Source organism: Hippocampus guttulatus, chromosome 4 (assembly GCF_054856545.1).
Source record: "Hippocampus guttulatus isolate MCC_2025c chromosome 4, RoL_Hgut_1.0, whole genome shotgun sequence".
Classification (NCBI taxonomy): Eukaryota; Metazoa; Chordata; class Actinopteri; order Syngnathiformes; family Syngnathidae; genus Hippocampus; species Hippocampus guttulatus.
Window position 1 is genome coordinate 2,084,502 of NC_141264.1, and position 67,623 is coordinate 2,152,124.

Sequence of the window (67,623 nt, forward strand, 5' to 3'; positions counted from 1 at the left end):
GTAAATATCCTCAAATTAAATCTTAGACTCTAAGACTTAGAGTCTGCGCTTAAATCACATCTTGACTTTTTAATTTCTAATCCTTTGTGGTGTTATACAGAGCTGACGTGCTGAAAATTAATTTTGTCAATGTCCAATACTTATTGACCTGACTGTGTATTTAGTCCAATAAAATTGTTATTTATGGTCAAATAATAACATACTTCTGAACACCCCCTCCCCTCACTTCCTGTGAAAAAAGTGTATTTTTGTGTCATTGTTTTACATTACTTACATTATACATTTGTGTGTGTGTTTCCTTGACAAAAATGCAGGGACAAGAAAACCACAATTTTCGTCGAATGACTCGAAACATACAATTTTTCATCTTTTGTAGATTTATTTTGAAATTCATTGTTTGTGATTTTCTTTTATTTTGGTATAAACCGGATGTACTATCGCTTTCTGTCATTGGGTCGGAGGTGGAGCGGTCGCTTATGCTAGCTGACTGCGCTATTTTGTTATGCCAACATCAATGTATTTGTTGAATACACCGCACAGTTAATCCAAGTGTGCATTTCGTCACACATCCATCTTCGAAACTGTTGAAGAAATAAAACTGGACGGATAATAGAAGTGTGAGATGAAATGACAACGTCAACATTACAGGTAGATAATTTTTCAAGCTAGCATGTCGTCAGTTCGGCGTTAGCTAAACTAGTTACAGTTTGAGTGCGGCTAACAGCTGGCGCCACAGTAAACAATCGACTTCAATCATCATCTAGATATGAAACAGTAGACCCCATTAAATGCACGTTGCGTTCTAAAGAATGTTGACACCGCTGCAGAGCACCCGCTTTTCTTTGACTCGTGTTCGTGCATCAAAAAGTATTGTTTTTGCATTGTCTGTATTGTACAGCTTTTTGCAACAGCATCACTGGATACTCTTGATGTAATTCAATAGCAAGGTGGAATCGAATGTGTATGTCTGTGTATCTTACGTTTCTTATTTGTCTCTGCGTCACTGTCAGAAAGCGATTGATCTTGTGACCAAAGCCACAGAAGAAGACAAGGCTAAGAATTATGAGGAGGCATTGCGTCTTTACCAACATGCTGTGGAATATTTTCTTCATGCCATTAAATGTGAGCAGTCGTGGTCGACCAATAAAGTTTGCATTCCAGTGGAGCAAGCTTGCATTTATCTTTGTACTGTTGTCTGAAATGTGTTGCTCATGCAGATGAGGCCCACAGTGACAAGGCGAAGGAAAGCATTCGAGCCAAGTGTATGCAGTATTTGGACAGAGCAGAGAAACTTAAGGATTACCTGAAGAATAAAGACCGACAAGGCAAGCAGCCTGTGAAGGAGTCACAGGATAATGACAAGTAAGCAGTTATTCATTGGGCCGAATTAATTTCAAAATTCAAACTCTGAAGTTGACTCGAATATGTATTTTTGTTTGTTTTGTGCAGGAGTGACAGTGACAGTGAAGGGGAAAACCCGGAGAGGAAGAAGCTTCAGGAGCAACTTATGGGTGCGTGAATAATAGGTCCTCTGCAGTTTTCGTCACTTCTGCTTTTTATTTTATTTTTATTTTTTCATCTCGGTGTATAGGATCATTTTCTACTGTTCATTTGAATGCATAACATGCTTCTTGGCTGGTCTTAAAAGGGTGCACTCTTGCTGCGTCATTGGGTGAAATAACAATACCAGGTGAGACAACAATTGCTATTTCTTTCGGATTCCGAAAATAATTATGCACCAGGGCCCAGAGATGGAAGAAGTGTCTTTAAACAGCAAGTGAAGTGGCTGAGTAACATCTCCCGTGGAAACCTCCATGGCCATTCCATAGTTTGTGAGGGGTGGGTCGAGAAGCAAAGCCAAATTGTTTTTTTTTTTTAATAACTGTTGTTGTAATGTACTTTTATAAAATTAAATGTATCAGAAATTTGTACGTTATTTATTTGCTCGACATAGAACTAGAAAAAGTATTTTCAATTGAACTTTGAGTCAGTTAAGCTTTTAATTTTTTCTCGTTTGCTATTGTCATCTGTCCTTTACAGCTGCAATGTTTTTGACAGAAATACTAACAATAACTGCAACATCAGGGTGAGCACAAAAGTTATTTATGTATTTCTTTTTCACTCACTCCATCCGTGCCGGGACAGGGGTAGGGCTATTTGAACGATTTGGTGAATTAATCTTTTGAACGATTCTTTTTAGTGAACTGGTTTTAATGATTACCTTCACTAAAAAGAACTGTCGTGCCCAATACTAACTCCCTTAACTGCTGTCACTTGTGTTGTCTGTACTGTCTATATATATACTGTATATATATATTTTTTTAAACAGTGCCTTATAGTGCACAAAATATGGTACACTTGCTCGTCAACATTTTGTGAGAGCGGTGCTCCGACATCATCTCTCTCTCTGTTCCTTGAGCACTACAGAGCAGCACACAAAGCTGGTTCTTGTTGATTATGTCACAAGCAACACAGTACCTTTGTCCTCCGGCATGTGTTAAAGTCAATCAACTTTAACACATGCCGATTGGTCCAGTGAAGACCAATAAAAACATTTTCATTAATTAAAAAAAAAAAAAAAAAAAAAGACTGCCACCTGGAGTAGTTGTAATAAGTATACACCTCCAAACAATAGAGTGTGTTTGGTCACCCTAGAATATTGGTTAAAAAGGATTTGCATTTTTTTCTTTATTGTGTATTGTGTTTTTATTTACATTTTGCACAACGTCCCAACTTCATCAAAAATCATCCTTAGTAAAAAACTCAACTCCAGCTTCTGTAAATGTGGTTGGTCCCATTCCCGCAGCCAAACCCAATGTGACCACACTTCATTATAATTATTTTTTAATTTACAGTATGTACAATATATTTATAGTATATCCAAGCCCACATGTTCGTCTCAACTACAAACTCTCATGTCTGTGTCCAGGTGCGATAGTTATGGAGAAACCCAATGTGAGGTGGAATGATGTGGCTGGACTGGAGGGAGCCAAGGAAGCTCTCAAAGAGGCTGTCATTCTTCCCATCAAATTCCCTCACCTCTTTACAGGTACTGTATAAATGAACGAGTTCAGATTTTACATAGGTGACAGGTATTCCTTGTTACCAGAAGACTAGCATTGGGGTTGTGGGGTAGCTACATGTTGATCCCTTGGTTTTAAAAAAGCAAATAAACATGAAGCACATTTATGACAGTAAAAAGTCATTTTTAGAGGCAGCACCGCCACTCTGTGAGCAGGCACCTTTGCGGGGTGGAGGTGTTTGTATGTCCCAAAAAAATATTTGAAATTAAGTTGTGATTTCAATTTTGGCTTGACTTTATCTTTAAATTGTTCAAATCAAAGAAAAACGATTCATGTGCAGAATGGCGCTGTGTGTTTACAAGTTCCCGATATTGTGAAAGTACCATGCATGCACCACCGCATAACAAACGTGTAACCTATGCCATCCCTAAGCATCCTTAAAGCTGTGTAATGACACCTCAGTTGGAGTTTACTGCTCAACTAAACACCCAACAAAAAGAATTGTTCACATTGAGTATTCAAATATAAAAGATGATTGCCTCTTAAAACATCTAAATTCAATGTTTTACCCCACTATTTTGAATTTTCTTTCAAACTCGGACCCATTTTTGGCCTTTCATCTGGGTCAATTTTAAGAAACTCCTAAAGATTTTGTACGGTTGTTTTCAAACTGCAGGTGTTTCATCTGAAGATGACGCTAGTATCGTTTGTTTGTTGATGGGTGTTTTTTAAATACCACTATTAAACTGATGTTTTTAATTACAACCTTTTATGAATGTAGTTATCTTTCAATTCGCAAGGATATGGAACATTTGCATTGAAATGCAGAATAATAAAATATCTTGGATAAATAGATGTCAGATTTTGTTATCTTTTCTCAATAACATTCAACAAATATACTGGAATTTCTGGACTATGAACCCGACTTTTGTCACACGCTTTCAACTCTGCGGCTTATTTAATGAAGCGGCCAATATCAGCAAAAGCAATGCTTGATTTTCATATGGTCAATGAAATAATTTATTATTATTTTCATCAGATTCAAGTTTATCCAATTACAACTGTTTTTTGGGGGGGGGGGGGGGTGGTTCCCCAGTCCGTTAACAACTTGGTACCAATAATTTTGTCTATGTGTTTATTTCTCCGACATTAACATCAAGATGTGTACATTCTCAGGTAAGCGGACGCCATGGAGGGGCATCCTGCTGTTTGGGCCACCAGGAACAGGGAAGTCATACCTGGCCAAGGCTGTGGCCACTGAGGCAAACAATTCCACCTTCTTCTCCGTCTCCTCCTCAGACCTCATGTCTAAGTGGCTAGGAGAGAGTGAAAAGTATGTTTTTTTTTGTCTGTTTGTTTATTTTTTTATTTGCTTCATTCGTATGACATTACCAGATGTTTTTGTGGGAATGTAACAGAATGTATAATTTGTCTTAAATGGATCTGTAGCTATTCATTTGGGGTTCTGAGGCAAAGCCCTCCACTGCACTAACAAGTTTTTTTTTCTCCTCAACACAAGTTTCATATGTTCTCCATCCCTCTCCAGTGAACATTAATCACCAAGTATTTTGAATCTTGACCCTCATCAAGTTAAATGTGTCAATTTCTGTGAAAACGCAACTGTCTCCTGAGCTAGATTAAGTACTTCTGAAGTATCATAACTGAATCATATCAACACTTTTCCTGTAATTGATCAAAACATTAATCAACATGTATTGTAGTTTACCATTTCGATTGGTTTAAAGCTAGCGTTGATCTCTGCTAAATGTGTACAACACCCTCCTTTCTTGGCATTGACAGCAGTGGCTCTGACTGTTGTAGGTTTCGGTTATGCACACTTATCAGTAAGAAAACCAAATCGTGTCATTTTAATTAGGAAAACAATAGGGATCCGAGCAGCTCTAAAGGGCCGTCACTATCCTGACCATGTTTGGGAACTTGTGTTTTGGGGTGCTGACACATAGAACGAGAACTAAATGTTTTTGCCAGGCCTTTTAAGAAGCATACAACCAGGGGTGCTTTGTTAAAAATGTATAGGGGGGCACTCCTGAGCCATTTTAAGAAAATACCCCCCCCCCCCCCCCCAAAATTAAATAAACCCTGTAAAATTTTAATTTTCTTTGCCACTGGAGGATCACCATGCAACACCGTGCCACAAAATAAAAAGCTATCAATAACTATTCATCTTAAACATGTTAACTTGAAACACCCAAAGAATGGAGATGATCGGATAAAATCTCTTGGAGGAGTTTGTTCAAATATGACCCCTATAACAGGCCAAAATTGGCGCCCATGTCTGTTAGTTTTAATCATATGGCTCCAAAAACCTTTTTTGTCGGCATTGAGCTGTTATTTACCAATTTTCACAGATCTAGGTGAAACACAGAACTGGGAATTTTGAATCACAAAAAAAACAAACAAATCTAAAATTATGATTTTTATGCCAGGTCTGATGTCTGTGAAAAGTTTCATGAGTTTTCACCCAGGTTTAGACCCTCTAACTAAAATGTTTCTTTATGAGCAGCGCTTTGGCACGGCAAACCTGGTGCAACAAAATGAAAAGCTTTTCATCTGAAACATGTTTAGAGGAAAAACCCCAAATTTGAAAATGATCAGATAAAATCCCTAGGACTTTGTTCAAATATGACCTCTATCAAAGGCCAAAAATGACACGGAATTCTAAGATATAAAGTCGACATGGTGAACTTCCTATTAGGTTTAGAATGTACACCTTGGGCCGATACATTTGCGCTCAACAAAACAGTTAACAAAGTAAAATAATAAACACAACACATAACATAAAACACGAACATAAAGTAAAATAATGAACAACACATAACATAAAACACGGACAGTTGTGCAGTCCTAACCACTTTTCCCTCATACCCTTCGTTGTTTAAAGCAGTTTGAGATGAAAGAAAATCAAAGTGTCCTTTCACCAGTGGATCAGAGACGCCATGCTCAAAATGTGCACACGTCGGCTACAAGCTAAGTTTCAAAGTCAACAAGAAGCTGTAGCATCCATTGACGAAAAAAAGAGATTGGTTCACTTCTCCTGTCCCATGTAAATCCATTTCAATTTCAAGCGGCGCCATCGTGGGGGTGGGGGGGGGGGGGGGTATAGTATATAGTGGCTCCTAGAAGTGCGGAAAAACCTATAGACTATTTAATTATTCATTCATTCATTCATTCATTTTCCGATCCGCTTTATTCTTATAAGGGTCGCGGGGGGGGGGGGGGGGTGCTGGAGCCTATCCCAGCTGTCTTCGGGCAGTAGGCGGGGGACACCCTGAACCGGTCGCCAGCCAATCACAGGGCACACGTAGACGAACAACCATCTGCGCTCACATTCACACCTAGGGACAATTTGGATTCCATTAACCTGCCACGCATGTTTTTGGAAAGCGGGAGGAAACCGGAATACCCACACAGGAACGGGGAGAACATGCAGACTCGACACAGGGAGGCCAGAGCCATAATTGAACCCTGCACCTCTGCACTGTGAGGCCGACGCGCTAATCACTGGATCACCGGGCCGAACCAGGAACACCTTTTTGTACGTCTGAGGATGCTAAATGTGTCAGAGCGTCTTTAAACCACTGTCGGGGATATTGTCAACCCATTTTTTTTTACTTGTGCATGGTGACTCACAATTTTTGCCAGGGCCGATGTATATGCAAAGTTTAGTGAGTTTTCTTCATGTTTAGTTTCCGTGCACGTTTTCCAGACAGTAGTAGTAATAATAATCGTAAAAATAACTAGAGCTGCGAGCAGCTATAAGAGGCCCTCGCAGCCCTGGCAACGTTGAGGTACTGGCACATTGGAATTTGAATTTTTTTGAAAATGAGCCACATCAGATTAAAAGCTTTGAATTATCTTTATTCACTACAGTGTTGTGAAGATAAATTGTGTTGTTCTTTTATTCATAAATGGTTCATTTGTAACTTTGAATATAAGTTCCACAGTACACTCTCCCTTCTCTCTGCCCAACTTCACCTTTTTTTAAACTAACCTTGCGGCCCATGTCAAATGTCATGTAGTTTAGTTTTTTTGGGGGGGGGGGGGGGGCGGGGTTAAGGTCACAGGCTGCTGAAAAATGGATGGCGGGCCCCAAATGCCCTCAGGCCATCATTGTTGTGTTTCTCTCACCTCTCCTTTTCTCTGCTTCACAAGACACCCGCCGTAAACAGTTTTTTTAAATTGTTTGTTTCCTCTCTTTCTAAATAGCCTATAGCCTATAGCCTTGCATCTATCCTCATCTCTTTTATGTTTGTTTGTTTGTTGGGGTTTTTTAGACTTGTCAAGAATCTGTTTGATTTGGCCCGCCAGCACAAACCCTCCATCATTTTCATCGATGAGGTGGACTCCCTGTGTGGCTCCAGGAATGAGAACGAGAGTGAAGCTGCCCGCCGCATTAAGACAGAGTTCTTGGTCCAGATGCAGGGTGAGCATAAGCTGTCTGAGAATCCAGTTAAATAACAAGGTGTCATTAGGGCAGTGAAGTGTCAAATCAGCAATCTTCTATATGGCAGTCTATTGATGGAACTAGATACATCGTCACAAGTAAGCCTCAAGTGAAAAGGTGTCCACATTAATTGATTCATCAACAATTTATGGATGACCAAATCAATCAACTATTTTAATAATTGAGTAATCGATTCAAGCCATTGTGTAATTTACAATTTTCTAAATCATCAAATTTCAGTATCTCAACAGTAATTATTGTCTGATTCCTGTAATCCCTTATGAAAGCAGACTTTTGTGTTTAATAAAAAATCTGCTTTTACTTCTGTTGAGCTTCAGCATATGGCTCCAAGAGTCTTTTTGGAAGGTCTTGGGCTATTTGCATGTAGGGTAATTCCAAAATGTAATCGATCTTGATGGACAACCAGGGCTGCTTCACAAACCTTTGTAAGGGGGCAATTAATTTTTTAAAAAAATCTCACAATGTCCTATGAAAACATTAAACTTGTTGCTAAGACTGATGTGTTGTAGAGTTTCATGAGTTTTTGTGCAGGTTTAGATGCTCAAAAATTGGGTCGTTTTCTGGCAACACCTTATTGTGTAAAAACGCAAACTTCGTGTTGCACGTCATGGAGGTCTAAACACTCTTCTGAGCAAAGATGAGGAAAATCTAGTTAACCCGATGAAAAAAAACAACAGCAAAAAATATTAATAAAATTCCTTCAGCCAGGGGGTGGCGCTACCACTACGATAAAAGTAAGGTTGGAGATGTCTTTAGGTTTAATTTCATCATATGTGTCAGATATTGACAAGGCATGTGGGCCAAGTTACAGGAACCTTCGTAATCAAAATGACGGCGAAGGAAATTCAAAATGATGGACTTCCTGTTCATTTTAGCGCATGGCTCCCAAGAGACTTTTTTGTACATCTTGGGCGGTTACATATGCCATCAAATTTTGCTTGCTCTCGGTCAGTGCTTCTCAAATAGTGGGGCGCCCTCGGGGGTGGGGGTGGGGGGGGGTTGATTCTGGGGAACATGCTTTTTTTTTTTCTTCTTGAAGAAAAGAAAGTGTAATTGCACGTCCACTACAGCAGTTGGCAGTGGCGCTCTCATTGTTGGAGAATGCGCTGGGAATATTTGCTCTATGGTATAGGGTTTGTTTTTTTTTTTTTTTTGTGCACCGAGCAGCCGATATGAAGTGCAGTAAACAAAGCCTCAGGAGTGAAAGTTTTTTTTTTAACAGGGATGAAAAGAAGGTGCGGAGAGAGACGAAGATAACAAGACAAAAGAAAGTCACCCCAAAGCTAAGACAAAGAGAGCTATGACGAAGCGTATGTAGCGCTTGGCTTTACTGCGACGACACTGGGAGACAGACAAGTCAAAAAATGCCGGTTGAGACCAGCAAGAAGCTATATAAATCAAGGCGCCACTTAAAGACATTACACTTCAATCACACTGATAAGTCGCTGGAAAAGTTGCGCACTGCAAAATGTGCTCATTGTAGCCATCAATCCTGATTTCCTCATTTTGATCCAAAAAAAAAAACTTGTTGACTGAAGTTTTTTTTATCTATTGTGCTCCTGAGATCATGCTGCTGAATGTAGTTTTGCTATGAAGAGACCAGTCCGTTTATGAGCTTGAAAGTAGTTTTTACTCAGCAGCACCAAGAATGTGTTACAGGCTTCCTCGTGTTGCCAATCAACCCTAGAGCTCCCGCGACACCTTGTGGACGGGTGGTATAACAGCGGGTTAGAATGGCCTATGTAATTGGGACATTACCAAATAATAAACAGATCTACATCCCTCCTTTTAAATCTTTTTTTTTCTTTTTCTTTTTTTTTTAAACACACATAAAGGCTAATAAGTGGTTGATTCAAATTAGCAACAGTTTCAGGAACAGAAAAAGAATCTCACTCAAAATATTTACGATTCGGTTTTGATACTCTGCCACTTCTTGTACGGTATACATCAGCATTGTCTTGTATCTTGTTTCTCAGTTTGGTTGGTGGTTTCTTGTTGGTGTAACAATGTCAGTCCTTTCAAGAGTGTCTCTTCCCTTTTCAACAGTCTCTGATTTGTCCATGCGTTGATTGTTCATTCCATTGGACTGCACAGGGACTTGTTCTGGTAGTTGTTCCTTCACTGGTAGTAGATGTTGTCTTGTACGTCTGTATTGCTTTCCATCTGACTCGACCGTGTATGAACGAGGCTCGTTGCAAACTTGACGTACAACAGCGATTTTGTCGTGTCCTTTTTGTGTTTGAAGTCTCACTACTTGATTTGTCTTCAATGGAGTGAGTGGCTTGCTGGTCTTGTCATAATACTGTTTTTGAGCTTTGCGCTTCTTTGTGAGATGAGCCTTGACAGTTTTGGTGGCTATTGGGATTGGCTTGAGTAACTTCTTGCAGACAGGTAAAGTTGACCGTGTTCTTCTTGAAAACAGTCTCTGAGCTGGAGATCCAAGGATACTGTCTCTGGGTGTATTTTGCAGATATAATAGATTTAGGTAGAAATCGGTTCCATCTCTCCTTGTTGTTTCCAGTAGTCTTTTCGCACTACGAACAGCTCTCTCGCTGAGACCATTTGACTGAGGGAACTCAGGGCTGCTCGTAACGTGTTCAAACTCCCATGACTCAGAAAAATCACGAAAGCTTTGACTGGTGAACTGAGTCCCATTGTCAGAATATAGTTTCTGAGGTATTCCGTGCACTGCAAACTGCCGTTTGAGTTTCTTGATGACACACATCGATGTCATGTTTTCCAGTTTGTCCACTTCGAACCATCCGGAGTAGGAATCCACGAGTACGAGGTAGTTGTTGTTGTCCCATTCAAATAGGTCTGTAGCTGTGGTGGACCATGGTAGATCTGGAACTTTGTGAAGTTTCAGTGGTTGCTTTTGTTGGTGAGGCTTGAGGCTGTTGCAGACACTGCATGACTTTACTTGGTCCTCTATGTCAGAGTTGATTGTGAGCCAGAAAACAGTGTCTCTTGCCCTTCTTTTCGTAGACTCCATGCCTGGATGTCCTTTGTGTAGTTCCTGCAAGTACACTTCCTGTAGAACAGCTGGAACAACGGCTCTGTTATTTTTCATAACAATCTCGTTTTCAACAGTCAGTTCTTCTCGAAAGCTAAAGAATGGTCTGATTGCTTCAGGTACACAGCTTACCCGTGTGGGCCAACCTTGTAGGATGTAGCGCGTCAGTGTCTGAAGAACTGGGTCGGTCTTTGTGTGTCCTGCCAGCTCTTGTCGACGTTTGGGTGAAATAAGTTGAAGCGTCATGACTTCAAAATCGCGCTGCTCCTCTTTTGATGGGGGAGTGTTCAGCCTTGGTGTGCGAGAAAGTGTGTCCGCAATGTAGAGATGTTTACCCTTCTTGTAAACGAGTGTTAGGTTGAACTTCTGTAGTCTGAGCATCATTCTTTGCAATCGCGCTGGAATCGTGTGAAAGGGCTTGTTGTGGATGGTGACCAATGGTTGGTGATCGGTTTCAATCAACACTGGTTTTCCGTAGATGTAGTCATAGAACTTGTAACACGCAAACACAACAGCGAGAAGCTCTTTCTCGATCTGCGCATACCTTTTCTCCGTCTCTGTCAAAGTTCGCGATGCATAGGCAACTGGTTTGTCATCTTGTAGGCATGCAGCTCCCAGGCCGTACTGAGATGCATCGCAGGTGAGGGTCACTGCTTTCTTCATGTCATAGTACTGAAGCACTGGTGGGCTTGTGATGCATGCTTTGAGTCTGATGAACGCCTCTTGCTGATGATGCGTCCAGCTCCATACAATGTCTTTGTGAAGCAGCTGGCGCAGTGGCACTGACAGTTCACTCAAGTTTGGAATGAACTTCCCTAGATAGTTAATCATTCCTAGGAACCGCTGGAGAGAAACCTTGTCTTCGGGTGGGGGCATGTCTTTGATCGCCGCAATTTTCGATGGGTCAGCTTTCAGTCCTTTGTCTGTGAAAACATGTCCAACATAACCCACCTCTTTCAATCTGAATTTGCATTTCTTGGGATTTAGCCTGAGTTTGACTTGTCTTGCACGATCTAGGACTTTCCTGAGGTTGCGGTCATGCTCTTCAATCCCTTTTCCTCCGACAAGGATATCATCGACAATCACTGCACATGGATAACCTGTAAAGATTTGTTCCATGGCCTTTTGAAAAACTTCGGAAGCTGTCTTAATCCCAAATGGCATTCTCAGAAATTTGAATCTACCAAAAGGTGTGGCAAACGTTGTGAGCATGGACGAGGCATGATCTAGCTTTATTTGCCAAAATGAACTCTTCGCGTCCAGGACAGAAAATACGGTTGCCTCGGGCATTTGTGCTGCAACCTCTTCAACTGTACGCATGGGATGGTGTGGTCTCATTAAGGACTTGTTTAACTCCCTCGGGTCGATGCATAGACGCACATCGTCAACCTCTTTCTTATGAGTGGCTACCATGTTCGACACCCATTCAGTAGGTACGTCAACTGGTTCGATCACACCAAGTTTTTGCATTCTTTGGAGTTCACTTTTCACCTTTTGTTGCATTGGCACTGGAACGCGTCGTGGGGAGTTGATGACTGGAACTGCATCAGATGCGAGCTTCATCGAGTAGGTCACTGGTAATTCCCCAAGCTCATCTTTGAATAGATCTTTGTACTCTTTAAATACTTTCTCCTCAAAGCTTTCATTTGGAATCGCATCGATGTGAAAAACTTCTTTGCTGAAACTAACTAGTTTCATATTCACACTGTCCTTGAGTCCCACGATAGACTGCACATTTTGTTTCACAACTTGGAAAATTAGGTCATAGCTCTTTTCTCCTAATTTGCATTTGAGAGTGATCGTGCCTGCAGACTTGATCTTTGTTCCTCCAAAAGCGATTAGATTGATCTGCTTGTCTTGTGGCTGTATCTTCTCACGCTGAAACATGTCCTTGCAGGTGTTCAGAGAAATCACGTTACACTTCGCACCCGTGTCCACTTTGAGCTTTAGCATCTTCTCCCCGACTGCAACAGAACAATAGCCTTCTTTTTTGTGACTATTCTCGCCCTCCAGTGTTAGGTGCTCGATAGTGAATGTTTTGTCGCTGTCTGAATCATCAGTTGATATTTGATTTACTTGTCTGCCTCTTGCGTGTGCTTTTGCGAACCTGCACTGGCTCTTGAAGTGATTTGGCTTCATGCATGTGTGACATTGTTGTCCAAAAGCTGGGCACTGGTCACGTCTGGCTGCGTGTGAACCACCGCAATTTCTGCAATTTGAGATTTCAGTCGCCATTTTGTCTTGTTTCTTTTTGAAGTTGTGAGTCTTTTTAAATGTGTGGCTGCGCCTTATTTGTACAGTGTCCACACTTGTTGATGCCACGTGTTTTGGAGCAGCTAGCACTTTGCTATGTTGGTCAGTGAGCTCGTTTATTTGACAAATGCGCACTGCTTTGGCAAGTGTCAGCTCTGTTTCTTTGAGAAGTGAACGTCTGATGCTATCACTGTTAATTCCACACACTAATCGGTCTCGGATTAGCTCATCTTGCAATGCTCCAAAATTACACGTTTTTGCCATGTTGCGTAATGTACTCACATAAGCTTCAATCGTTTCTCCTGTCTTTTGTTGTCTCACGTTGAAACTGTGCCTCTCCATTATGATATTTGTTTCTGGGTTGCATATTTCTTTGAACTTCCTTTTCAAACGTGTCGGATCTTCCCGTGACTCCGCTGCGGTTATTTCCACGCCTTGGTCTGACACAACTGCTGGGGCATATGTGAACGATCTCTCTCTTTCAATAGCCTCCGGTCCCGCCAGATTGAGGAGTATGTAGGCCTTTGTTTTAGCATTTTTGTCACTGTGTGCTGCGGCTATGAATATATCATATTCTTGCTCGAACTTACGCCAGTTTTCAGCGACATTGCTGTCGAAGATGAGAGGATCAGGCCGCCGAAATCCGTCCGCCATTACCGCCTTTTCACGGAGGTAAAATCTCGTCCTTTTTGCTCACCACCAGCACAGACTGTCTTCGTGGACCCTGCAGACTTTTTGAAGCATCCCACTTCTGACACCATGTAGTTTTGCTATGAAGAGACCAGTCCGTTTATGAGCTTGAAAGTAGTTTTTACTCAGCAGCACCAAGAATGTGTTACAGGCTTCCTCGTGTTGCCAATCAACCCTAGAGCTCCCGCGACACCTTGTGGACGGGTGGTATAACAGCGGGTTAGAATGGCCTATGTAATTGGGACATTACCAAATAATAAACAGATCTACACTGAACTAAATTTGAATTTGTTATTTATTCATATTATATCATTTTCGTTTTCAGAATGAAATTGTGCAATAAATTGGACAACAATGTTTACAGTTTTCCAAGCCAATATGAGGTCAATGTTTTTTATCCGCTCAGAGAAAAACATGAAAGACTACAACATATAAACTCCCCAGCCAGTAGGTGCCGCAACCACAAAGACAAAAAATAAGTTCGTAGAGGTCTTCATTCCTGATCTATCATGAAATGGGAGAGGTTTTTAGAAGGCATGATCATGTGGGTCAAGAGGCAGCTGCTTTTGTAGTCAAGGTGACACTGACTATTAAAGTGAATTCCAAATTGCAGCCTTCTTGTTCCATTTAACATATGACTCAGAGAAACTTATTTGTCAGACTTGGCCTGTTTCATATACCAGCAATGTTTCGTACATCTGGCAGAAACGTATAACCGGGGCCGCTTTGTTATAAACATCTAGGGGCCACTGGTGAGGCAATTTTCCACAATAAAATAATAATTTTTTGTTGATTTTGTCAGGCCTGATGTGTGTACAAAGTTTCATGGGACACACGAGCCATTTAAAAAAAAATGGTTGATTCACACTAATCTATTCAAATATTGGTGACTTTGCAATGGGTAATGTATGTGCAAAGTTCCATGAATTTTCATGCACGTTTAGACCCTCAAAATTTGTTGTTGTTTTTTTTCTTGGAGAACTGTGCGTTGCCACGGCAACAGCATTTCATGAAATCGCACATTTTAGATGTTTTAACATGAGGTCCTAAACACTGAGCAAATATGAAGCAGATCTGCTTATCCTGCGAGAAGAAAAGGTCACAGACAGAATAAAACATTTACTTTCTGTAGCCTGTAGGTGGCGCAACCACAATGTTGAAAAACAAGTTCATAGATGTCTTCAGGTCTGCACTTTTATCAAATAATTGAAGTTTGGCAAAGCTAGGATCATCTGGGTCAAGCAATGATGTCATGTGAATAATTAGAATTTGGCCATGCTCTTCGCCCAAAAAAAAAAAAACACTATATGGCGTAGTTCAAGATCAATATAATGAGGCTTTTCTGACAAATTTTGAGTTGGCCTTCCTCAGTTTGTTAAAATGTAAAAAAATGAACATTTTAATCGTCACTAGGTTGCGCTATATGTATAACAGAATTATAATATAGATTTCCTCAGGCCGTGACAATAAATGTACACAAATATTCCCACCTATGGACTTCTGTCAAACGGAAATTCCCTCATCCGGAACAAAAATCGATGCATTAAAATTTCGACTAGAATATTACAATATGTATATGATCGAGTCATAACAATGGAAGTTTCGGTACCCGGAACCCGGAGGCCATACAAAAGCCCACAGTGGCGCAAACTCAACTAAGTCCCACTCGATACTAGGAAATAACTGTGTCCGCGCCGCTATTTACTCCAAAACCGCAACATGTAAGTTACTCTTTTAGCATGAGTTTACTGGAATCGCGAACAATTTTCATTTCATTCATTTACAGTTACGTCCTCCAGATCATGGAGGAAGAGGAACGGTAATGACCGTGGAAGAGAGAGTGGAATGCATCCGATTAGCTGCTGATAGAGTACAGACAAACTCAAAGTTATGTTTAAAAGTTTCATTTTGTTGTATGCTTGATTGCCCTCCAAACCAAACCAAACCTCAACTGCGTGCGTTTAGAGCACACAGGAAAAAGGGCCAACTTGAGCTGAATGAAACTGAGGCCTTGTTAACTGATAGTACAAACAAGAAGGTTCAACTTCGGGTGGGCAGCACGATAAGATGTCCTTGAGTTTGTGCAGTGTCTCAATTCATGTGAAATATACCCATTGAATTAACATTGTATCCATTGTTTGTATCGAGAGATGTTTTGGCCTCTGAGGAACGTATCGGTGGGCTGGGCTAAGAGGCGTGACATGTAAATGAAAAAGCGAGTATATGTGTGTAAGTGTGTGTGTGTGTGTGTATATGGATATATATGGATATATCCATACACACACACACACACACACTCACACTCACACACATATACTCGCTTCTTCATTTACATATATATGTATATATCCATACACACACACACTAGTGGATTTTTCCCGTGAGCTGATTGGCTGTGCATCTTCGTAGCCCTGCCCAGCACCTTCCCTTGTGTCTTGTCACGCTGTTGACTTTCTGATCGGTGAACTCTCATTTGCCTGCCTCTCTTTGGCATACTTCCTTGTGTTATGTTTGCTACGTGCACAGATCACATTTTATGAACCAATATATAGAGAAGTCAAGGTAATTCCAAACAGTTTTGATTATTTTCTTGCATCTGTATTTAAAAAAAAAAAAAGAGTACATGAAGTTTTGATTGTTTTAATCTGTGATTTGCATAGGTGTGGGAAACAACAATGATGGCATTTTGGTGTTGGGAGCCACCAACATTCCCTGGGTGCTTGATGCTGCTATCCGCCGAAGGTCAGAGGTCATTTCAATACTGTTCTTGGAAACATAAGTTTTATCTTTCTTTCATTGATGACATGGTGTCTACTTGTTTTGAGGCATGTCACATCATTTATCTTTATGAATATTATTATTTTTTCTTTACATAAGAGTCGTACTGTATATGTACAGCGGGCCTCCACATTCAAGTATTTAACCAACCGCAGACTTGCATATTGGCTGATTATTTTCTCTTGATTGTTTTTAATTGTCAGTATTTTATTTCTCTCTGTCTCTCTCTTGAGATCCAATACTATGATGTCCACAAGGTCTCTGCACCGATATCAAGAGTTCAAGCGCAATTCACACTTTGTAATCAAGGGCAGTCATTTGGAACATGTGCAGACGGATGAATGTTTCTATTTCAGACATTTAGGGGCACCTGTACTACCCAGAGCAACACATAATGCTTGATTAACAGCTAATTCCAACAAAAGGCCCATGTCCTTTGGTGCAAAACATTGCATTGAAAGCGGACAAGTTTTGGCTTCAACTTTTGTACATGTGCAATGTCATGCTTTGCTTACAGTAGGAAAAGACCCCCGTCATGCCATAGGAGAGCGACTTGCAGACAATGTTCTCACAAGGCTTATGGAACCCTAATGAGACTTTGGTGGCCCTAGAATAAATTTGTTTTATAAACCTTGCTTCCTTTTCTACCCCATCCAGCTATCCATTATCAACACCGCTAACTCAACCTGTACAGCGCTCGTGCCAAATTCAAGGCCAGATCCAGCCCGCCAGGTCATTTTATGTGGCCCGCCAAAGCAAATCATGTGTCAACTTGCTAAAATCCCTTTTTGCACTCACTTGAACAATAATTGAACAAACAATTATAATTGACTTGACTGATTTCATGTAATAATTTTGTGGTTTCCCTGTCATAACGGCCCTCCGAGGGAAGATCTAACTCCAAATTGGCCCACGACTAAAATAAGTTTGATACCCCTGCTGTACAGGGTTGTGAGTGAGTGGGGGTGCCGGAGCCTACCTATCCCAGCTGACTGGGGGCGGAAGGCCGACTACACCCTGAACTGGTCACCAGTCAGTCGCAGGGCACATTCTTTTCTCCCCCTTCCAAAAAAAAAAAAAAAAGCAAAAAATTAATCATAACTACTGTTCATACTTTCCTTAATCTCATCAGGCATTTCTGAATCACTCGTCTGCTGATGCTGTTGTTCCAATTCTCTGAATTTCATAGTCTGTTTCTGATATGTTTCCAATCTGACGAGAAGCAAATGCAGTGTGAAATCAGTCTCCTTCTAATCACCACCTTCACGCTGTCCCATAAAATTGTTGGGTCCGTTTTCCGTCAGAGGAGTGGGTGCTGTCCCAATCTAATGAATGTAGTTCTCTCCATACACCCAGTCCATCTGACACTGGCATCACTGTATTCATGTCTACTTTTTTATTTTCCTCATTTGAAGGCATACGGTTACCGGTAATCTGCGCCTCATAATCCAGTGGACCTTTTAGTGCGGAAAATACGGTACCTTCCTTCCGAGTCACCAACTTCCTTCATCATTTCAAATTTGACCCGATTGGAGATCAAAATCATTACTCCTCGCTTGCGTGTTTGAGCCAAGGCACTGGAGAATGAATTCCAGCGGCCCAATTTTTTCAAACTTAAATTGCGTTCTTTCTGGTTTCTGAACATCGTTCTCTGTCCTTGCCCCCTGTTTATTTTATTTTATTTTTTGTCAATTTACAATTCATGTTTAGATATTTTCATAGTTTGTGGGGAAAATACTTTTTAAATATTTTTGTGTTTTTTACTCTTCTTAACTGTTCTATCAGTCCTCTGTTAACAGCAATGATTGATCGGGACTTGTGTCTGTTGAACAGATTTGAAAAGCGCATCTACATCGCTCTGCCGGAGGAGCCGGCCCGGGCTCAGATGTTTCGTCTCCACTTGGGCAACACGCCTCACAGCCTGAGCGAGGGTGACTTGCGGCAGCTTGCTCACAAAACAGACGGCTACTCTGGTGCTGACATCAGCATCATCGTACGGGATGCCCTCATGCAGCCTGTTCGGAAAGTCCAGTCTGCAACACACTTTAAAAAGGTGAGACAAGAAAAACCTACCTTACACTCAACAAACACATATATTGCACCGTTTCCCCCAGAGAAATTGTGAAGCCTGGTGGTCAAGAAGCCGAACGGCTCTTCTGAGGGATGTTTATAGTGCAGTAAAAAGTTGCTTGAACTCGTCAGTTTTTACCGCAAGCCAGTGCCAATTAAGTCCACAGTATGCAACAGCCAAGGTAAAAGTAGGCATGGCATGGCTCGGTCTTTGTCATACTCTGGCGTCCAACACTATGGCAGTGGCGGATGCTGGTCTGTCAAGGAGGGGAAGCTCAATTTTGGCCAACATCATAAAATGTGTCCGTTTATTGATACTCCTCTCCGTTCCTTTTCAAGAAAATTGTCTGTGACCCTGTCATACCAACAAGGCGTCTTTTCCAGGGTCTTAACTAGTGTCCTACAACTACACCAACTACAATAAAACCCACCAGAAATAAAAGATTAATTCGCTGCTAGTTGTTTTCAACAAAGAGAGTGTCGCTGAAATGATGAGAAGTCTCCAGTTCAATTTAGAACAGAATGAGAATTGAAAAATGCTCCCACAGATTCCTTCACCAAAAGATCGGTGATTGGCTCATTTCGCTGTCAATCAAAAAGAGATTCAGCCTCAGACAGATCATCCAATCATCATGCAGAAAAGCTGAGTGTCCGGGTCAGCCGATAACACCCACTGTCCATAGACTCCCAGAGACGCTGAGCGTCCAATGGGCGGGACAAAACCAATGACTCGTCCCGTTTCAATGCATTGGGACTATTCTCGAGACGCCCAGCGTCCGCGCTGTAGACGCTCAGCGTCCACACAGTTTAGAGCGCAGTCAAGCTGCGAGAATGAATGAGAAGAGAGTCGCATCGTAACCAGTAATAAGAAGCTGATTCGGAAAAAAGTTGAGCGCGTTGTAGCGCATATTTAGTCAATGACATGTAGTGATGGCAAAATGAAGCCCCATAAAGCAGTGAAGCCCTGCAGGGAAATACTTCACACACGCTTCGGGGCTTCAAGAGGAATCACTTTCTCGACTACGCCATCATGTGGACAGGAAAATATGTAACATGCTTGGTGCATGCAATAAAATGGTGGGGTTTAAATCATGCTCTGAACACATGATGTGTATTTGAGGAGTGTTTTTACATGAATTGTACTGTGTTACTTTGTCTATGTTTGTGCTTATGTAACAAGTGAAAATGTGAAATAAGGAGGTAAAATAAAGTGCTTATTCATTTTTATTTAAAAACGAAATATTTTATCCAAAGTTTTTGGACTCAGGCGGTTTCTTTTTTTTGCAGAGAATTTCACCTGCTTTTGAACAAACTCTTTCACATGGTACTGATGAAGCAAGGGTGCATAGATATGTGATAGCAAGTTGGTATGAAGAGGAATCCATAGCGTTTCTTTGCCGCTTTTATTTCGAACAACACTCGAACCTATCGTATCATTTCCCGAATCAGTCATGTGGTACACCCCCTTCGCGGGGCATCAAACGTCACCACTGACGTCATCAACACGCGCTTTGACTCCCCATTCATGAACCATTCATCTAGATTACTCGGCACACGCTTCAGGGATTCGACCCGTGGAGCACATCACTAATGACATGTACACATAATTGTATGTACACACGTTTCTTTGATCACTTATTTTTGGACATTTTAGGGGAAGCTCAGCTTCCCTTGCAGTCTTGGAGCAATCGCCTCTGCACTACGGGTGGTACAATATTTATGACAAATATGTTCTTTAGACCCCGCGACCCTAGTGAGGATTCAGCGGTTCGGAAAATGGATGGATGGATGGATGTTCTTTAGAGTCGAGGAGATTTCGGCTGCTTGTACATGTAGAACCTAGAATTCTTTTCACTTGCCACATTGTGAAACACTGCTGTTTCTTGTCCTACAGATTAGCGGCCCGTCCCGCAGCAACAATCAGGTCATGGTGGACGACCTCTTGACGCCTTGTTCACCTGGTGACCCTGCTGCCCTAGAGATGACCTGGATGGATGTGCCGAGCGATAAGTTGCTAGAGCCAATAGTCTGCATGGTGAGCTCTGCACACATTTCAGGAATTATCAATACAGGAGTCACCTTGAAAAAGCCACAATTGCATGAGGGAGGAGACCTACGCATGATTTACGCTGAAGCGCGTCACTTCACGACCTGTGTGAAGTTGGTCCTTCTTTGTGATCGTCATTGGTCGATCACGCGCATCTCCGCAGAAATCGCTCGATCATGATCGGTGGCCAATAGATAGGAGCGCCGCGAGTGCACACACATCACATGGGCTCAGGATGAGCGTGTGAATAGAAAGAACGTCAAACAAGACAGAGTCATGTTTTTCTTCTTTCCACTTACAGTCGGACATGCTGCGGTCCCTTTCCACCACTCGCCCAACAGTCAACACTGAAGATCTGCTCAAGGTCAAGAAGTTCACAGAGGACTTTGGGATGGAGGGCTGAGTGAAAGATTTCCCCCATCTTAAATGAGTGAAACTGCTCCTAGCAAACATACCAGTCTATCAAACAAATGCCATTCTCATCATTGTACACCCCCATCCCTGCCCCCCTCCTAGCCTTATATCACCATACTGCACTTGGTTCATTGCTCCTCTTGGATTCCAAGACTTGCAACGGTTTTCACCCAGAAGAATCATCCACTCGACCCGTTTTGAATTCTGGAGATTGCTGACCAAATACCGCAAAGGGAAAACTCGGCACGACTCCCTATTTTAGATGATGCATCATTAAAAAGCTGCCGCTACAGCACAACCCAGGTGACAAGGGGTAACTGAAGGATTGGACATTTTGTTGCACTGTGGTTCACATTGCTTTTGGATTGAAGGAGATTGACAACGTGTTTTATTTAATGTCTCTGTCTTAATGCACACACCTTGTTATTTAGAGTTACTTGTTTTGAGTGTCATTTTGTAGATTATTGCTGCCTCTAACGCATCTATGTGTATCAGGCATTTTACCCTTAACGGGGGACTTTTAAATATTAATTGATACTAAACATCAATCTGTCTCTTAGTTGAAATTACACATGGGCAAATGCCTAAAAGCTGTTATTGACCATTTAAACATTCAGAAACACTGTATGGTTCGTGACACAGGCTCTTGGCATTCCAGGGTGTAAATTGGTTGCAATTTTTATTCTCGTAGTCAACACAGGCGATGCCCATTTGTTGATGATTTAGCACCCACAAGTTTCTTTCCTCAAAATATTTTACTCAAGTCAAAGGAGATTGTTCAAGCATATCTTTCTAGCAGTTTCTGCTCATGATTCAAATTAAGACACTGCATCTGTATCTTACAGTCTATCTGTAAGTGATGGACTTGGTATGCTGTGAGTGCGTCATTGTATTCATGTGAAAGTGCAACTTACCGAAGGGCCCCGTGAACATTACTACTAATTCAAGGTGCATAAATAAAGATGACCTTTTCAGTGGAATGGACACTTTTTGGCAGAGTCTGTGTCATCAAGAACAAGTACCGGTACTCTATTATAGACTTGTGAATATCAGCTATCTATTGCAGGAAAACCTGCAGTGAATATTGTGCCTATTAATCTGGAAGTTCAGGTTGTACAAATTGAAAGAAAGTACAGTAATCCCTCGTTTATCGCGGTTAATGGGGACCAAAACCACCCGCGATAAACGAAAATCCGCGAAGTAGCGTCCAATTAACATAAACGGGTTAAAAAAAATAAAAATAAAGTCCGCAAACGGTCCACGAGAAGTTGCAAATCAATAGGGAGTCACATAGAGCAACATATACAGTACTGTACTCCATGTATATGTAAAAAAAATATACAGGTATATACAGTATATATTTTTTTAAACATGTTTGAATAAATCTGCGATGCATTGAACCTGCGATAAACGAACCGCGAAGTAGCGAGGGATCACTGTATTGAATACGCCCTCCATGCGTGTTAAAGAAATTTAGAATAGCTTGACATTTTGGGTAATTTTTTTAGACAATAAAAAAAAAGTTTTGTTTCACTCAGCTCGTTTGTGGTCGAACAACGGCAACCATGAAAAGTCGAGTGACATCCGTGCCCTCGCAGGCTTTTGCTCGGGATACAGTCCTTCACATGTTCAATACAACGGAATTGAAACAGGGGTTTAGAACATTCAGCTCGATTGGATATTTGGTCAAATGCCTATTGCTAATTTATACAAAGTGCATGTTAAAACACAATGAACATATTTTGTCGTAAGATTTCACCCCACACGCATTTGTTTTAATTGAACCAGTAGTCGTGTGTTGCTGTGCTGTTCGTGTGACAGAAGCATGTGCTCTGTTGTGTGCATGGGGAACCGGTTGGAAGAAATCCCACAATTTATGCATTACATGTGGTGTTGAAAAGAAATATTTCAGTTCCAATTAGACAAAGACCAAATCCGCAAATTTCAGAAACTGTTTCAGTCAAGTGCCGTAATTCCCAAGAAATGCTTGGGACTTTCCTGGAATATCCAAACAACTATCTGTGTACTTTTCAAGTCCCCTTCATACACATTGTACAGCTCAAACAAGTCTGTTGGAATACAATGTAAATTGCACATGTACAAGTACAGAGCAATGGAATTGACTTTACAGTCCAACCGGTCCAAGAGACATAAAATGACAATGGCCAACAGAGGAAGACAGAATGGAGAACCCTGACGAGTCTCCATGTACAGTGTCATTTAAAAAAAAAAAATTACAAAAAGAAAACCTGGGAGAATGAGGTGAGTGGACACAATTCCAAGCGTTGCGCCTACAAGGAGGGAGGGGCCACGGAATGGCATATTTATCTTCAGCTCAAAGCCTCAACGAAACTGTTAGCTCGCCGCATAGCCGTGATTAACCCTTACAGGTACAGCGGTTACGACAGTGGACAGCTTACCATGTTATCAGGTTACAGGGTGCATGAAAGGATTCAATGTTGCAAGAATGTGATTGCTCCTAATTGCGTCATTGAATGACAAGTTGTGTGTAGCAGAGTAAAGGAGAGGCCATAGTTGGAAGTGAGCAGAACATCCCCACTTCATTTTTGTTGAAGGCAAAACGTTTCAGTGTGGGTATTCTACGCAGCAATGTGAACAAAACGTGTGTGGAAAAAGACTGCTGGCATGCCGCTTGTTTCAGGTCTCGATCTTGGTTACACTTTGCTGCGTTTTGAGTGGCTCTCCGGCTGAGGAGCAGCACGTTTGTTGCGATGGTGAGGGAAGGTCGGCATCAGGTCGGGCTCACAAGCTGCACGGGACGGAGAGGGGAGAAAAGAAACGAGATAAGCATGAGAAGACGGGAACGACGCAAAGCTCTCATTTCATACAAGGACCATTTACTCACGTAGCGGTTTCTCCTTGAAGTAGGAACTCTCCAAACAATCTTTGGCAGTAGCTCTAGAAAAACACACCACGTCAGAGTCCAAACAGTATATTGACATAGTGGCTGTTGTCACATGGACACCAATGTCATATTAAGTTCCAAGACGTACAACAAGTCATTTTCATGAATGACTGGATTGGAACTTGAGGGTTGTTTTGCCTCGTGCTCGATGTAATCATGTGCTTGATGTGCTCATCGGTATATGGAGGCAGGGAGAAACTCTATGATTAACAGGCTTAGTAATGGGAACAATAAACTGGAAGCATTGTTGTGGTTGGGCCACGACAGCGGCGCCTACTGCCAGTGAAAGTGGAAAGAAACGTTGCTGTGTTTACCGTTGACCGCACCGGTGCCTTGAGATAGGAGTGCCTTCAGTTTTTCCAGACACTAATCATCACATTGACAAATTTTTTTCTGTGAGGTCGGATAGCCTTTACCCCGAGGGGGGAAGGCGCCGTGGCTCTTTCGGAAAAACATTGATTATAGTTTGAGCCGTCTGTGGCAGCTCACATGAGAGCAGGTCAGCGCAAGTGATTAGCGAGCTTGTAAGAGCGCGAGGGTTATGTCTGTGATCAGATTTTTTTAACAACGGAGCAAACCTCCTCATGGACTGGTGATTTTGTGATTTTTGACAGAGGGAGTCTAAAAGGTAACCAATACTTGTTACCCTGAGTAGAAATTTGGGGTGTCATACTTTAGTGGGGTCCTGGGGTGGGGGTTGTTTTGTTTTTTTGCCTACTTTGTACTTTTACTCCTAATATTTTTATGCAAATGTACCCCTTACACTTAGTCCATGAGCCAGTTGAAAATGGTTATTAAGCGACTGAATAAACACCACTGCGATTTTTGAGGAGCCTGACATTTCAGATATTAGAAAATATTTAGCGGATGTTGCATAGCCTAACATCCCGGCGGCTTCCATTTTTAAAGATGACCGTCGTTCCCTCCAAAGAAACTGGGAAAGACTCCTAAAAATGTAACTCATCATTGGAATGGATTAATACCTTTTATTTGGAATCATTTGGCTCAGAGTAACATACGAGCTCCTCTCATGTAAAAAAAAAAATGTAAAGTGTTTTCTACAAGTTGTTTCATTACACATACTTTAAAAAAAAGTATATTTTTGGGGGTGGGGCCAGGTTTTTTTTAATGGGGGGGGGCGTGTTTTTGTGAAACATTCTTGAAAAAGCTTGACCAAAAATCTACTTTGGAGTAAAAGAATCATCATCATCTATTGTACCATTGGTTTGCAAGTTGAAATAAGAATCCGCCAACAAGTGAAAGAAGCAGCAGTAGACAGGGGAATCAGTAACAAATTGACAAAACGTACATCTGAACGCGCAGCGAATGGGCAGCCAGCTTCCCACAATGAAACTATTTTGACAAGAGGAGTTCCTACATGCTGGAAATTGAAGGGTCTTGAAGGGTTCGAGCAGATTTGGAAAAAAAATGTGCAAACCTTGTTGTAAATGGATACTTTGAAGAAAAATAACGGAGTAAAATTTTGAAACATGGTGGGCAGACTTCATGATGAACTGTATAAAACCCCTCCGCCAAATACATTTGATAGGCTCCAGCAACCCCCCCGCCCCCGCAGTGAGGATAAAGCGGTTCAGTAAATGAATGAATGAATTATTTACAGATATGGAATAATACAATGTGTATGCAAGGACTTGAATAACATTATTGTATACACGAGGTCATCAAATCGGTGTCAGTTCTGTCAGGTGGGTTGCCTGCAGGGATTTTTGAAGTCCATCAGGTGTCAGTATTTAGTGACACAGTATCAACACAGTGTGTCATTGTGCCAACACGCTTCACTCCTCCTAGATATTTTATCCAATTGTCTTGTGCATTGCACGGTACCGGCGTTAACATGTTTTTCCTTAGCATTCATAGAACATGGTTATGTGTGTGTGTGTGTGTGTGTGTGGGTGGGTGTGGGTGCATACCTGCGCTGTGGATTGTACATGAAGAGCAGGTTGAGCAACCTGTGTCCAGCTTCAGACAACCAAGTGAATTTATTCTTGAGGTTATTGTAAGGCTGCTTCCTCAGACTATACTGCCCAATGAGAGGCAGATCAGAAAACCCCTGTGTAAGACACAAATGCTTGAGTTTAAAATTAACGTAACGTAACATCGCAGTCAAAAAAAAAAAAAGCAACATATTTGCAACAAAAAACATTTGCATGGAAATTTATCAATAGAACAAGAACAATCGCTAATGCCACATCCTCAAATAGCAGTCTGAGGCCATTAATTTGGCAAGACAACATTTGTTCTAATTCGTGAGTAAGGATAGAGCTGGACAGTGGGAATGTGTTTCATTAATTCCTAATTTTTAACATATTAACTTATTTTCCACACAAAAAGGTGCACTGGATTATGAGGCACCTTCAATGAATGGCCTATTTTGTAATGTTTTTCATATATTGGACGCACCGCATTATAAGACACAATCTATAATGCATCCACTAGATGGAGCTACACTCAAAGGAATGTGAACAGAACACGACACAACATTACGCCCTGATTTATAGAGTGACGATCAGATGTCAGTAAAACCTATTTAATAAAGCAGTTATTAGTAACACAGTTCCCTTAACCAACAGCAAGTTATAACATTGACTCGTTAACGTTGAACTCTCTTGCCGCTGCTCTATTTCCGTGTTCAACTGCGTAACCCGATCGCCTTAAGTTTGAACTCTGTGTTGTAAGCATGTCTCTAGCAAGGAGCCATTGTGGGGTTGACATATTACCGTACTGACGCACAAGGCGCATCGAATTTTAAGGCACGCTGTGAGCTTTTAAGAAAATGGAAGGCCTTTAGGTGTGCCTTTTAGTGCGGAAAATACGGCATCTACCTAAACATAACAAATGAAGCAAACAAGTGGAAGCACTGACGGGTTGGTTTGGCACAAAATAGAATCACAGTTAATTTGACTCTTGCAGTGCTTGGCAACCTTTCTCCCAACAGAGACACAGTGGCTTACAATCATTTATCATCATTACAGAAATTCATGCTCTCACCGGCCAAATGGTTTCATTTGGCGTCCCCAATAACTGAACTATCAAATCAAGCTGTTGGATTTCCGATGTTCCAGGCAGAAGAGGTTTGTGTGCCAGCAACTCAGCCAGGATACAACCTACAGCCCTGTGGCGCAATAATAAGGGCAAATTATATTCTGTTAAATTGCACTATTATTATTATTTCGATGTATCACGGAAGACAATCTGCCTCCAATGAAGTAGTATCAACGTGGATTGAGTCTCACCACATATCTAGAGCTGTGGTCTGGGTTTTGCTTCCAAGGAGGAGCTCTGGAGCTCTATACCTGGGGAAGGACAAATAAGCATGAGCAAAGGGGACGGTTTAGTGGGTCACGGAGAGCTAATGAGCGAGAACTAGTGAGGAAGATTAAAAGACATAATGAACTCCATCCGCTGTCCTTGTTCTCCATAATTATTGCCACCCCTAGTTAAGATGTATTAAAAGCCTTAAAATACATCTTTATTTAAGTCAAGATGGCGCCCGAGTAGGCAGCCGTCGGCAAGTGCTCTCATGAGCCTTGCTTTTTTTTGTTGTTTTTTGGTTTGTTTTGTCACTTTGTGTTTGTTGTTTGTCGTGTGGACCTGTTGGTCCTTCAATTGGAGACCGCTTTGCACATCCGATTGTGCATGCGTCCGTGTGTTACAACCCCCTCACACACCCCCACATCCCAAGAGTGACAAAGGTTCTGTTAAAATATTTGTAAACGCTAATTATAATTCGTTCAATGAACCGATCTCTACCGTGATTCAGAGGGATTGTCCCACACTGATTTATTACGTCCACGAAAAACCTCCGTGGAGCACCACATTTTTCCAGCCTGTGCCTCAATCAGGTTAAATCAAATTGAATTACACTACAAGTTCGCACCACAAGTTATACCCTCTTTTGCCGAGTCTTAAAATTTAGTCTACGTATTGTAATTTGCTGACTTCCCAAGAAAATGATGATGTATGTATTTTATTTTATTTACGGATTCCAGTGTTAGTTATTCACCCAGAAGATACTCACCACAGTGTAACCACCCTGGGCGTCATGGGTTGTTGGGGGACACCATACCTGCGAGCCAATCCAAAATCAGCTGAGGACAAAGGGAGAGAAATTACAAATGACAACTTTTTGGCTTCAAGACACACTAAAAGAAATCAAGAAAGTAAAATGTGGTAATTAGTCAGAGTTATATTTTGAGACCAAGCGGGGGGAGAATGGAATATCGCCGAAATGAAATGGGATTTACATACAGAAAAGTTTAGCAAAAGTCATTATGAAAGTCATATAAGAAAACCTTTATTAGTTTTGCAATGGAGAAATTCCCAATTCACAGCAGCAAAGTTATAAAAGGAAGAAGTAGAACAACGAAATATAGGAGCTGCTGGAAAGGCAGCCACTCTCGCGGCGCCATTTTGAAGTGAAAATAACACAACACAACACATAGGACACAGACAGTCGTGCATCTTCACCAATTTTCTGCATACACTTTGTTGTCTGAAGCAGTTATAGATGAAAGAGGAGAGGATCAAAGTGTCCTTTCACCAGTGGATCAGAGACGTCATGCTGAAAATGTGCACACGTCTGCTACAAGCTAAGTTTTTGAAAGCAAACACGAAGCTGTAACGTCCATTGACGAAAAGAGATGAGTTCACTTCTCCTGTCCCACGTAATCCGCTTCAAACTCCAAGCCGCGACTCCCAGTTCCAAATCCGCATCGGCGCTCCGCGCTAACGCTCATTTCTTCTCATCGTCGGCTCCTCTAGCCTTACATCCATCCAGCCGCAGACCGTTCAACAGCACCGATCTCTCCGCTCAACAAAGCGGGGCTGTGAAAAATGCTGCCCATTACAGGCGCAAGACACAAACGCCCCGGGACTGTCCAGCAACGACAGTCAAATGGCACCGACATTCCTCCCAGCCAAAAACAGTGCCGATTCGCAAATCTGCATTAGGGAAGGTGATGATACGGGAACTTTTGTTCGGTGCCCTTCCAATGAGATTTTGTGAAGATGACTAACTCAGTAAAACATGCAAATTCCCCACAGTCGTTCATATGGGGCTGCAGGTAATGGCACTGCGGAGATTGTTGACATTACAGTCCATTTTCAATAAATGCTTAGATTGACATTTTGTTATCCGATCAATTCAAAGAACGTTTGAGGATGAGGAAATCATTTTTCATGATGAGGCTTTTTCCTGGCTCAAATTGAGGCATAGGTGGTACCATCCAGACCATGCGCCACTACGTGCGTGTGTTCTGTAAGTTCAACGAAATCACTTTCTTTAACTGGAAACATACTTTCAGTTACGAGTTACAATTAGAATATGACTATCACGTAAAAGCATTTGTTTATTAAAAACTTGCATAGTAGAATGTCGGACCCATAGCTTGTGTGGTGGGGCCACCTTTGTTTGAGAGAGATTATTTTGAAGCAGCCTTCAAGCGCTCTGTGGTCCATGTCCACCTGTGCTGCAACTATCTATCTAAATATATTATTAGTGTTTTTGTAACTTTGTTAGATGAGTTTTTTTGGTACTACCCTATCTTTAAAATAGTCCTTCTTCTCTTCTGATTCTTTGTGAAAATATGGCATATTCATATGCTGCATTGTATTATATTATTCCATTGGGGGTGGAGGGGTTGTGAAATGATTTGATATGCATATCACTGACATAAAGTATTGGGGATTGACACAAGGGATCCTTCAGTGCCTTTATCCAAATGCTTGCCAACATTTTTTTTGGCATGATTCCGCTTATGGGTATTTCTGTTTACTCTTTAACTACATCAAAACAGTACAAGAGGTTTTTGACATGGCTGTATGCATACCTACAAATATTTTCTGAATGTGTGTCATTTGAGCAGTGGCTTAGGGCAAAGTTCATAAACTATGTTAAATAATACAGTAATCCCTCATTTATCTCGGTGACTGGGGACCAAAACCACCCGCGATAAACGAAAATCCGCGAAGTAGCGTCCAATTAACAAACAGGTAAAAAATATATTTTTTTTTTTTAAGTCCGCAAACGGTCCGCGAGAAGCTGCAAAACAACACCGAGTCACATAGAGCAACATATACAGTACTGTACTCCATGTATATGTCAAAAACATTTATTTTTTTTAAATCCGCGATGCACTGAACCCACGATAAACGAACCCCGAAGTAGCGAGGGATCACTGTACATTAAAAGACATTTTGCTTGTCTTGACAATTTGATTTTTGTTATTTGGAAAAGCCTTCTAAGGAGAATTTTTTTTTTTTTTTTTTTTTTTTAATCAGGCAGGTCCTCGAATGGTGCCATTGGGCTGATTGTGAGTGATGGAAGTATGCTGATTTACCTATTTTAACACATCCTTTGTCTGTCATGAGCAGGTTAGACACCTTTAGGTCCCTGAAAATAAAACAGAGTGGGTCAATATGTAAATTTCATTGCCACAGACTTAACTACCCAGAAACACTTTGCTCGATCCAAGCAGAGAAAGATGTGTGGATACCTCAACCGCCAGCTCCTGGAACTCTACCTGACTATTAAATCTTGATCAACAAGTGAACAACTCAAATGGAATGTCTCAGTTTGAGTGCGTATTTGATATTACTTTTTATGGTATATTGAATTATTTTTCCTCAAGGCTTACAAATGGATAATGACAGAAAATGCAGTTGCTGAACATTGGATATTATTCCATATTACTGATTGAATATGACCCACAACAGCCAGATGTGAAAAAATGATGTTATACAAATAACACATACTGGAACCTTATAAACATACATACTGCAGCTACTGAATATGGAAAATGACTCGCCGTTAAAAGTCTTTGAATACTACCTTGTCAAAGTTCTGATGGTGGTGGCAAGAAAAAAAGGGTAGAACAAAGCAAGCTAGCTTAAGACTGAAGCTCAATCATGCAACAATGGTTGTCAATCCTGGATGAAAAACTGAAAATAGCTCACGTTCAGGGAAAGGTGTTTATTGATAATACACAATCTGACACCAATATAGGCTCCTTCTTTGCTATTTGTTATTTTTGCACTCCTCTGAAGAGAATGTTATATTGTTGTGAAAGATGGTGGGATAAATAAAGATTGTTTAAAAAAAAAAGTCTTTAAATTCTATTGTAAACGATTTTTGGAGAGACGAAGATAATGAGACAAAAGAAAATGACGCGAAAGCTAAGTCACGGAAATGCTTGGCTTCACTTTGACTACAGTAGGAGACGGACGAGGACGTGTTGACTGTGTCGAAAAATACCAGCTGCGGATAGCACGAAGCCAAATAAATCAAGGCGATGCTTGAAGACATTACACCTCAAGCACGCCGATAAGCCGCTGGGAAAAGTTGTGCACTGCAAAACGTGCTCATCGTAGCCCTCAATGCTGACTTCCTCATTTTGATATATCCATCCATCCATTTTCTGATCCGCTTTATCCTCACAAAGGTCGCGGGGGGTGCTGGAGCCTATCCCAGCTGTCTTCTCTCTGCACTTTGAGGTCGACGCGCTAACCACCGGACCACCGAGCTGCCTCATTTTGATGTAAAAATAAAATAAAATAAATCAGCACCAATCGTTTTATTCATTTTTGTTTAGCAGACTAAAGTGTTTTATCTATTGTGCTCCCGAATTCATGTTGCGTGTTCTCCCTGTTCCTGCACGCCCACACTGACACCTAGGGACAATTTAGAGTGTTCAATCCGCCTGCCATGCATGTTTTTGGAATGTGGGAGGAAACCAGAGCACCCGGAGAAAACCCAGGCAGGCCCGGGGAGAACATGCAAACTCCACACAAACTCCACACAGGGAGGCCGGAGATGGAATTGAACCTGGGACTGTGCAGTCGACGTGCTAGCCACTGGACTACCGGGCCGCCCCAAGTTCATGTTGCTGAACTGAATTTGAATTTGTGATTATTTATTGATTTCACTTTAGTTTTCAGAATGAAATGGTGCAATAAGTTAACAGTTTAAACAAGGATTTTTTTTTCAGGCAAATTGATGCACTTAAAATCTTTTCTGTTACACTGCAGGGGTGTCAAACTCATTTTTGTCGCGGGCCTGATTTTAGTAACAGTTTCCCTTGGAGGGCCGTTATGATTGAAACCATATAAAGAAGTCAAGAATAACAGTCTATTCAACTATTGTTTAAGTTACTGTAATGAGGGGGTTGGTATCTAGAAAATGCTGACAGTATCACTCTCTTTTTTTACAAATGATCATTTGAAATTTGGTAAAGATTTCAGCGAGCATCTTGAAAGTTGACATCTTTGATTTGCTTTCGCGGGCCACATAGAATGATGTGGTGGGCCAGATCTGGCCCCCGGGACTTGAGTTTGCCACATGTATGTTACAGACTAAAAAACATTAATATTTCTTTTCATCTTAATTTAATGTTAATAAGGATACAATGTAATGCAGAGATGTACTCATGAATTTTAGAGACAAATTATAGTAGCGGCAGAGAATGTGTGTGTGTGTGTGTGTACAGCTTCAAGCTCTTGGTCAAAATCACATACATTGTCGCAGATTACTTTCACTGGAAGATTTGCTCTCTGTTAAACCAGCGTTGCTTCAATAGGGATTGTGTTTGTTTGTAAGCGTACAAAGAGAGAAACATCCAAGTCTCTCTGACTTGAAGTTTAAGTAAGATAAAATTAGCTTTTGTTTTTTCTTTTTTGAAGAGGCAAAGTAAAACTATTGACATTCACCTGTGAATGATAAAATTGTGGTGGAGATAGCGCAAGCCTCTCAGCAATTGCAGTGTAATACATTTCACCTGAAAAAAAAATGAAAGGAAAAGAATCACAACGTTGCCGAATGCAATGTATCAACACACATCTCTGTACTAATTGGACAATTTCTTTGAGAATTGCCATTAATCAAATAACATTTTTGACTTTTTAAAACCATTATGAACTTTAATGTAAGACATACAGTATATCATGATTCACAACATTAATAACAGAAAGCCTGCTGCCAGAAAATGCATTCAAATTGAATGCCATATTCAAGTAAATTTTTTCACCTTTGAGCCATTGAGCTTGAAAGTAATTAGGGATCGGAAGATTATTATCGATACAGAAAGGCGCAACAGGATGGCCAAGGAATCAATGCATTTTGGGATTCAATGTTTTTAACATCTCCGAATCACTCCAGTCCAACCTGGTGTGAAAACGAGGCCGAGCAGGGCTGTGACATCACTGTCATCTGATTGGCCAACAGATGTAGGCATTCCTCAAAAGATGCGGCAAGAAACACCACTGCACACACCCATTTCACGAGCCAGACAGACTCCAAAAAAATACACCGCCGCCATACTACACGTTTGTGTTTTACAACAATACTTAACTATATTTTCAATTTCAAGCTCAAGGTGAACTTGAGTTCAACCATCATGCACTGTGAATGTGAACAGGTTAAAAATGAAAGAGCAGAAGCAACGCTTATGAAATTCAGGCCTCCTACAATTCCACTATACAGTTCATTTAAAATAATTGTATTTGTTCATAATTAAATGAATAGACAGTTGAATTTCTAGTGAGGTGGATACAAATTTTATGAAAGCCTCATTCAGATGCATATGGAAGGTCACGTTAATATAATCCAAAATATCGCAAATTTTGTTCTATTTTCAGACGAGGATTATATTTGTATCCGTGTGCATATGAATTTTGGTGCCATTTTAAAATAGTAATTTAAAAGTAATTTAAACTTGAGTAACAATTACTCTACACAGTTGATTAATTGACAAAATAATTGACAATTGATTCAATCAATCAAAATAATTTACCTAATATTGTTTATTGTAATTAAGATTGATTCATTGCTTATGTTTGTTCAAATAGTCATTAGGAAAGAGCCTCCCAAAAAATTGCATGTTAAATCGCAATAGCAATATTGAGGAGGAAAAATATTGCAATTCCCGGTAATTATTTTCCAAAAGTGTCCATCCCTAATTTGTTTGACTATTTCTATTTTGTAGTAAACACTCTTCTCTTCTACGGTCTCATGACAACCTGAATCAGACTGACGCTCTCGACCAGAAGACGTTCCCTTTGCTTCTTGGGCTCGTATAGTCCTATAATAGTCCATTCAAATATGCTGTGAGAGCATTTCATTTGAGATAGACTAAAATAAGAAAATGAAGACACGTTAGAACACCCCACTAAGCGAATTCAAGAGTTTTTAAGGCCGCCAATTTAGATTTTTGGATTGAGGAGACAGCAGAAACCTTGATCAAAGCATTCTATCATAACGTTTCCAGTAGTTTGATGAAAAAAAAAAAAAGAATTGTTTACATACCTCAAATTTCACGTCATTAAAAAATAAGGTTAACTCTTTTGGGTACTTCAAGTTGAATTGCACAGACATTTGTTTAATTCACAAAGTATAGCAAGACTCAATAAAGCTGTACAAGCTAACCTGAGCCACGTCATTTCGGTCATTGTTGAATTAGTCCTTTCTTTCAAATCACAAATCAAGTTTGACATGAGGTTCTGCCTTACCTGCGCTTCAGAGAATGGTGTCTGAATGTTTTCCAGAAGACTGGCCAGGTCCTGCTCGCAGTAGCTCATCACAAGGAACAGACTAAACATGAAACCCAAAAAGGACATTTTCAAGAAGGGGTGCTACATGGTATGATTTGGGGGGCGGGGGGATGTCTTAACTTGACAATTGATGCATTTTATTTTTTTACCTTGACTTAAATTGGTGCCCCTAACCAGTGTACAGATTTGAATAACACACTACCCACACTCACAGCTGAGGTTCGGTGAATTTATTGCCTGGTATACCAGCGTGTCAGTAATGGAGTGTGTTTCATTCAAATACCGGTACATTTACGTGTTTGGTTAACATGCAGATTAAGATGCCGTGTGATGCTCGTAAAAGTATTTCATAACAATAAATTACTGTGGAATAATGAAGTCCAACGTCTCTATTGAAGTTTTGCGTTCAGAATTTGACCATAATTTGACAGGGAATTTTGAATCTGAAGTAAAAAAAAAACTTAACAGCGAGACAATCAAGATGGAATTTCACTGGAATGCTACTCAACAAGCAACAAAGAATTTACTACATATTTTGCTTTTTCTATGGCATTTTATGGATTCCTTTTGGTTTTCTTTTTGGGATACTTTTTCCAAATGGTGACCAGCCTCAACAACATCATAACAATAAACACCAGTTGTTATAGTGCCTCTCCAAAGTTTTGAAACAGCAAGGTCTTAGCCCTTGGATTTTGTTATATCCTGAAGACGTTTGGGACGGCACGGTGGTCGACAGTTTCACACGCCGGCCTCACAGTGCAGAGGTCAAGGTTTCGATTTCTGATCTTCCGGCATGGAGTTTGCGTGTTCTCCCTGTTCCTGCGTGGGTTTTCTCCAGGTACTCCGGTTTCCTCCCACATTCCAAAAACCATGCATGGCAGGTTAATGGAGCTAACCAACAGTGTCAATACAGTTTGTGTAATGTGTCAATTCACTCCTCAAGGTATCATCAACTCATCACTACCAATTAGGTCGGGTTTTGAGGAAGACCCACCTCTCTGAAGGCGTTTTCCGACAGCGTTTCATCTTTTTAAATGGACTTTTACATTCTTCTAAATAACAATGTATAACACCATATTGTTTAAATTGTTGCCCACTCGGCATCCATTGCAGCCTGTGGTAATCCTGGAAGGGGCATTCTCCCATCTGCGGCCCCTTCTCAAGGTTTCTCATTTTTCCCCATACGTTTTTACTTGCCCTCCTGGGGGTTAAGCTCAAGAGACATCTTTGATATTTGTTAACTGTGGGCATGTTAAGTCCTTCGAGACATTTTGTGATGAAAGGTTATATCAATAAATTTGACATAACATACTCCACTTGTTAGCTTTACAATGCTAACCTTTCAAGATGGCTGCCCACAACAACCTCCTTCAGCTCCACTATGTTGGGATGTCGGAGCCTCAGCAACAGTGTGATCTCTCTGAGGCTGCTGATAGGAATCCCTGACACACGCGCGCGCGCGCACACACACACACACACACGCAAACAAACAAAAAGGCCCTATCAGTGTTAGCACATACAAATGTGAACATTCTCCAAATTATAAACAATTTGAAAATAGTTTTGAGTTGAAAAAAAGAAATGACAAAGACACCACTGACTCTGGATTTACCATCTTTTTCTTTATCCATCCGAACCTTCTTCAGTGCTACAATTTCATCAGATTTGGTGTCACGAGCACGGTCTGTAGGAAAAATGGTAGCAAGTCATTTTACAGCGGGGCTTCAAATTAGAACTGCATCTTCTCTCTCAGATATGGAAATGACTTACAAACAATGCCATAGGTTCCTTCCCCTATTCGGTTGAGCTTTTCAAAGCCTCGAACACTTCTGCACATCCCAAACTAGGGTGGGCAGAGGAAAGTTACTGTTTTGAAACCAAAGGGCCATTAACAGGCTCAGAAAACAATGGCATACATTGAAATTTTAAACAGACAAACAAACAAACAATTTGAAGCAATTTAAATCAAGACTACCAATAGATCAGCAATAACGACTTTGTAACTTGAAAACGATCCTTGCCTATTGGTAAATGTGGGCATAGCAATTTTTTTTAACTGTAAAACCAAGATATTTTCGACTGTCAACAATAAAAACATCCATTGATCTATCATCTGAACGTCTTATCTTCTCAAGGGTGGAGGGCGTGCTGGAGCATATCTCATCTGATTCTGGTAATAGATATAGTTTATTAAATAGATATAGTCTATTAAAAGTTTTTAATAGATATAATAGAGCACAATCAAAACTGGTTGCCAGCCACTCACAGGGCACACGTAGACAAACAACCAGTCACACTCACAATCACACCTCAGAACAATTTACAGTGACCAATTAGTTTTTATTTTGCCGTGACGGGTAACTCTCCTGCCTGTGTTATTTTGCCATAATTGGCTCTGATTGGTCAATCAACTGAGCAAGGAATTCAGGGGCTTGCTGTGAATGAGTTATTTTTGCATGATGTGTAGGTTGCCATATTAGGGCCATACTGGCTTCCACATTAACTGGCTCTCGTTTCCAGATGTGGCTGTTAGGACAATGCATTTCATGTGCATCAGTTTGCATTTCCTAATGATAACTTTACCTTCACTTAGTTCGTCCATTTTGTTTTATAGGTTAAGAACTTTGAACTCATGAACACTAAGCTCATTTTTGAAATTAATTTGACCTCTTTTCATTATTACCCTCCTACTCATCCTTACCCTAAACATAACCACTTTTTTTTGTGTGCAGCCCTAATCATTTTGCCAATTATTTTTGTTTCACAAGCTACAGTACATCGAAATTGTTCAACTGCATGTCTGTTCAATTCTTCAATTAATACGCGAAACAAAATGGCTCATTTACAGCTCACCAGTGGCTGCAGGAAAGTGGAAACTAATTAAATAATAATAATAATAATAATGATAATGGATGGATGGGTAGATGGAAAATAATTTAAAAAAAGGTACTGAACACAACAGTATTTGAACCCGTGACGCGAAAGAATAAAGCAACACCTTTGGGACGATCACTCTATCTACACAGTACCTCACGAGTTGGCACACAATAAGGGGTGCAGAATTTGCACATGTAGGTCAGTGCGGTCAGACCAGCCGCCTCCACTCACAAAGTTGAAATCAAGCCAGCCACCACAACGATTGTTAATATTGTGCATTACGGTAATATGTCGCCCGCAAGCGTCGTTGGCCACTTTCAAAATAAAAGCTTTCCAACTAATGCATTCACGTCAGCGGTTTGGATTTAATACAATGTTATGAAATAACTTCTCAGCGGTCAGGCAACAATGAGTTCACCCAGGGAGAATGAAAAATGTCTCAAAATAGCACAAAGAAACGTTCTTTAGTTGAGATAGAAACATAAGTTAATGTTAAAGCTACATCAATACAATACACCCTGATTTATATAGCGCTTTCACAAATGACTAAAATATGTTATGTGTTGTGTTTATGATCTTACTTTATATAAACTGTTTTGCTAAGCGCTTTGTTACAGCTGCAGCTCTTGTGAAAGCGCTATATAAATCAGGATGTATTGTATTGTAAAATTACACCTGGTTTAAAAAAACGAAATGTTGCATCAGATCCTAATTAAAGTATTATGGCTAGATACCTGGGGTGGCTTAGTGTGCCCCAGACCTGGTCTGATTGTGCAAAAAAGATTTTTTAAAAAAATGCAGGTATAAAGGTCAAAATGTCAAGATTCCAAAGGCTTTTTATTTTGAAATGCAAGATCAGATCTTAATGAAAGTGATATGGTTGGATACTTGGAATGTCCTATTGTTCCCTAGACCTGTTCTTGTTGCGGGATAACGCAACTGAATTTTTTATATATTTTTTAAAATTCAGGTGTATAGTTCAAAATGTCAGATTTCAGAGGCCTTTTATTTTTAATTGCAGCATCATATGCTAATGAGTACAGTACTGTGGTTGGATACCTGGGGTGACCTGGCGTTCCCTCGACCTGTTTGGTTCCGAAATAACAAATTTATTTTTAATTTCATTTTTTTAATCAGGTTTAATTTTAGTCATTCATACAGTGAACTTTTGTTTCGATCTCAACTTCAGAACCCTTCTTGGTGCTATTCTGAGACAGTTTTCATTCTCCCTGGGTGAACTCACTGTTGCCCGACCGTGGAGACATTATTTAATAAATTACCGGTGTATAAAATCCAAACCACCGACGTGCATTCATTAGTTGGACAGTTCTTATATTTGAAGTGGCCAATGTCGGCTCGCCGACGGCAGATTACCGTAATGCACAGTATTAACAATAGCTGTGGCGGCTATCTTGACTTCAACTTTGCGAGCGGAAGCTGTCCCGAACACAGTTTGGATAGGCTCCATCACGCCCGCGCTCCTTATGATGATAGGCGCATCAGAAAACGGATGGATGAACGGATGGAGTGGAGGTTGGCCTGTCTGGCCTGACCGCTGTTGTAGTTCTCGAGGGATTCAAGGAAATCGCTGGGGGGCGAGATGCCGCTCACTGTAAAATAACCACTGCGTAAAAACATTTACAACGGTAACACGGCACGGAGTTTTCAGTACAGCAAAAGGGACTACGAACAATATACTTACTATTTTCAGAGTACATATGTAAATAACTGCCACTCAAGATTAAGTGAAATATCACTTTTATTTGGATAGTCCTAGCGTTTGATAGTCCGTACTTACTCTATCATTTTTGGGCACTGTGAAAGCTTTGTTCTTCAGCGATTTGAGCCGTATGGGCCCCAGTTCTTCCTCTCCGGAGACGTCCATCCGACAGTGACTAGGCATAATAACAGGGAGCTTCAACGCTTGCGTCGCCTAAGAGTGGGCGTGGAAAATGAAGTCTTGTTTCGAGGCGCGTGTCAGTGACGTTGTGTCACGTGACCAGGAGACTGACATCTCGTTTGAGGCTTTTTGTGCCGAGCGGGAAAGGTCACGTGACCAGGTACAACGAGTACTGTAATTGCTTTCGCTCATTCCGTGTCACAAGCGGTGTGAATCTGGCGCCCAGGCGTAGTGACTCCCAGTTGACGTGTTCACCAAGAGAGGGAGAGAGAGATTGTGAGGAGTATTTGCGAGTTATTAATCTTGAGTTAGCTATTAAATTCAGTTAATTTGTTATTCAAGTAGTTATCCAGTCATTCATTTATAAATCCAAAGACAGAAAATTATTTCATCGTCATTCACACAGTTCAGTTGTCCATAGAGAAATACTGTAGTTGAGATTCAGTCATTCAGTTTAGTTGCAGTGCAGTGTGTACACAGTATTAGGATTAGTTCAGTCAGACGTGGTCGGAATTTGGAGGGATGCGACATTACAAGCTTTCACATCAAATACAAAATACAATACTGCACACTGTGCAGCAGGAGTCCTTAAAGAGCCAGTATGACATAATATCCACCATCACCTTGTTTGATCCATTTTGCTTTGGAGGTCCAAAGCAGGTAAATTCAGTGCTCGGTGGACGTTTGCAGTGGATGTCCATCCATCCATCCATTTTCCGAACCGCTTGATCCTCACGAGGGTCGCGGGGGGTGCTGGAGCCTATCCCAGCCGTCTCCGGGCAGTAGGCGGGGGACACCCTGAATCGGCTGCCAGCCAATCGCAGGGCACACAGAGACGAACAACCATCCACGCCCACATTCACACCTAGGGACAATTTTAGAGTGTTCAATCAGCCTGCCATGCATGTTTTTGGAATGTGGGAGGAAACCGGAGTACCCGGAGAAAACCCACGCAGGCCCGGGGAGAACATGCAAACTCCACACAGGGAGGCCGGAGCTGGAATTGAACCTCTGCGCTGTGAAGTCGACGTGCTAACCACTGGACTACCGGGCCGCCACAGTGGATGTCATTGGATTTCATTCATAAATATGACACCAGCATGGAACAATCCCGCTGAAGCACTGTAGAAATCAATTTGATGAACAAATTATAATCATTATCACCTTAAAAATATTTTAATGTCACCCCAGTCGGATTGGGGGGGGTCGCACATGGAAGCACGGTAATGGGTGATACGAACCACAACACCATCACTGACACCAGTGGTAAGCCTTTTCATCACTTTCGCTTCATGAATTTTTTGCCAACAACAATGGGTGCTGAGGTGGGCCTTCGTTCTTTGACAGCATCAGCTATAGTGATGTTAGATGAGGAGGCATAGATGTCATCTTGTGATGGAGCAGTGATGAGAATGGCAGGTGGATGTGACACAGAGTCAAAATCTGAGGACTCACTTTGGGACTTGGAGGAGGATGAGGGCATCTCTGAAACAAAGAGGCATACATTTTACATCAAACGAAAGGAAAATGCAACATTTTGCAGAATAAAGTTATTGATCTAACTTTATTTGATTACCAAAAATCAATGTCTATCTTTATAATTTCAATATCATCATATTACTATGGCAGGCTGATTAAACACTCTAAATTGTCCCTAGGTGTGAATGTGAGTGGATGGTTGTTCGTCTCTGTGTGCCCTGCGATTGGCTGGCAACCGATTCAGGGTGTCCCCCGCCTACTGCCCGAAGACAGGTGGGGTAGGCTCCAGCACCCCTCGCAACCCTCGTGAGGATCAAGCGATTCGGAAAATGAATGAATGAATAATATCTATCACTGGAGTTGGGCTAAAACATCAGACATCAAAACTTGATAAAATTTTATATTTTTTAACAAAGCTTTGCAATTGGACAATATACACAGATGCTATTTTTACATATCATATGAAACCAACCTAAAGTGTGGAAAATGGCTTGCTCTCTTTGTTGCAATGTTTATGTTAAACAAAGATGCCTTTTTGGTCTCATGAAAAGTGATTATTTTCGATGTACAAAGATTCTTTTTGGCACCAATGATATGCAGGGTATTTCATAAATCTATGTCACTTGACAAAAACTCCTATCCTAGGAATCAGCAAGGTAGCAAGCCCATTTCGCTGGAAAGGTAAGTTTTCTGCTGCGATGATCTTCTCAGGCAATTGTTACATCACAAATCAATGTTTTTAATGTTTGTGTAAAACCCGAATGGCACTGATTTCTTTGCTTTTTCCTGATAATTCTCTGGAAATGAGAAGGACTTGTGTCTTGATGACAATGAGTCATGCAGACATATTCAACTCAGATTTCAGAAAGACATTTCAAAGCATTTGGCAAAAAATGGAATACTGTTTCAATGCATGCCATGTAAACCAAGCGCTTGATGTTGAACATTTGTGAAAAAATTTATAAAACAGAAATATATTGGATTTTTGTGTTCCAAATCTGAGATCAATTGCATTCGGGAAATAGAACTTGTGTTTTTATATCTTCAATACAGTATTAGGTAGTCACACAGACTTAAGAGAAACCTGTATTATTTCTTTTATGTCGAGATTGGCTACATAATTGAGATCCTCTCACTGTCCATAACGTTACAATGGACTGACATGCAAGTAAGGTGAAGTGCATTTCCTAATACTGTGTATGTGTGCACGCGCGTGTGTGTGTGTGTGTGTGTGTGTTGCCATTCATATCTTATGAAGAGCAGCAGCAACTTTCAAATAGGATTGTACTAATTTCTTAAGCGAGTTAGCTGTGCCATATTACACAGTATTAATACGTTGTAGACTAACAATAATGAATGTAATGATGAACAAATGTATTTATTTTCAATATGAACATGTGTTGAAAATGAATTAACATCATACTAAACAATTTAAAAATATATATTTTTAATTACATTTATTTTGCTGAAAAAAAAACCCTAAAAGGAAAAAAATTCACCTCATACAGTATATAGAACCAAGTCATCACACACATTTAGGCATACAGTATAAGGAATGTGTCAGAGTGAAAGGGGCTAGCAAACAGTGTTGTTAAGATGCACAATTCACTTATACTGAGTATAATGGTTGGTACAATGTAGGTTGTATAATAAATGGAATTCAAGCTGCAGTTATAAGTATCAAATATTTCATAATTGATTACTGCAAATATTGACTCTTTGACAATACTGTATTGCAAAATCAATACATTAAATGACTATGTAGAAGGTCAAACTAAAAGAAAGGAAACATATTTTTAATGTAACAGTCAATGGGTAATACTTTTTTCTAACCTGACTTTTCCTCCTGGCTTGGTCCAGACCCCATGCAGTTTCAGTTAGCAAGTGTGTGGTCCATAAATGCCCTCATTTTCATATCAACCGAAACTAAATCACATTTATAGTTGAGTCAAAGCTGCATTAAAGAGCAAATTGGACTGTTCATGCTCGACTACATCTTCCTGTCAGTCACTGCCTGTCTCACGAACACTAATCCGGTGTTCTACGAATTAGTAAGAGTGACTTGACACATTGTAATAACTGTTAAAGATGGCCGATGACTGCCATTCATAAACAGGGGCGAGCAGAGACCTTTGGATGGGCATGTGCTTAAAAATGAAAAATCTCATGATTCTGTCTTGTTTGTTTTGGGGGGTTTTCCAGTCTCCAGCTGGAGAGTCGGCGTTCCCTCATGAGCCATACCTGTCTCTAATCATGCCTCGTTACCAGCTGCCCTTAAAGACTGACAACTGGCTGTCGGATTATTAAGCCTTGCTCATGACTCTGTTCTCAAGTGCTTTCATTCTCAAGAGATTTTCGGTATTTTTCCTCATAGCCTTTGCCTAGTATTCTTAGTAGTTTTGCTCTGTAATTGGTTTTGGTTTAAGTTCTTTTTGTATTGGTTTCCTTGTCCTTTGAGTTGCCAAGCAACTCAGTTTCGAGTGCTTCAGGAATGATCATCTGGATGTATCTCTCAGATATCGGCCTTTTCATCACACCTCTCTGGGGCTTCGTCAATTGACTCACATCTTTCCGAGCTGCCATTATCTTGGCCTCCAACCGTCTTTTCCATGGTGGGTTACATATCTCATGGCTCCCATGGTTGCTCTTATCGCCAAGCATCTCTACGATCACTGATGCTGAAGCGTATATCAGCTCATTGGTTTCCGTGATCGTGACGGTAGCGATCGCCCTCAGCGCTGCATTCACAGTTTCCATGAGAATTTCTGGTGGTACTTCACATCGCCGTTGTAATCAGTTTCTAGGTTTCATTCTCGCCATCTTCTTAGATTTCAGGTCAGTTGCTGCCTCGCTCAACATGTCATTAATTCATGCCTCCCAATCTCATCATCTGCATTCATTGGGGATTGCCTCCCAATCTCTGGTATCACATCCTCCTCTGATCTGGCAGCCTGGGGCCCTTCACCATGGAATCTGTGTTGTACTTCATCAATCTCAAATTTGTGGATGTTGTAACACTGAACTACCAGTTTTTTTCGTGGTCAACCGTGACTGTGCGTTTCGAAGTAACCATTCAGCCCACATTCTCTGCATGGAACCCCTCTGTCTCGGGTTGCTTGAGTAGTAGCATTCCAACAGAGCATCTCGCATCTATTCGCATGAAGGGTCTTGCTCCACACTGGATGATGTTATGTGCTCATAGTGCCCCAGTCTCCCATATGCCAAACCGGTGCCTTACCAACTGAGCTATCCAGCCGCTATATATGTATTGTATGTGTGTGTGTGTACGACATGTATATGTATATATCAGTGGCGATTGCTCTCGGACTGCAAGGGAAGCTCGGCTTCCCCCAAAATGTCAAAGAATAAGTGATCAAATATATGAATGTAAATTTCATTGTCTGTACATGTACACAACGTTCTCAACTTTTGTTCCAAATCAGCTTCTTCTTACTGGTTACGACGCGACTCCCTTCTCATTCATTCCCGCAGCTTCGCTGTGCTTTAAACGGTGGACGCTGAGTGTCCGCAGAGCGTCGACTGCTCGGACGCGAAGCGTCTCGAGAGTTCAGGGTAGGTTGTCCCAATGCGTTGAACGGAGACGTGTCATTGGATGCAAGCTGGTTTTTGCCCTGCCCATGGACGCTCGGCGTCTCAGAGACTGGATGGCAGTGGGAGGGTACCGGACGCCAGGCTTTTCTGCATCAGATTGGATGATCTGTCTGAGCCTGCGTGCCAGTTTAGTCAGTCAGTCAGCCAAGGCCAAGGACCAAGGACTTGCCTCAGAGGCCAAGGCCAAGGACGAAGGACTGATTTTGAAGCTGAGGCCGAGCCGAGGACATGTATAAAACAATGCAATCATACCATTTGGCAGGTCTTCATGATTTGCAACACCCCTCCATCATAACCCCTTGCACTCCCTAACGCTTGAATGAAGTGTTTTTATTCAAAGAGTAGAACAGTCAGGGTACGTGTTATTTATACTGAGAAAAACAAAAATAAAAGCATATGATATACATTTATGAATTAATGTTTTAGTGCAGTAGTTTCTTAATATGAAGTAAATCATCACTCAACAGGCATGACATGGCACGGAAGACAAGTTGAGAAATGACTTTGCATAGAAGTCAATCACTGAGTGCAGAAAAAGCGGTAATCTCTGCAGTGATAATTTTACAGTTTACCGGCAGCGAGTCCCAGGGACTCGCTGATCAGAAAAGTATGAGTCCCATTATGCATTGAGAGAGTCCCAAATTTCGAATTCTGAAACGGTCTACTTATTCAATTGCATATTATAATAACACAAACAACAACATATACATACAATTATAAACAAATACTGCAAAATTTTAAATAATTCAGTAGCAGGCCTGAGGATTTCGGAAATTTATGGTAACTGTTTTTCGGTTCCATCGGATTACCCAATGGGAAACCACGGTAACTAATGTTGGGTTCCGTAAACATTCATCATGGGAACCCATTTTTTTATTTTGACTGATATTCATAATCAAGAATTCTGACACTCAAAAGTATAATGTTTCAAGGGTAAATGTTTGAAAACTATGCATTAACAATGAACATTCCATCAGCAGCTGTGTACTCCAGGCTTATTCCAAAAAATAAATGGATCAAAAACTGGTGTACTCATGTGGCATCATCAGAGTATTTTTTTCTAATCTCACACTGCAAAGATTAATTTACTGGTAATCATTGATACAGGTAAGTATTGATGTGGCTTGACATCCTCTTCCCAAGACGATGCATGTGTAATCTACGATCAATTTGACGAAAGAATTTAACACACGTCATCATTAGTTCTACCAACAGTTAACATTAATAATAATAATAATAGATGTTATTTATAAGCGCCTTTCAAGACACCCAAGGACACTTTACAATAACAAAAAACACAAAACAATACGGGTTGAGCAGCGTTAGCATTACTACACCTTGTGACGAATGTTTTATTCATAAAGTTACCATGCTACAACCGGTAAATTATAGAATAACCAATACTGTTTCATAATATTTTTCACAGCGATTAGCCTACAAATCTAATGACCAATTTGCCTCGTAATCGTGCCTCGCGTCGTATTTCGCTCTCGCATTCTGTGCATACGTCACAGGTGAGTTTAGTGATACGCCCTTTGGACGATTCATACGAAAAATCAGACAAGCATTCCCATTTCTTAAATATCGTAATTAGTAGACCTTGGGAGTTTTTTCGCCGCCATCTCAAACTTTCATCCGCGCGATTCCTCAGTTTGCGGACTAAAATAACAACCCGCATGCGCACATAACGTCATTTGTTGTGCCCCACCAACACTGAAAACAAAACAAAACGAAAGTAAATTAAAAGAAACACACTCACACAGTACACCACATCACAAACACACATACAGGCGCAGTGAAATCGCGTGGATCACACAGTCAATTCAAGTGCGGTGACTTTTATAATTAAACTATTTTTCGGTACCATGAAAATGACGCCACGGAAACGACACGCTACCGGTAACGATGGTTACTGTGAATTCCTCAGACTTGCCGTAGTTTTTTTTTTGTTTGTTTGTTTTGACTGAGAAATTTCTTTGCGTCCCAAAAACGCACATTGTTTGGAACTGTGCGTCCCGTGGCAAAATTATGCGTCTCGGACGCGGGACGCAGAGGTAACGAGATGGCTGAATCGCTAACCATTCTCTGAGTATGACTATTATTACCACTACCACTAATACTACATTAATTAATAGCTTCAACTTCACAATAATAATAATAAATAATTAAATCACCCATGATTTTAAACTATGTATTATCAATATTCATTATTCCAAACATGAGAAAGCATTCAGCAAACATAACCGGAATCGAGCAAAAGGACTCCAAATCCCAACGGCCAAATCCGGAACTGAAGTGCCGGCATTATTGACTCCAGCTGTAACGCAAATTACTTGGTTCAAACAAACATTCTAGTGCGACCGCACAAACGTGACGACTGTGCAAAAATAGCGAAATAAAAGACACCACTGTTACAGAAAGGCTTTACACGCTATTTAAACTGCCGATCGCGAACGGAACGAACCGTGATTGAAACTAACTGTGATGACGCTCTTTACACGTTGCACTGACTGACACCTGTCAGCGGCAACCCGCTCCACCTAAAGCGCCAGACAAAATTATCAACATGAGTTGATAATTGGATTTGGTTTGATTTTTTCATGATACATGCGGACCTCTGGCCGCTTTTATACCTGTGGACGAAGGATTCGAGGCTCTAATCCAGGGGTGGGCAAACTTTTTGGCTGGGGGGCCGCATTGACTTTTACAATTTGACAGAAGGGCCAGGTCAGCACGAGCTATGGTACATTAAAAAAAACTTCAAGTGTTCTGCAACTTCAAGTCAATGCGCCACCTGGCGGTGAAATGCCTGTCATTACAAGTCCAATTGAAATGAATGCAATCATTCACATCGAACCTTAATTGTGGACCAACCGTCGGCGGGCCGGATTAAAAAGACCAGCGGGCCGGATTCGGCCCGCGGACCGTAGTTTGCCCACCACTGCTCTAATCCCTCGTTGTGTCCGAGGACCGGCAACCCAAGGCCAAGACCAATGGCATGACTCCAAGGCCAAGGACCCTTCAGTCTTCGAGCCGGTCCTCGAGGCCAAGGACCGGCTCGAGGAACACATCACTGCTAAATAAGTCCCTGGAAAAGACGCCTTGTTGGTATGACAGGGTCACAGAACATTTTCGGAGAAAACGGAACGGAGAGTAGAATTCACGTATAAATAAACGGACACATTTTATGATGTCGGCCAAAACTGAGCTTCTCCTCTTTGACAGACCAGCATCCGCCACTAGTATATATGTATACGTGTATGTGTGTCCACACACACATGGCTCTGGTCGACTACAGGCGGAGGACACAAAGAGATTTTTTCTAGATGGCAGTATCAGAAGCTGAACCAAACGAACGAAGTACACACCAAGCGAAGAAGACATGTGCCTACGTCACCAGTTGACCAGGAAGTTCTGTGGAGTTGTCCGTCAAGCGAAACAACTAAAGACTGGTATTGTTCTTCGCCAAGAAACCAAATAGGCCTGCGTTTTGAAATGGACGGTAGGTTGTTGAACAGTTCGTCGCTTTAAATTTCCCAGCAACTGTTTTTGTGACACACTGGTTTGACTTGTGAGCTTGGACAGACGGTTCGCAAAGATGTCGTGTTTTCATGGTGCAAATGCTGCATATCGTTATATATTGGACTGGTTCCCTTGGTTTTCTGTCTATTCTTTTATTTGTATCCATAATCTGCAGGCAAAGTTGTCAAGTAATGAAATAACAAAAGGCGCCAGGATAGATCATGACTGTCTCCGAATGTGCACACGATTCCCTAAAGCAGTGTTTCCCAAGTTCCTTTTTTTTTTGGGTCACGGACCAGTTGAGGCAAGTACTTGCTGTTCGCGGACCGGCAACCGTTTTTTTAAATTGCTACCAGTACTTTAAAACAGGTACTGACAACAAATATTGTAATACTGCAACAAATATTGTAACGGAGTTAGTAAACATTTTACTTAAATAGTATAAATTTTTTATATATATTTATATATATATATATATTTTCATTTCCAGCTGTGTTTTCTACTCTACAACAAATGTAGAATAAAGTAAAATAACACATGGAACGAATAAGAAACGGAACAACCAGGAAGAACAAAAACAGTGTCAACATAATTTTAAAATTATGATCCTTCATATGGCGTTAGCATCATTGCTACTTGCGAATGTGACTGATAATACTACTGCATTGATTGCTGCTCTCATTCAGTGGCTGCCGGCTAGTTATTCGCGACTAAACTGAAAATGTTTCCGTGTGGGCAGCCCTTGCTAACTCTGCTCGCATTTTCAGGCTTTCCACTTGATCACTTGGGTGCTACTTGTTCTTGTTAAAATCCTATTATTTTTTTTCAAATCTTGAAATGGCCTGGCCCCACCTTACCTCTCTGAGCTCCTCCGACCCTATGCACCTACCCTCTGCTGTCAGGTCTGCAGACCAGACACAATTATTAGAGGTACCAAGAACTAAGTGGAGGCTTAGAGTGGGATGGAGCCTTTTCCGTTGGTGGTCCCTCTCTTTGGAATAACCTCCCACTGAACGTTCGACAAGCCCCCTCGCTACCGCTTTTTAAAACTCATCTTAAAACTCTTTTTTATTCTTTGACTTTTGACTCAACATGAGACTTAATTTTTAGTTTTACTCTTTTTGTGCTTTATACTGTCTTTTTTTGATTACCCAAATTGTGCTGACCCTGTCCAAAACAGTACTGGCAACGTATAGTCATGATACATTAGGTTTTGGTGATTATTTCATGTTTAGTGTCCTGATTCTGTATTATTTAAGCCTTAAAGAAAATATTATTTCTGTGTTGTGGATTTGCATGTTTTTGCACCTATTGCTTGAAATAATTAGTACATTGGTATTCATGGCTATGACTCTTCTGTCCTAAAATCAAGTCATTACAATTGCACAAGGCCATGTCAAGTACTTAGAAATTTGTACTTGTTTGGCCTTGCCAGTATCTGTAAGGAGGTGGTGGCCTGACACATCGGCATCCTGGCTCTGGGCCACTGTTTATGTCAAATGCTGGTGAGCCCGATGCTCATTCCAATATTTGGCTGAAAAAGAAAATCAGATAACCAATGAATCGGCAAATTTATTTAAGAATAAAGCAACTTCTTTATTGGCTCCCCTAACGACTACAACAACAAATATATCAATTATCGGAAAGGAACATTTTACTGTTTGCCATACGTTGCCCCATTTTGTTTCCCGTATTTTCACGACCATATTAAAGGGCACAGTGACAGTTATGGGTGCTATTTCTGTATTTAATACATTCACAAGACACACTGCATTATTGGACGCAGGTATGGTAAAATATATGCTATCTTAAAAAATACGGTAGCACGCATGCATGCTACCTTTTAAAAAGGCAACGGGAGCAAAACTGAGTTTGGTGTGTAACAATGTACTCACATTATTTTTGGATCAATCCTCATCCACAAATCCATCTGTTACTAAATTCAATTCATGTAACTTGACAGACAAGCAGCTACAAGTTCATTCTAGCCGTTGAAATGTGGCAGCTGGAGCATTGGAGATGTGTTGTCACACAGTTTAACTAATCACATCGCCAATCTCGGCCACCACCACCTTGATTGGTGATTTTGACAAGACATGTTTATTTATGCTTTCGTTTTCATGGCATTTTTTTGTGTAATATTTTAATGATCTGCACCAACATAAAAGAAAAGTCATATAAATAAATAGAAATCCCATGAAGCAGAGGTGCCCAACCTTTTTGGACAGAAAATCTACTTTTCAAGCAGCCAACTTGCCACGAGCGACCTGTTACTGCAAGTGCACGCATACCCACACACGCATGCCATGGTGATCAATAGCCATAATGGATCCTAACATGGACGAAACAGAAAAATAAATTCACTACAAGACAAGACTGAGTTTGTTATAAGTAACGCATTGCCTACCTTAGTGAGAGACCTGACCCGGAGAGACAGATGTGCACTTTTGTAGTGCATTATTAGCATCACGATCGTACCTCGCGTATAGTTTTAAAATACTGTTCCTGCTGCTTCAGATTCGAATTCTTTGACACTGCCATCAGTGAATTGCAGATGAAACAAACCTTGTCTGTGAATGAACAAAATATAGATCTGTCTCAACAGCTGTGATAACTAGCTGCAATTGCCGACAAACAACTTCCTGTGATGCAGGTCATTCAGCACCATAGGTTAAAGATGACCGATTTTGTTGTTGTTGTTGCTTTGTTTCTCTTTTTTTTGTGAGCTTGAAAGTGATAAAGTGTTAGGATGGTTAAATTGAAGTGTACACTAACACAAAAATATATAATATTCAAAGATGGGCATTGGGTCCCTGGGACGGAGGCCATTTCTGGGACGGGCGGCGAGAAGTTTTTTAAAAAAGCATGCACTAAACAAGCACGGAACTGGGTTTTGATGATCCGTCCATTTAATGGTCCTTAACCCAGACTGGGATGGAAGCGCTTAAAAAGGATGAGGACGAACAAGGATGGAGGATGATAATTATATGAATAGGGACGGAGGGACGATGATGGAAGGGTACCCAGGTCTGGCAAAATAGGGTTAAGTGCCCATCGCTGATGATATTAATAACACACACACACACACACACACACACACACACACCCTCCCCCCCAGTTCCCCTTCAACAGCCCTCACTGTTGTCTTGGACCACCGGTCGATCGCAATCGACTGGTTGGGCACTCCTGCCATAAAGTACAAAAATCGTTCATGGAGTGAACGATTTTTAATAGGTTCATTTCAGGCAGTTCTAATTATCTTCTTACAAAGCTACTTTTCAGTATGTAATTATTTAATGATTTAGTTTCCTTTACCTTTGATTAATTGTGGCGCAAGAATTTAAAATGACACACTTCAGTTTCTGTGACATGTAGTCAATAATCCTAATTTTGCCCTTTTGTCTTTCCATAGACACGCTTTTCCAATTAAAGGTATGTATCCAATATTTAGAAATAAAGTGGCATATGCACAGTGGGGCAAATAAGTATTTAGTCAACCACCAATTGTGCAAGTTCTCCTACTTGAAAAGATTAGAGAGGCCTGTAATTGTCAGCATGGGTAAAGCTCAACCATGAGAGACAGAATGTGGGAAAAAAAAGCTCAGAAAATTACACTGTTTGATTTTTAAAGAATTTATTTGCAAATTAGAGTGGAAAATAAGTATTTGGTCAACTACAAAGAAGCAAGATTTCTGGCTGTCAAAGAGGTCTAACTTCTTCCAATGAGGTCTAACGAGGCTCCACTCGTTACCTGTATTAATGGTGCCTGTTTTAACTCATTATTGGTATAAAAGACACCTGTCTACAACCTCAGTCAGTCACACTCCAAACTCCACTATGGCCAAGACCAAAGAGCTGTCGAAGGACACCAGAGACAAAATTGTAGACCTGCACCAGGCTGGGAAGACTGAATCTGCAATAGGTAAAACGCGGTGTAAGTAAATCAACTGTGGGAGCAATTATTAGAAAATGGAAGACATACAAGACCACTGATAATCTCCCTCGATCTGGGGTTCCATGCAAGATCTCACCCCGTGGCGTCAAAATGATGACAAGAACGGTGAGCAAAAATCCCAGAACCACACGGGGGGACCTAGTGAATGACCTACAGAGAGCTGGGACCACAGTAACAAAGGCTACAATTAGTAACAAAATGCGCCGCCAGGGACTCAAATCCTGCACTGCTAGATGTGTCCCCCTGCTGAAGCCAGTACACGTCCAGGCCTGTCTGCGGTTCGCTAGAGAGCATTTGGATGCTCTAGAAGAGGACTGGGAGAATTTGTTATGGTCAGATGAAACCAAAATAGAACTTTTGGTCGAAACACAGGTTCTCGTGTTTGGAGGAGAAAGAATACTGAATTGCATCCGAAGAACACCATACCCACTGTGAAGCATGGGCGTGGAAACATCATGCTTTATGGGCTTTCAGCATGTCAATGATCCCAAACACACAGCCAGGGCAACAAAGGAGTGGCTTCTTAAGAAGCATTTCAAGGTCCTGGAGTGGCCTAGCCAATCTCCAGATCTCAACCCCATAGAAAATCTGTGAAGGGAGTTGAAAGTCCATGTTGCCCAACGACAGCCCCAAAACATCACTGCTCTGGAGGAGATCTGCATGGAGGAATGGGCCAAAATACCAGCAACAGTGTGTGAAAAGCTTGTGAAGAGTTACAGAAAACGTTTGGCCTCCGTTATTGCCAACAAAGGGTACATAAAGTATTGAGATGAACTTTTGGTATTGACCAAATACTTATTTTCCACCATGATTTGCAAAAAAATTCATTAAAAATCAAACAATGTAATTTTCTGAGTTTTTTTTCCCCCACATTCTGTCTCTCATGGTTGAGGTTTACCCATGTTGACAATTACAGGCCTCTCTAACCTTTTCAAGTAGGAGAACTTGCACAATTGGTGGTTGACTAAATACTTATTTGCCCCACTGTATAAGGGGCTTACATGAAGCCTTTTTTGTTCATGGCCCGACAAAACCCTGTTTTGGTGGCCTTGCATATTCATGATATAATCTAAAAAAAATGTCAATGTTTATTTCAGATTTAGTGTCTTATTTAAGTCTGTAAAAAATATTACTTCTGTGTACCGGTACTTACTTTTTTTTCTGAATAAAAATCTAACTGAATATTTAACATCCATCCATCCATCCATCTTCCGAACCGCTTGATGCTCACTAGGGTCGCGGGGGGTGCTGGAGCCTATCCCAGCCGTCTTCGGGCAGTAGGCGGGGGACACCCTGAATCAGTTGCCAGCCAATCGCTGTTAACATAGCAAAAGTTAAGATAGCAAAATCTAACTGAATATTTAACATTTGACATTTTTTTTAGCTTTATATCATATTGACGTGCAATTTTTTTCAGAAATAAGATCAATGATGACTGATCAATTTAACTTTTAATTTGTTAAAATTTAACTAAAACTCAAAATGTTGACTAATTTAAAAAAAAAAAAGCTGGAATGTGTTGAATTCATCCCATTCTTGTATGAAAAGTGTTCTAGCCCGTCAGCATCAGTGTACTTCTGGTGGTCCAACACAGTCACGTAGTGGCATTGGGCCATTGTTTTTGTAGAACCCTATATGTTAATTTCTTCCTTATGTTTTTCTTTGGTGACCAGTTCACCTCCAAACAACTGGAGAGACTAGCCAAAAAGGCAGAGAAGGAGTCTGATAAGGAGAAAGCCAAGGTCAAAAAGGTGAGCAAAAGACCTCATTGCCATTGTTTTTTATTCACTATACATAAGGGGTTCAAAAATTATTTGTAACAGATTAAGTAGATTTGATTGCGATGTTTTACATGGTTTTATCAGCAATGCCTCATTTTTGCACCAAGGGCTGCGCGGTAATATAGAAACTTATTGCACCACCTATGTGATATTGTTCACAAAATGCAGCAGAAATGATTTGTGGCTGCATATCCTTTTCACTTGTGATGTTGTAAAAAAACCACCAGTGCATGTCCCACCTCGTTGTTATACAGTATATGCAAAGTGCTTTGAATGTTTTGTAGAATTGCAGGTAAAATAATTAAAATGTGAAATTATTGACAGTTGATATGAAAGGTGTTAACAGTTCAATCATTCACTCATTTAAACACAGGATGTACTGTATATGTACGTCTTAAAAAAAACCTAGTCCCCGCCTCCCAAAGACGTGCGTGGATGTGTGTGTGTGTGTGTGTCTGTGTGTGTACAGTTATATGGAGATACAGTATATACACACACACACACATTCATAAATACAGTGGTACCTCTACTTACGAACGTCTCGTCATGTGAAATTTTCAAGTTACGAAATGCCTCAACAGGAAAATATTGCCTCTAGTTACAAAAGAAATTTCAAGATACGAAAGGTAAAAATATTAAATGTTTCATGTTAAATTCTTCTGAAGCGTTAAAAAAAATCACTTTTTGTTTTGTTTTTTTAATCGGAAGTATTATAATATCTATCCTTATTATAATTGTTTTTAACGATGAAAAATTGAAGAAAATTGTTTATATTAGCTATTATTCCACTGCCTTTTACTTGTGTTTTTATTGAGGTACTTTGTACAGGTATAGTATCAAAGTAACATTTGGACACTGTCACATTAGTGAAAAGAACCTTTTTGAGTTTGCTTCTTGGGATTTGTCTTTGGGGTGAGCCTGCTTTTGTAGCCACTGACACACTCAGGCAAAAATGTCTTCAACAAATTAAAACAGGCCAATTGCTTCGATTTAACCTTTGCAGACCAGACATTCAGTTGATACATCATATAAGATTGGGACACAGTTTTAATATTGAACTTTCTGTGTCATCTTCTTATCACAGGCCCTGCAACAGAAAAATGTGGAATGTGCTAAGGTTTATGCTGAGAATGCCATCCGGAAAAAAAATGAAGGTCTGAACTGGTTGCGCATGGCATCTCGAGTCGACGCTGTGGCCTCCAAAGTCCAGACCGCTGTCACAATGAAATCAGTAAGTTAAGTGCAATACATTTAAAATTTGGGATACAGTGATCCTTCACTTATAGCGGTTCATGGGGACCGGGACCCTGTCGTGATAAGTGAAAATCCGCGAAGGAAGCTTTGCTCACACCTAGGAATTTTTGTGTAAGTGTATGTGGGTACCAGCATGTTTAAAATATGGAAACAGTATTTTTACTTTACTTAAACCTGTAATTATAGAACCGTATACGGTAATTAACATTCATCAGCATTGCCTTCTGAGTGAGGTGAAGAGACTTATGTTGGTGGCGTAGCGCTCCCTTTATGCTCTAATGGTGTAGCCGCCGTTAGCCTCCAGCTAGTTCCTGGCCAGCTATCCCCGCCTAGCCAAATGTTTTTGATAAAACAATTAATTATGATAAAACAATTAATCTTATTGATGAGGAGCAGGCGAAGAGAGACGTGCTGCTGCTGCTTTCGGACAAGACCAATCTCCATCTTCTGATCAGATCAACAATTTATTTATCTATGGGGGGGGTGGGGGGTACAGTATTTTGAAAAAACCCACAAAGTACTGCAGCCGGAAAATGTGACGTGTGAAGTGGCGAGGGATCACTGTAAACTGTTAATATAAAGGGATGCAGTTGATACAGCGTAATCTGCATTTTAGGCCATATCTCCCGGGCCTATGCCGGGCATACCCAGAATCTATCTCCAGAGACCCCTGTGTTCAAGGTTTATTGTGCCATTTTCCCGAAATTCCAATTCTATTGTGCCAGTCCCCCAACATGCCAGTATCCCAACGGGGCCAGAGCCACGGGGGCCCGTTACAGTTGCTCGCAGCTTTTGTTATATGTGTGTTTATGACAGATAGAAATCCTACATATGCTTTCTCTCACAGGTGACGAAAAACATGAGCCAGGTGACCAAGGCTCTTGACAAAGCGCTGAATTCTATGGATCTTCAAAAGGTTTCTGCTGTCATGGATAAATTTGAAAGCCAAGTCCAGAACCTTGATGTCCACACCTCAGTAAGTGACTGCCTCTGTACAGCCTTTTGTTTATTGTCTGTGCTGTGATCAAGCATTTTGGTGTGCTTTTTAACTATCTTTGCAGACGTTCTATTCAAGGATTTTGAGGACCTCTGGTTATGTCTAGTTCAATTTGTGTTTCTTTTCACAACACCAGGTAATGGAGGACTCCATGAGCTCTGCAATGACACTGACAACACCACAAGAACAGGTGGATGACTTGATCCACCAAATAGCGGAGGAAAGTGGCCTGGAGGTGATGGACCAACTCAGCAAATTGCCTGCAGGAGCCACCTCAGTGGGTGCAGAAAGTTCACGCAGCCAAGAGAAGGAAGACCAGCTTTCCAGACGGTAAGTGTTCGTGAGGGGAACTTGCTGTTTTTTGCTCGCTACACATGCATGGTTACCATTAAGTTACAAAATGAAGCATTATTCCATATTTATTGCTTCTCTCTGTCTCTCATATACCTGCAAATTCATAAATTAGATTAGAGCTGGGCGATATATCTTTATCGTATCAAAATTCAGACTTGAACGTTCAATATATTAATATCGAAATGAGGACAAGATCAGTGATGTGACACGCTTGTGTTCCATGTAAATCTCAGTTCAACCAACCACATTTCTCCTTTCAAGTTTGGCGCTGATCGACAGTTAAAACCAGCAGATAATGATCTTGCGACGGTTGAGAAGGAGGAAAGACACAAATAGAGCCACTGAGGGAGTGTCGGAGATTTTCTCGGACTAAGTTAAAGAAATGACTCGGCACACAGGAAAATTGTCTTCAATATCGGCGGAAGCGGATCTCTGAGAGCGAACGACGGTTAGTTGATCCGCGATCACACTCGAGCTCCCTTCCCGCCAATTCAGACTTTTATTGTAACATACAAGGAAAACACTGCCCCCGATATTTGCATACCGCACCCCCGGTCCGGCCCCTCTGTAATGATTGGTTACCTGTTTTAAACATTGAACCACCAGTACGTTGGCGCCTTTTCTGTCTGGTCTACATTGAATTAACATGTTGCAGACTTTGCGGATGGCCAATGTCGCCTGGGCGCGACGGGTGTTCGTCTTTTGTTGTTCAACCGCTATTCCCGAATTATTCATTCCCCTTTTGTGACTGAGTTTCGCCCTCTCCCCCGTGATCGCCCACCTGCATTGACGTGCTAATTGTGGACTTCAACAGCCCTCCGGCCAGGTAGCCGGCGCCTTTATGCACAGGCATTTGGGGGGTGCTGGATACGCACCCAAACGTTTCGATGTGCCCAAATTAAAAGGAAACTTTAAACATGATACCATTTTGCTCATAGATTCCTCTAACAGGGAGACACGCAATCGCTCCTGGCTTAACAGCACACAAGCAAGAAATACACTTCCGAGTTCACTGTCTGTATGAATGGTACACATATATTGTGGTTTAGAACATTACATGACCATATTTATAAATTAAAAATTACAAGTGGATAAAATGGCAGAGCTTGTTTCTAAAAATTTGTTGAGCGCACCCATCTCTTTGGGGATTTATAAAAACTCATACAGTGAACATAATGTATGTGGATCTACAAAACGTGATTCAGGAATAGTTCATATCGCTGGCCGTTGTGCGTCAATGCATACACAACCATCGTCATGTGCAGGGGTGATCATCCAAATTCTGAACCGCTTTACTGTGGTCATGCGTGGACAAATTGGTACAAAACAACATACACGTTGATGCAATTAACACACTCACACATGCATGCAAACAATTCTGTTGTAACACAATGGTTATTTATCATTAAATCACAGTTTAATTTAATTATTTTGAATTTATTGCTAACTTTGTTCATGGTGATGGCTGCAGGAAGTTCTAAAAACAAAATAACTACATTTGGAGTGCCCTCTTCAGGTCGAGGATGAGATCTTGCCCCAAGTGGAGGAGTTTAAGTATCTTGGGGTCTTGTTCACCACTGAGGGTAGAGGGAGTGTGAGATAGACAAGCGGATCGGTGCATTGTCTGCTGTGATGAGGACTCTGGATCGGTCTGTCGTGGTGAAGAAGAAGCTGAGGCGAAAGTCAAAGCTCTTGATTTACTGGTTGATCTACATTCCTACCCTCACATATGGTCACAAACGTCACCCAGATTATCCTATCTTCTGTCACTTGTTTGATAAAAGTCTAGACCTGAATACAGTTACAAACTTTTTTTTCCATCGTAGTGGTAGTGCCACCTACTGGCTGCAGTAGATAAATGTTTTAGTGCCCACCTTTCAAACCTAGACTACAAACATTTGGTGACGTATGTAACAGGCCGACAAAAAAAAAAATCCCTTGAAAAATCAAACAATGTTTTGTTTTTTGTTTTTTACATTTTCTTTGGCGTTTCGCCCCAGTTTAGCCTTTTATAGAGGTCACATTTTGTTGACAGAATTTCTAGATGCAGCCACGGGCTTGAGGGGGTCCGGTTCCGTGGCCTCAGTATTGCATCTCTGCTTTTTGCAGATGATACCTTGGCTTTTTCAAGCCGGGATCTCCAACTCAAAGTGGAGCAGTTTGCAGCCGAGTGTGAGGCGCACCTCCAAATCTGAAACAATTGTCCTTAGAGAGGGTGACCTCCTACAAGTACCTAGGTGTTCTTCTGAACAACAAACTGGACTGGTCTACAAACACGGACAACCTGATTAGGAAAGGACAGAGCCGACTCTTCCTACTCAGGAAACTGAGGTCTTTTGGGGTTCAGGGGTCGCTCCTTAAGACTTTCTATAACTCGGTGGTGGCCTCGGCCATCCATTATGGCATTGTCTGCTGGTCAGGCAGCATCTCAGCCCGGGACAGAAAGAGACTGGAGCGACTGGTCAGGAAGGCCAGTTCTGTCCTGGGCTGCTCCCTTGACACTCAGTAGGAGGTGGGCAACAGAAGGATGCTAACTAAGCTAAAAGCTATGATGGACAGTCCCTCCCACCCTCTCCAGCCCGCCCTGACAGCACTTGGTAGCTCCTTCAACCAGAGACTGTTACACCCGCGCTGCAAGAAGGAGAGATACAGACGCTCGTTCCTACCAACTGCTGTCAGGCTGCTGAATAAAAAATAGCAACAATAATATTTAATAATTGAATGATGTGGAAAACAACTGTAAATAGCACTGCGATTTATCCATTTTGTATTTATATTGCACTTAACTGGACGGTGTTTGTTTGTTTTTTCTTCTTCTTTCTGCCTACATTCTTGCTGCTGGAGGCTGTGAATTTCCCCAGTGTGGGACTAATAAAGGGTATCTTATCTTATCTTATCTTATCTTAGTCGGAAAAGGGTGGAGTGCCCTCTCCGGGTCGGGGATGCCCCAAGTGGAGGAGTGTGAGTGTCTTAGGGTCTTGTTCATGAGTGAGGGCAGAAGGGAGCGAGAGATCGACAGGTAGCTCGGTGCAGCGTCTGCTGTGATGTGGACGTTGTATCGGTCTGTCGTGGTAAAGAAGGAGCTGAGCCAAAGGGCGAAGCTCTCAATTTACCGGTCGATCTACATTCCAACCCTCATCTATGGTCACGAGCTATGGGTCGTGACCGAAAGAACGAGATCCCGGATACAAGCGGCCGAAATGAGTTTTCTCCGCAGGGTGTCCGGGCTCTCCCTTAGAGATAAGGTGAGAAGCTCGGTCATCCGGGAGGGGCTCAGAGTCGAGCCTCTTCTCCTCCACATCGAGAGGAGCCAGATGAGGTGGCTTGGGCATCTGATTCGAATGCCTCCTGAGCGCCTCCCTGGTGAGGTGTTCCAGGCATGTCCCACTGGCAGGAGACCCTGGGGGATGACCCAGGACACGCTGGAGAGACTGTCACCCAGCTGGCCTGGGAAGGCCTCGGGATCCCCCGGGAAGAGCTGGAACAAGTAGCTGGGGAGAGGGAAGTCTGGGCTTCCCTGCTAAAGCTGCTGCCCTGACCTGACCCTGGATACGTTGTAGAAAGTGGATGGATGGATTGAAATGTTTTGCTGGATTTTCTGTTTTGTTGCATTTCACTGATTTGTCTTATTGCCATTGAAGTCATCACTAATTAACGTTTTTCTGAGGTGGGTTTTGAACACCTCTTGAGCCGACTAGAGCAGAAGAGGCACAGTACAGAAGGGGGGACGTGCTTGTATTTTTTAGGAGTTTGAAAAATAAAAGATCTACTTTAAAGACAACCCCTTAGTTCTTTGTGTCTCGAAGCTGCAACATATAAGCTATTTCACAGCCAAGGACATTCATGAAACAAAGCATACCAGTAAAGAAAATAATAACAAGTTCCCTTTTCACAGGCATATTGAGAATAAATAAACCGCCAAAACTGTATTTTACACATTTTAACAGGGAATGTAAACTTAAACTATGAGCCCAACTCTACATCTTGGCAATATATGTTCAGTTCTTTGTTACCTAACAATAATAATTTACCAAAGGGTTTTGAGGTCGACTGAATTAATTTGATTTGAATGAAGATGTTCTCCTCTTGTTTCTAGTTTCAAATTACCTTTTTATTTTTTCCCCATTTCTTATTTTTTTGCACTTTAACTTTACCATCTTTTTCATGTTGCAGGCTGGCTGCTCTGCGGAACTGAAAGGTCACTTAACTCAGCTGCACGGGAAAAAAGACACACTTGATGCTGGCAGTGGTGGTATTTGTGTATTTGTCCCGAGGTCTTCCTACCAGGAAGGAGTATCAACCTTCACATTTCCTTGTTTTGGCCTAACGGTTGTGTGCCCCCACCCTTGTATGCCATTTCCAAATTGATTCTGGGTTTACTTAACTGTATAATGACAACAATAAAGATGAAAACTTTTAATTCACAAAAGCAACTTAAGTGATTATATGGAAGTGGGACGTATTTTACTATTGTGTACCTGGCTTTGGTCAGACATTTTCGGCCTTTGTATCTGTTTGGAAAAGCAGTTTGGTGTCTCCTCTCATCACATTCATCCATGTTCCAAATATTACACTTCAGTGAGACATGTTGATTTTATTTGTTGTTAATTAACACACATGCCACGATCTCCATCTTCTGCGTTAACTTACTCTGGATTGAAGTGCTTTAAAGTGCCTGAAGGACTGTTGAAAGAGAGAGGTGCGAGCTGAGCACTGTACACTTTTTGTCCAAGTCAGCAAGAGATATTTTGCCAACAGCACCTTCGCACGAGAACTGACCACAGCTTGCTCTGAGTGTCAGATGAACACACAATCATGTTTTTAGTTTAGGGTTTTTTTTCCCCCTGTGAATATCCCCATTTAATCAGTTGTATTTTGTGGGGAGTTTAACATGGAATTCAAACAAATCATATAGAAGCTGTAACCTTGAGTGAAATTTTAGGTGAGCAGATTGTTTTTAAAGACATCTGAATGTTTTGTTTTAAACAGAAGTTTGGTTTTGTTGTTGTTGTTTTGTTAATCATGGATGTTTATCTTCGAGTATTCTTTCTTTGAAACTCGCAAGAGTAGACGCCAGGAAAGAAGTTGTCTTGACCTGTGACATGGCAGCTTTACCATCGGCCTCTGTTTCCTGTCTTTCAGTTGTGCATTTTTATAAGGGGGGTGTTATTTATACTGAGGAACTTCGTCCTTGCAGCACTTTTGTTTATCTGGCAAAAATAAAATATTAACCTCCTGTACAGACTTTCATTTGATTTCAGTGTTTGGTGTGTTGATGCTTATGGTATAGTCATCTATGTTCCACTCATTTAACTTTATATCCAGGTCTCATATTACATGGAAAATGGAAGTTTTTCAGCATTTTTTTTAAAAGAATGTTTTTTTGTTTTCCTCTCCAAAGCATTTCAAAAGACGTCACTTCTATGCCAGTTTTCACTATTGGCGGTCTGTAGTCCTATTTAAATTGTGTAGCTTTTTTTCCCACACAATTATTGCAATGAGGCATCCTTAAAGTAATAAAATGTAGGAGTGCTCTGCTAACAATTATTTTAAAAATTGATCCGTCAATCATTTTGTTGATTAATCATCCATCCATCCATTTTCTGGACCGCTTTGGCATGCTGGAGCCTATCCCAGCTCACTTCGGGCAGTAAGCGGGGCACAACATAAACCGGTTGCTAGCCAATCACAGGGCACACAGAGACGAACAACCATCCGCGCTCACACTCACACCTCTGGACAGTTTTGAGTAGTCCATTAACCTATTTTGGGAATGTGGGAGGAGACCGGAGTACCCAGAGAAAACCCACACATGCTAACCAGTCACCCACCGGGCCGCCGAGATTAATCTTAATATAAGAATATTACGTGTGAAAAATTACAGATTTTTGGAATGTACGAATGTTTGGCCTATTTTTAAGAAACGGTTCCCAAGTTGAATTGAATGATCTGAACATTTTGCGTTTTGAATTGGAAATATAACGTTTCTTGAATGATAGTCTTATTGAAAATGAATGCTGTTTTTGTGGGTAAAAAAAATTTTTGAATTTTGGGAAAACTGTAAAAAAAATAAAAAGTCCCCATGCCTTGAATCTTTGGAATACTTTGACATTAGAATGGTTTAATAGTGCTCTATAAATACAGTTGACTTGACTTAATAGGAGGAAAATTTTAGAAATTAGGATTTTTTTGTTTTGTTTGGGTATTAAAAATGTTGCGGGTACTTTAATGGGAAAAATAATCAGTTTTTAGTAGTGATGCATTCTTAGTATCTGTAAGCATAAGATGAACAATTTGAAGTTGGAACGGGTTTAATCAGACAAAACAATTTGAGGAGAAACACAAAAATATATATATAAATATTAAAATATATATAAATATTTTTGTGGGTATTTAATTTCGAAAAATGCTGACATTTTGGTTAAGTTGGAGTTAAGAGCTGCCCTTATATATCAATTTGTTTTTCGAAAAGCTATTGTTTGGGTTTCTAACACAATTCGCTCTTTAAAAGTTGCTTTATTTTGGAGAGCACAAACCGGAACCTCCATTCAACACAAGCAAGCACTGCATATAATTCATTAAATCTACGAAAGATTAAGGGTTACGGGATATGTCGGTAGTTCGAGTCGGACGTATTTGCAATGACTAGAGCGAAATGAGAACCTCAAAAGAGGAACCTACGTGAATCCGTGTATCATTCGTTCTTTCGTTTTTCAACTGCCAATCGAAAACAATTAAAAGGAGACTGTCAATTTCGTTTTTCGTTTTCTTAATCCAACATGAAAAACGAATATATGCCTGTTTTTTCATATTTCGATTTTAGGCTCCGATCAAAAATACGAAACGGAAAAACGGGCCATTTGACTGAATTTGATTTTTATATTACATCGTTTGTATTTACGTGACCCGGAAGTTCTGTGGGCTAATGAGAATTACCAGCATACAGGTACTACGAGAGCCACGGAGAGCTGTCTTGTTTCGAGGAGCCAAGCGTGTCACCCTGAAGGAGGAGGAGATGAATGCTGACAAAAGCAGAATTTTCCAGGTAAATATTTTGACAAATAACGTTTTTGTGAAATTGCACCCATGTTGCATCTGCTAACCTTAATGCTCAATGTAACATAGACCGCGTAACGTGTTTGAACCGGTAACAGCTACTGCGTTGTCCGCGTTTCTGTATTTTTTTTTTCTGAATCACATTTGCAGGTCTGGTGGTTGAGCCCATGGTGTCATCGTGTTGCCACAGCATTGTTGGCTGCAGGATCTGCATCGAACAATGGCAGAAAAATTCTACAACTTGCCCAAAATGTCGAGGGGATGAGTTTGACCTCAATATGCAAAACCTCTCCGGACTGTCTGATGCATTGGCTGTGCTGGAAAACACACTGTACTAGTTCAACAATACAGTAAATAGTCATGCAGTGAATTGTTCAGATTGTTTCCACTTGACTGTTTTTTTGCATTCAAAGCACTTTTGACTTCAAATGTCTGTGCATCTAATTACTTTATCTCTTCCCAGTGTCCCTTGACAGTTGTGCTCAGGTCTCTCATATTTGCACTGTTTTATGTTTTATTTGTTAATGTTTTCCAGAAGTATTGAGAATTGGTCTTCAAAATGTAGAAAAGAGAACTACCGGTAATTATTTGCTTATTCAGTTACTCAAGAACATCACAGACTGTGAGCAAGCACAACTAAGTTTTTATTTTTCATACATATCTTGCCGCTACATTAATTAGGCAGATTAACGCATCTTGGAAAGGACCATCATCATTGTTTACCACATGATTAAAAAGAAGAGAGATATCAGGGTAGTTCTCTGCAAAGCTCTGTTCTGCATGACATCTGCCCTCGTCTGAGGAAAATGGATCAGCTCCAAAAGAGGACTCCCAAGTCTTGCTCATACATGTTTGCCACAACAGAAGCACATGGCAGCAGCTCCTCTGTAACTCTAGCTTGGCAGCCATCTGCTGCCAATTCATTAGGTATTCCTCGACCAAAGATATGGAATCAAAGCAATAGGTCAGATGGATTGGGACAGGGATAAGATCAATATTTCTTAATTGTAAATAATTATATATACCTGGGATCTTGTGTGCATTCCATGAACCCACCACTCTGAAGTCCAATTTGGCTTACTTGACATGTCAGGTTTGAGATGCAAAATCTCCTGAGGTTGTCCTCCATGTTCACAACCTCTTGGTCAAGCAGGTGCACCAGAGCCCGTTTCAGTGGATAGTTTACATGATTGTTCACCTCTGGCCACATCCTCTCCACTCGAAGGTTCTGTTAATCAAAATTCCAAATGGTATATTTCAGAGAAAGGGCGATACAACAGCAAAAAAACCAGCAACTTCACATTCATATTTTTTTTTAAAAATCTGAATCATCTTAATATTGTACTATCCTTTACACAACACTCACCTTTGTTGATGTGGTTTGGAGGTTTGGTGGCCTGCTGAGGTTGTGTCTGTAGCAACATGTGGCAACATCTCTTGCATGTAAAGACTCACTATTAATTATTTTCATAGCTCGGAGCTATCCCAGCCCAGTAATCTCCGAGTCTATGCATACCTGTCAACTTTTAGGAGCGCCAACCTGTATAAACTACCAAAAAAATCCTTATAAAGAGCAAAAAATCCTTATAACATACCAAATGATTTTATATGTCAAAATAACGGCAGAAAAAAAACCCACGAATTTTTCAATGATATTTATTGTAGATCTCCATAATACAATGTCTAGTTAATGTCTAATCATCATTCTACTTAGTGGCATTACTGTGTTCAGAGTTGTATTCCGGCGTTACTTTTTTCACCAAATTTTCAGAATCCGTATGATTTGTGCGATACGGCCATATACGTAAGATTCACCACAAAATCCGTATGAACTATGGCTAAACCGTATGAGTTGACAGGTATGGTCTATGTAAACTACGTCATCTCCACATCGAGCAACTTGGCGTTGACAATAAACTGACGTAGGAATAAATAAATAAATATGATCCAGTGAACATCATCATCATCTCTTCTGTCGCTTCAACTGAGACGTGAGTGACGTAAACACAGGACAAGACAGCTGTCAAGCACTTAATCCGAGTGATTGACAGTTCTAAATCCGAACAGCTAAAACAATTACGATAGCCTACATGACGGCCTGGGACCTATGATTGTGATGATTAGAATGTTGGCGATTCTATTGCTAAAGGACAAGCATCACCTGACGCCGGTATTCATGGTACGGCTGATGGAGCTCTCTTAGCGTTCTTCCAACCCGACCCTCTCCCGCATGAGTCCCAACGTGGACAGGTAGCCGGTCATGAACTTCCGGACATATGATGGTCCTGTCTGTCACGAGATTACACATTGACTAGTGTTTTCTATATGGCTAATATTTACAATATGGAAGCCTTAAGTGTATATCTGAAAGAAAACCAACCTCATATATTGATCGAAGCAACGCACTTTCCAGCTCCGCATCCGACAAATGCCCTTTTCGCCTCAGATTTTGCTGAGCACAGAATCTTCTGACGCTCATTTCCGAGCATTGCCGAATGCCCATCTGCTGCAACTACGAGGAAATTTCGGCGTGGGTCAAACCGCTGTTGAATAACTGTTTGACGATAGTAGAGTGTTGTTCCATCGCCGCCATGCCGCCACTGCACTACCCGAACTGCTGCTTGCAGAACTTCGTAATTCTCATTAGCCCACAGAACTTCCGGGTCACGTAAATACAAACAATTAAATATAAAAATCAAATTCAGTCAAGTGGCCCGTTTTTCCGTTTCGTACTTTTGATCTGAGCCTAAAATCGAAATATGAAAAAACAGGCATATATTCGTTTTTCATGTTGGATTAAGAAAACGAAAACCCAAATTGTCAGTCTCCTTTTTAATTTTTTGTTTTCGATTGGCAGTTGAAAAACGAAAGAACGAATAATACACAGATTTACGTGTCTGCTGTATTTCCTGTGTGCTGTTGTCTGTCGATGCGCACGTCTCTGACTGGACAGGGCGGGGTGATGTTTGGGTTCCGGTATGATGGCCGCGATGATGAAACGGGAGACGGACGCGATGTCGATCCCTAACTAACGCTCTTGTTTTACACCGGAGACAACAATGACATTGTTTGACGTCGCGGAGTAACAGCGTGGCAGGGCAGGGAAGCGGGGAAGCTGCTGGTGGAGAAAAGTGTCTCTCTGCGGCGCCTATCGTTGAATACAATGAGGACGCTATTTACCTTCTGCTGCTGCTTCCTTGTTACCGGCAAAGCGGACTGGGCGTGGGCCACTGTAAACCAGACCATTAACCGCAGCAACCCCTCCAGTTTGACGGCGGATAGCAGCAGGTCAATCGTCATTGGGGACGGTTCGTCACAGGAATTTGAGTTTCCTGAAAACACCAAGGGCGTGATTGTAATCTCCAGCCAATACCGGAACAACGGCAACGGCCGAAAGAGCTGGAAACAGACTGTGAAAGTGCGCTCCTTAGACCCAGAGGTCCTCTCCATCTTGAATGTGACAGACGGCGGCCATGCGGGACCTGCAAGGAACTACATTATCAGTATCCACTCTGGTTTCCCAGGAAGGGCTCAGCTGTCGATCCAACTGTTGGAAGAGAACCAGGATTCGATGCCCGTTCTGATCGAGGAGAGGACAGATTACTGCATCGTGGTGGCCCCTGGGAGTGATGACCCCGCCACACAACTCATCCAGTCAGGTGGACTGTCCCATTTCTCAGAGAACCCTGTGCTATTTGCTCTGCTTCCCCTCATCTTTGTCAACAAGTGTGCCTTTGGCTGCAAGGTGGAGGTGGAGGTACTGAAGGCCCTCCTGAGGAGCCCCGTGCCTCTGTTCCTTGGGGTGCTGGGTCAGTTCCTGGTGATGCCATTGTATGCATACAGCGTGTCTCAGCTGGCCTTGCTGCCCAAAGCGCTCTCACTGGGCCTGGTGATCACATGCTCCGCCCCGGGTGGTGGAGGTGGATACCTTTACAGTCTACTGCTTGGAGGAGATGTCACTCTGGCTATCTCCATGACTCTGGTGTCTACAGTGGTGGCGGTGGCAGCCATGCCTCTGTCATCAGCTCTGTATGGACATCTGCTCGGGGTGCATGCGGCACTGCATGTGCCATTCGTGAAGATTCTTGGCACCCTCCTCTTCATTGCCATCCCCATTTCTCTCGGAATGCTGGTCAAGCTACGCCTGCCCGCCCTCACTCGTGTCTTGCTCGCACTCATTAGGCCCTTTAGCTTTGTGCTCATTGTTGGTGGCATTTTTATGGCTTACCAAATGGGCGCATCTATACTGGCCAATGTCAGGCCTCCCATTGTGGCTGTCGGCGTGACGGTGCCTTTGCTCGGATTGTTGGTTGGGGCACTTCTGGCCAAGCTGGCTGGCCTGGCACCACCTCAGAGGAAGACGGTGAGCATTGAGGTGGGCGTCCAGAACAGCTTGCTGGCCCTGGCTGTCATGCAGCTGTCCTTCCGCCGGGTGGAGGCCGACTTCGCGTCACAAGCTCCTTTCATTGTGGCCCTGTCCAGCACCTCTGAGATGCTTCTCGTAGTTCTGGCATATTACACCCAACACTGGTTGTGTGGGCCCACTGTCCCTAGAAGTGACACCTGATTGTTG

General features: G+C 41.3%; 4 protein-coding genes, 2 long non-coding RNA genes and 1 pseudogene across 7 annotated transcripts in view; 5 read left to right on the forward strand and 2 right to left on the reverse strand.

Annotated features, from left to right (window-relative positions):
• The first annotated feature begins 255 nt into the window (after window positions 1-255).
• vps4a (vacuolar protein sorting 4 homolog A) lies at window positions 256-21,754 on the forward strand. Of its 2 annotated transcripts, XM_086108616.1 has the most exons (11): window positions 262-648; window positions 1,011-1,122; window positions 1,218-1,362; window positions 1,450-1,511; window positions 2,930-3,049; window positions 4,200-4,356; window positions 7,319-7,467; window positions 16,126-16,207; window positions 18,077-18,296; window positions 20,208-20,348; window positions 20,662-21,754. In XM_086108616.1, exons 1-11 carry the CDS (start codon window positions 628-630, stop codon window positions 20,761-20,763), a joined length of 1,311 nt encoding a protein of 436 aa, XP_085964742.1. In that variant the 5' UTR covers window positions 262-627; the 3' UTR covers window positions 20,764-21,754. The 2 variants fall into 2 exon arrangements, with proteins under 2 accessions (XP_085964743.1, XP_085964742.1); XM_086108617.1 differs by lacking the exon at window positions 1,011-1,122 and having other exon boundaries at window positions 256-648.
• Window positions 21,755-22,527: 773 nt separating this feature from the next.
• Window positions 22,528-42,537, reverse strand: cdk10 (cyclin dependent kinase 10). Its single transcript, XM_086108618.1, has 15 exons — window positions 42,353-42,537; window positions 39,153-40,525; window positions 38,939-39,035; window positions 36,034-36,106; window positions 35,876-35,947; window positions 35,603-35,705; window positions 34,222-34,303; window positions 32,425-32,492; window positions 30,060-30,112; window positions 27,740-27,809; window positions 26,955-27,014; window positions 26,710-26,833; window positions 25,632-25,771; window positions 23,641-23,693; window positions 22,528-23,544 (listed from the first exon to the last, which is right to left on the reverse strand). Exons 2-15 carry the CDS (start codon window positions 39,230-39,232, stop codon window positions 23,450-23,452), a joined length of 1,170 nt encoding a protein of 389 aa, XP_085964744.1. The 5' UTR covers window positions 39,233-40,525; window positions 42,353-42,537; the 3' UTR covers window positions 22,528-23,449.
• A 4,942-nt stretch (window positions 42,538-47,479) lies between these two features.
• On the forward strand, window positions 47,480-61,230 carry chmp1a (charged multivesicular body protein 1A). The gene is made up of 7 exons (XM_086109080.1): window positions 47,480-47,633; window positions 51,066-51,085; window positions 53,282-53,359; window positions 54,474-54,620; window positions 55,491-55,619; window positions 55,777-55,970; window positions 60,168-61,230. The coding sequence occupies exons 1-7, from the start codon at window positions 47,627-47,629 to the stop codon at window positions 60,187-60,189; spliced, it is 597 nt and encodes a 198-aa protein (XP_085965206.1). The 5' UTR covers window positions 47,480-47,626; the 3' UTR covers window positions 60,190-61,230.
• On the forward strand, window positions 51,243-52,478 carry LOC147205589 (uncharacterized; annotated as a pseudogene).
• Window positions 61,231-62,552: 1,322 nt separating the features above from the next.
• LOC147205590 (uncharacterized) lies at window positions 62,553-63,427 on the forward strand. Its single transcript, XR_015100733.1, has 2 exons — window positions 62,553-63,039; window positions 63,201-63,427. It is a non-coding gene; the product is annotated as an uncharacterized LOC147205590 (long non-coding RNA).
• Window positions 63,428-63,671: 244 nt separating this feature from the next.
• On the reverse strand, window positions 63,672-65,929 carry LOC147205591 (uncharacterized). Its single transcript, XR_015100732.1, has 3 exons — window positions 65,431-65,929; window positions 64,417-65,339; window positions 63,672-64,278 (listed from the first exon to the last, which is right to left on the reverse strand). It is a non-coding gene; the product is annotated as an uncharacterized LOC147205591 (long non-coding RNA).
• A 41-nt stretch (window positions 65,930-65,970) lies between these two features.
• slc10a3 (solute carrier family 10 member 3) overlaps window positions 65,971-67,623 on the forward strand; it is a 2,195-nt gene continuing 542 nt past the window's right edge. The window contains exon 1 of the mRNA XM_086109452.1: window positions 65,971-67,623. This exon is cut by the window's right edge and continues 542 nt beyond it. Coding sequence (XP_085965578.1) covers window positions 66,214-67,617 — 1,404 coding nt within the window. The 5' untranslated portion in view covers window positions 65,971-66,213 and the 3' untranslated portion in view covers window positions 67,618-67,623.

Coding starts and splice junctions, on each gene's coding strand:
- vps4a (XM_086108616.1), top strand. CDS start 628: ATGACAACGTCAACATTACAG. Junction 649..1,010: donor TGACAACGTCAACATTACAG/GTAGATAATTTT, acceptor CGTCACTGTCAG/AAAGCGATTGATCTTGTGAC. Junction 3,050..4,199: donor ATTCCCTCACCTCTTTACAG/GTACTGTATAAA, acceptor GTACATTCTCAG/GTAAGCGGACGCCATGGAGG.
- cdk10 (XM_086108618.1), bottom strand. CDS start 39,232: ATGAGCGAAAGCAATTACAGTACTCGTTGTACCTGGTCACGTGACCTT. Junction 34,304..35,602: donor GTGGGCAGCCATCTTGAAAG/GTTAGCATTGTA, acceptor TTTCATGTTTAG/TCTGTTCCTTGTGATGAGCT. Junction 32,493..34,221: donor CACCATTCTCTGAAGCGCAG/GTAAGGCAGAAC, acceptor TTTTTTTTTCAG/GTGAAATGTATTACACTGCA.
- chmp1a (XM_086109080.1), top strand. Junction 53,360..54,473: donor AGAAAGCCAAGGTCAAAAAG/GTGAGCAAAAGA, acceptor TTCTTATCACAG/GCCCTGCAACAGAAAAATGT. Junction 55,620..55,776: donor ACCTTGATGTCCACACCTCA/GTAAGTGACTGC, acceptor TCACAACACCAG/GTAATGGAGGACTCCATGAG.